This window comes from Drosophila suzukii, chromosome 3 (genome assembly GCF_043229965.1).
Source record: "Drosophila suzukii chromosome 3, CBGP_Dsuzu_IsoJpt1.0, whole genome shotgun sequence".
In the NCBI taxonomy this organism is placed as follows: domain Eukaryota; kingdom Metazoa; phylum Arthropoda; class Insecta; order Diptera; family Drosophilidae; genus Drosophila; species Drosophila suzukii.
The window spans coordinates 64,230,080-64,281,298 of NC_092082.1; the positions used below are offsets into that span (position 1 = coordinate 64,230,080).

General features: G+C 41.5%; 10 protein-coding genes across 13 annotated transcripts; 5 read left to right on the forward strand and 5 right to left on the reverse strand.

Annotated features, from left to right (window-relative positions):
* Positions 1-231: 231 nt before the first annotated feature.
* Positions 232-6,728, reverse strand: LOC108016060 (transcription elongation regulator 1). The gene is made up of 8 exons (XM_036819309.3): positions 6,439-6,728; positions 4,868-6,375; positions 4,353-4,686; positions 3,877-4,027; positions 1,474-1,875; positions 1,038-1,402; positions 646-975; positions 232-485 (listed from the first exon to the last, which is right to left on the reverse strand). The coding sequence occupies exons 1-8, from the start codon at positions 6,624-6,626 to the stop codon at positions 359-361; spliced, it is 3,405 nt and encodes a 1,134-aa protein (XP_036675204.3). The 5' UTR covers positions 6,627-6,728; the 3' UTR covers positions 232-358.
* Positions 6,729-8,430: 1,702 nt separating this feature from the next.
* Positions 8,431-10,378, forward strand: LOC108016061 (HEAT repeat-containing protein 3). Its single transcript, XM_017082656.4, has one exon. It carries the CDS (start codon positions 8,471-8,473, stop codon positions 10,358-10,360), a length of 1,890 nt encoding a protein of 629 aa, XP_016938145.4. The 5' UTR covers positions 8,431-8,470; the 3' UTR covers positions 10,361-10,378.
* Positions 10,379-10,487: 109 nt separating this feature from the next.
* CRAT (Carnitine O-Acetyl-Transferase) lies at positions 10,488-13,154 on the reverse strand. 2 transcript variants are annotated; one of them, XM_017082609.4, is made up of 5 exons: positions 13,131-13,154; positions 12,623-12,701; positions 11,492-12,558; positions 11,193-11,441; positions 10,488-11,132 (listed from the first exon to the last, which is right to left on the reverse strand). In XM_017082609.4, exons 2-5 carry the CDS (start codon positions 12,659-12,661, stop codon positions 10,571-10,573), a joined length of 1,917 nt encoding a protein of 638 aa, XP_016938098.4. In that variant the 5' UTR covers positions 12,662-12,701; positions 13,131-13,154; the 3' UTR covers positions 10,488-10,570. The 2 variants fall into 2 exon arrangements, with proteins under 2 accessions (XP_016938098.4, XP_016938097.4); XM_017082608.4 differs by lacking the exon at positions 13,131-13,154 and adding an exon at positions 12,771-13,059.
* Positions 13,155-13,732: 578 nt separating this feature from the next.
* LOC108016023 (uncharacterized) lies at positions 13,733-16,482 on the forward strand. The gene is made up of 3 exons (XM_017082618.4): positions 13,733-13,995; positions 14,708-15,102; positions 15,523-16,482. Exons 1-3 carry the CDS (start codon positions 13,759-13,761, stop codon positions 16,433-16,435), a joined length of 1,545 nt encoding a protein of 514 aa, XP_016938107.4. The 5' UTR covers positions 13,733-13,758; the 3' UTR covers positions 16,436-16,482.
* Positions 16,483-16,740: 258 nt separating this feature from the next.
* On the forward strand, positions 16,741-17,345 carry LOC108016029 (PI-actitoxin-Axm2b). The gene is made up of 2 exons (XM_017082624.4): positions 16,741-17,001; positions 17,060-17,345. The coding sequence occupies exons 1-2, from the start codon at positions 16,917-16,919 to the stop codon at positions 17,245-17,247; spliced, it is 273 nt and encodes a 90-aa protein (XP_016938113.3). The 5' UTR covers positions 16,741-16,916; the 3' UTR covers positions 17,248-17,345.
* A 125-nt stretch (positions 17,346-17,470) lies between these two features.
* LOC108016018 (uncharacterized) lies at positions 17,471-19,311 on the reverse strand. Its single transcript, XM_017082613.4, has 2 exons — positions 19,092-19,311; positions 17,471-19,031 (listed from the first exon to the last, which is right to left on the reverse strand). The coding sequence occupies exons 1-2, from the start codon at positions 19,224-19,226 to the stop codon at positions 17,529-17,531; spliced, it is 1,638 nt and encodes a 545-aa protein (XP_016938102.4). The 5' UTR covers positions 19,227-19,311; the 3' UTR covers positions 17,471-17,528.
* A 263-nt stretch (positions 19,312-19,574) lies between these two features.
* TfIIFalpha (transcription factor IIFalpha) lies at positions 19,575-21,726 on the forward strand. The gene is made up of 4 exons (XM_017082611.4): positions 19,575-19,742; positions 19,812-20,731; positions 20,793-21,383; positions 21,445-21,726. The coding sequence occupies exons 1-4, from the start codon at positions 19,719-19,721 to the stop codon at positions 21,644-21,646; spliced, it is 1,737 nt and encodes a 578-aa protein (XP_016938100.3). The 5' UTR covers positions 19,575-19,718; the 3' UTR covers positions 21,647-21,726.
* Positions 21,727-22,216: 490 nt separating this feature from the next.
* Positions 22,217-27,648, forward strand: gzl (godzilla E3 ubiquitin protein ligase). The gene is made up of 9 exons (XM_036819045.3): positions 22,217-22,546; positions 24,622-24,899; positions 25,031-25,203; positions 25,261-25,355; positions 25,427-25,620; positions 25,685-25,880; positions 26,195-26,542; positions 26,606-26,753; positions 26,890-27,648. Exons 2-9 carry the CDS (start codon positions 24,789-24,791, stop codon positions 27,230-27,232), a joined length of 1,608 nt encoding a protein of 535 aa, XP_036674940.3. The 5' UTR covers positions 22,217-22,546; positions 24,622-24,788; the 3' UTR covers positions 27,233-27,648.
* LOC108016031 (U-actitoxin-Avd3q-like) lies at positions 27,312-28,856 on the reverse strand. Its single transcript, XM_017082626.4, has 2 exons — positions 28,729-28,856; positions 27,312-28,670 (listed from the first exon to the last, which is right to left on the reverse strand). Exons 1-2 carry the CDS (start codon positions 28,811-28,813, stop codon positions 28,474-28,476), a joined length of 282 nt encoding a protein of 93 aa, XP_016938115.4. The 5' UTR covers positions 28,814-28,856; the 3' UTR covers positions 27,312-28,473.
* A 1,738-nt stretch (positions 28,857-30,594) lies between these two features.
* Dmtn (transmembrane and coiled-coil domain 2 protein Dmtn) lies at positions 30,595-49,972 on the reverse strand. 3 transcript variants are annotated; one of them, XM_036819032.3, is made up of 10 exons: positions 49,509-49,972; positions 35,632-35,811; positions 33,059-33,721; positions 32,705-32,769; positions 32,140-32,645; positions 31,814-31,934; positions 31,622-31,726; positions 31,431-31,544; positions 31,176-31,351; positions 30,595-31,111 (listed from the first exon to the last, which is right to left on the reverse strand). In XM_036819032.3, the coding sequence occupies exons 2-10, from the start codon at positions 35,771-35,773 to the stop codon at positions 30,985-30,987; spliced, it is 2,019 nt and encodes a 672-aa protein (XP_036674927.3). In that variant the 5' UTR covers positions 35,774-35,811; positions 49,509-49,972; the 3' UTR covers positions 30,595-30,984. The 3 variants fall into 3 exon arrangements, with proteins under 3 accessions (XP_036674927.3, XP_065721919.2, XP_065721920.1); XM_065865847.2 differs by having other exon boundaries at positions 49,864-49,951; XM_065865848.2 differs by lacking the exon at positions 49,509-49,972 and adding an exon at positions 34,564-34,643.
* Positions 49,973-51,219: the final 1,247 nt, after the last annotated feature.

Consider the following 51,219-nt stretch of genomic DNA (forward strand, 5'->3'; position numbering starts at 1 on the left):
ATTTGTATTTATTTTTAGATATTAGTAAACTCGGCTACAGTGCAGAAAGAATGTGTATTAAACAATAATGGTAGCGATGAAGCGAACCGATGAATGGGTAAATAAGAACACAAAGAATTATATAATAATAAATACAAAAAGTGAACCATGATCAACATATAGATACAAATCGGAACTCTAAAATAACGCATAAATGATCAATAAATATTTACGAATGAAAGGAAATATTGGTTTTATTGGTTTAAATTGCATTAATGTGTGTATTTTATTCAATTAAAATATTGGAAGTTAAACAACTTCGGCTTAGTATAATAATTTAATTGTTATGATTAAATTGAATAGTTATGTTATAATGCCACTACTTGTTGCGGCGCGTTGACTCAGAAGCTGTGGGTGGTGGCGGAGGGCCGCGTTTGTTGAGTTCCTCTAGGAAGCCGAGGACAATAGTGTTTCTCTCCTCCTCCATGTGGTCCAGCACCAGATACCTTTGAGAAATAAAAGGTTAAGATTTATGAACTGTACACTTGAAAACAGGTATATTTTTGGGAAATAACACATTGCCAAAATTAGGAACACAATTTTGATTTTGCCATTCGTGTCAAAAATTACAGGCAACAACCAAATGTTAAGCTAATCTGTTCTTACCTTTTGTCGTTCTTCAGTATGTCCTGGATTTCCTTGAGGTGATTGGGATTTTCCTTGATGAGATCGCTGCTCTTGTGGGTGATGAATTTGCACTCCTGCAACAGTTCCCGAAGAGCGGTTTTCGCGGTCATGGTTTTATCCTTGATGTAGTCCCGGAACTCGCGCTCTCCCTTGTCCGAATTGTATTTCAAGTATCGCGGATCCTCTTTGATCAGTTTCTTAATCTCCTTCCAAGTGCTAGTGAGCTGCAGAGTGCCAATCTCGTCCAGCATTTCGCGGAATCGCTCCCGCTTTTTCTTCATCAGATTGTCAATGTGCTCGTTGAATTTTCTGTAAGAGTAAAGTTGATGTACTAAGAATTACATGCTAATGAATAATTCAGTGTTGCTTACCGCTCGCGATCTTCTCGATCGAGGGTCTCGATCAGTTCCCAGCGATGGTCCTTCCGCAACTGGCGCTTTACCTCCTTCCACGTGAAATCCGGCGTCCGCACCAGATCTGTCAGCAGAGCCGTGAAGTGGCCAATGCACTCTTCGCGCATGTGATGCTCGCGTTCCTTGTCCCGATCCCTCAGATGCCCGGCCAGGGTCCGCTGCACCTCCTTCTCCCGCTCCCGAATGCTCTGTTCTGCCCTCAGCTTCTTTTCACGCTCTTTTTGCTTCTGCTCAGCCTCGGTCTCCCGTTGGCGAGCCACCTCGCTGTCGTCGCTGCCGGCTCGCCCTTCCCTATCGGATTCTTCGCGATGCTCACCCTCCTCCTATGAAAAGTAGAAACACATAATTCTGAATTAGCAAAATGTAAACGTAATAAAAAGCATTATTAACTTACCGGAGTATCGCGTTTCTTGCTCTTCTCCGACTTGCTCTTTTCCTCCTTGACTTTCTCCTTTTCCTTGGACGATTTGCGCTCGCGGTCCTTGTCCCTCGAGCGACTGCGTCCTCGATCCTTCCGATTCTTGTCCTTTTCCTTTTCTTTGTCCTTGTCCCTGTCTTTCCGGTCCGATTTGCGTTCTCGGTGTCGCTCTCGTTCTCTTTGTTCTCGCAGCTCCCGCTCCTTTCGCTTCTCCTCCTTCATGATGTGCAGGTAGTCCTCGAAGTACTCCTCCCGGTACATGGAGTCCACCATCCGGTAACGGGGGTCCGACTCAAACTTCTTCTTGATGTCGTACCACCTGGTGTGGCGTTCGATGTCGTGTCGTTCGCGCAGCATATCCAGAAAGTCCTTACGGATCTAAAGTTTGTGAGTGTATGTGAAAGGAATATTGACATGACAGCCATGCGGAAGAGAAGAGAAATGCGACAGAGAGATCGAATTAGAAGTCTGGCATTGATGCGCCCTTCACTTAACATTCTATCACTTAATGGGCTAACCTAAAGCTTAGGACTACTGTTTCTTAAGCTACTGAACATAGTTACACGGTTTTGTACCTGCAAAAGAAGGGTTTAAATTAGCGATCATAGACTTAGCTGAAACAAAACTTTTGATTAGTTCTGGTCCTGCTTGCTGAGAGAGAATTGGCAGGGACAGACTACAATCGAACCACAAAATCGCGTTTGGTAATGCCAAAATAAATAAAGAAAAAACATAAATTCAAATGAATGCATAATTCACAAAGTTTCAGGTTTGATAATAGTGTACCATTACAAATTTCCCACTATCTTTTTATTTAAAAGTATCATCTGGTTTGTTGATACATTCTTCAGAAATATACAAAAAATTAATAGATCCGAAATGTAATCCACTTAAAACAATTTTTAACAAAGCCTAAAACTTGCTCTTATTATAAAAAATTACTTTTCGCCTAAACTAAACATTTCAACTAAGATCATTGTGTCTAAACTTGAAATTTAAAATACATAAAATAACACAAGAAATCATTTTGTAAATTAACCATTCCTATTTAGAATCCAGCTTTCAACTGTGCCTTTTCTAAATTCAGAAGCAACGTGAAGTAAACTGCAATGGCAAAATATAAGTGCATTAGGAAGTCAAAGCTAAATTAAAATAAACAACACATTTTTAAATAATGGAGGTGCAGAAAAAAGCAATATTTGGAGAATGTGCGTGCTTAACACAGCAGACGGACCAATTAACCCCGCCTTTTCTCTCTTGATCAGCAGGCGGTGGAGGTGAGACTTCAGCAAGGCCGAAGGGTACAATAGTCAATACATCTACAGTAAATATATGGTATATGGTAAGGATAGGGGCTGAGAGCCTTTCAGCGACTTCGGGCCGCTGCCTGAACCTGCCAGAGCAAAGAGCTGAGATCTTAGGGCCCAACAATCTCGTACTTCTTTGGTCTACGCAGGTTGTATTGGGCTGAGTTCGGTTCCTTGGGCTTGCCTCTTTCAGGTGACAAACTGCTGTGTGTGTTCATTATTTGTAAACAAAACGAAAATAGTGGGTTAATTAAATTAAGTATTATTCATACTGTTTGCTCAGCGCCGCAGACACCTGCACACGAATTGCTGTCGCTCTGGATCACTGGAACAATCTCTCTCTGCCTGTCTCCGGCTCGTTGGCATCCATCCGAGAGCCCAACGCGAACTTCTAACTTCATCACTCAAGATCTCCCAATGCCATTCACAACATCGCAACATCCTCTTCTTCACATCGCATATAACATCCGAGAGGGCGACGTGGGGCGTAGGGCGGGAAGTGGAAATCACACCAACGATTATCAGGTAATTTTCAGTTTGGCAAACCTTTCGATATTTTTGTTTTTATTGTTTTTATTAATTGTTTTTATTTCCAAATTTGTCTCTTATTGCAGGAAAACAAATTTTAATGTTTTTGCTTTGTATTTTTCAAGTAACTCACCACACAGATTGCAAACATGTGCGTGGTCAAGTAGATCAGTGGACGGCGATGACGGACGGCGGGCGGAATTGGCTGTTGAGGTGGTTGTACAGGTGGATCTTGATGCTGTTGCTGTTGTGTATTTTGGCTAAGTGGCTAAGGTATCGGGTGGCAAACCACCGGGAACCCAACACGTTCAGGGGTAATTCAATCGATCAGGGTTCAGATTCGGTTTCATTTTCAGTTTGGTTTGATTCGGTTTCGATTCACACGTTGTTTATGGTTTAAAAGTTAACAGAAAATCAATCACATTATGTAAATACGTTTGGCATACAGGTAAGTTAAATATATATAAAGGTATATGCATTTATGTTTAAACATCGAGATACGTAAGGTGATGGGGTTTGGTGCTCGAGCGTACCCTAGGCCTACCTGCTCTTTCTTCAACTGCTTGTCCTCCTTTTCGCGACGTCGCACCTCCACAATGTACTCGTTGAAGAGACTCTCCCGCTCCCGGACCTTCTCGATAGCCCGGTACCGCTCTTCCTTCGCGTTCTTCTGGCTGAACTCGGAGAACGAGGATCTGGAAAACGATTCACGGTTAGCAAATGGATACTATAAACCTTTAAAATGATAGTGAGATCAATATTTTGACTTGGCTCATTTTAAACACATTTTTCTTAGGAAAGGCAACCATTTTCAACGCTGCTTTTTTGCTAGTAGTAACCTAACCAGAGTGGGTATCAAAAAGGTTGATCTAAAAATTATATAGTTATACATATATCTCGGCCTTTCCGAGGGCTGTTATGCTTCAAAGGTTCGGAAGCCCATTTCTACAATATTTTAACGAATACAATAAGTATCCATAGACCAACATAGGTTAACAGGAACCCATTCCCAATACTTACTTGCCATGTAGCCTGGCTTCTTCCATTAGGCTGCGGAAATCCTCCCGCTTCTGGCGCATCTTGTTTCGCTTCTCCTTACGCTCCTCCTCGGCCCGATCCTTGACATACTTTTCAAATACCTGTTTACGTTCCTTTGATGTCAGCAGTAGATACCGCGGATCGAACACGATCTTGTGAAGCTCCTTCTCCCAGGTGCTGAAAGCTGAAACGTCCTTCTCTCTAAGCATTTCCTTGAACTGGGTGACGCGCATCTCTAAGGGTACCAAAGCCCGCTCCTTAGCTGCCCGCTGCTCAGCCTCTAAGGCGGCATCCTCGGCCCGCTTTGACTTTGAAACTAATGTAAGGAAGAGAATAAAATAATAAATGAGTTAGTTAAAATTCATTTGGCTTATCATAATTAAAATATATATATTAAAATAAATATTTAAAGTATATAAATAAACAATAAGTAAATATTAAAAAATTTAAAAGCTTACAAAAACGCTGAAATTCAAAGCATGGCTTCTTTGACTTACTCATTCGCACTCGTTTGGTAGGCACCTCCTCCACACTGGACTCGGACTCAGTTCGAATCTTGATAATCTCGTCGTCATCGTCGTCCTCTGGATCCACCCGCTGCACCTGTTCCAGCTGCTGGGCCTGAACTTGCGTTTGAGCCTGTTCTGCGTGGGCTGCCTCCTCGCTTGATTTTTGATCCGCCTCAGCGGACTTTTCCTGCGGGGTCTTCAGTTGCTCGGGTCGTTCGTTTACCGCCTTGTCAACGTCCTCGCGATTCATTAAATCCTCGGGTCGGTCCCAAACCGAAGTCCTCGTCGATGGATTATAGAAGAAGACGCGAGCGTCTCCTGTCCACACGACACACCAGGGCGTTCCAGCGATGGGTGTACTTGTCACCGGTCGACTCTTGTCCGTCTGCTTTGCAGTAGCTGCCGCCTTCTTCTGCTCCTCCTCCTTTTTCCGCTTCTCTTCCGCCGCCTTCTTAGCCTCCTTTTCGAGGGCGGCAGCCTGCGCCGCCTTGGTATTCTCCGAATTCGCTTTCATTGCTGCAGCAGCGGCTGCAAAAGCGGCATGGGGATCAAATCCCGGCGGCGCAGAGCCCGGTGGCATATGCATCATGGGATTGGGTAGCAGGTGGGGCGGTAGTCCGGACGGAGCCGTTGCCACAGCAGGCGCCACACCAGAGTGGGCAGCCATTCTGGCGGCTTCCATGTCCCTCAGTGCCTGAGGTTTCTCCCATACACTCTCCCCTCGAGCGGCATGAAAGTAGTACGGTCTGCCATCGGGAGCACGATGCTCTGACCACTCTGCTGCCCGCGCAATAACCGCTGGATCGATAACGCCCGGCTTGATGATCAGCGACTTGGCTGGCTTGTTATCCTGGCCGCCATGCATGTGCTGCTGCCAGGGCGGAATGCCAACGCCCCAAGGCGTTCCACCTGGAGCGGCGCCTCCAGGAAATCCGTAAGCCGGCGGCGGCATACAAAACGGCGGTTGTCCAAACCCGGGAGGCGGCTGCATCCCAGGTGGCTGGAACATGGGCGGCGGCTGCTGGCGCACATTTGGAGGCGGCTGGGAAAGCAGCGGAGTCGCCGCATTTGGTGGTGGCTGGCTCATCAGGTGCGGTGGCGGTTGCGAGGTGAGATGGGACGACACCCCTGGAACCTCAATTGGAGTCTCGGCGGCCTTCGCTTCCGCCTTGGCGGCTTGGGCTGGTCGCTTGGCCATCTCCTCCACCTCGGCCTGGGTCATTATCTTGACAGTGGGTCCATCGGGTCGGGTCCAGGTGGTTTCCCTGGTTACCGCATGGTAATAATAGGAGCGGCCGTCCTCCGCCTTGGTTTCCACCCAGATTTCCGGTGGTCCCGTCACTCCGTTTGTCCCAGGAGGGGGTTGTTGCTGCTGCTGCTGCTGCGGCTGCGACTGCTGCTGTTGCGGCGGTGGCTGCTGTTGCTGCTGCAGCGCCTGCTGCTGGGCTGTGTGCTCCCCAATGGGTCGCCCACTGAATGCATTGAAGGGCTTGGTCCTGAAATTGGGTCAAGGTAAAAGGGCTGTTTCACAATCAAAACTGGTTTTCCTGATTACGCACCACTGGCCCTCGCTTGGTTTTTCCTTGGCTATAGCAACGCCATTATTCGGGGTCTCCTGGCTGCCACTACCACTACCATTGCCGTTTCCATTGAGGCCCACTCCTGGTGGGGATTCCCTCGCATCCGGCTTACTGATTGGCGAACTAGCGTGATCGCTGTCCATGCTCTCCTCTAAACTCGCTTCCATTGCACACAAATCTCACTGCACTCCCTAATTTGCATTTATAAATTTTTGTGAAAAAATTGTCTGCACTTCTGCCGCTAGAGATGTAAATTCAACCCAGTGGTCTCGATGAGTAAGTTATCGAATAAAACGAGACAGGTGGCAGCACACGAAGGGCGTTGCCAGACGGGGGTACACTGCTATTCAGCACATTAGCTAAAGTTGGCCTTTCAGAAAATGTGCACCAGGCCCGTTAAAAGCGATATTTAGCCCATGAAAGTTTAAACGTTCAACGTTTTTAATTGTAAAAGCTATTGTTCCGAACAATTTTATGCATAACGTAATTAGTTACTGACTTCTTGTTTGCTTACACTTTTTTTTTTATATTGGACGTTGATGCACTATGGTCAGTACAAACAAGTGGCCCTACGACACCAAGCAAAGCTTGTTACGCGCGGAGCCCATCACCGTTTTGGGCGAGTAAACATAATCGCGAACAAAGAAAAAGACAATGTAACAATAGACAATTAAAAATACAGTTCAATATACGAATAGACAAAATACATCAAGTAAAACTAATTAGTTACTAGGGAGGATAGTATTATTGATTTAAAGATAGGAAGTGAGTCAGTAGTAGATATTAGATGATATAGTCTATTATAATCATTGCAAAGTACTCTAAAAGGTTCATGCATTGCGTAATTAGAGATACAGTGATTTAATACTAAAGGAATATAGTTTCTAGTGAATCTATTTGGCACATTAAAATGCAGGCGACCCAGTAACTCGGGACTCTCTACATCACCATGAATAAGATTTCTAATAAACGTAATACCAAGCATAGTTCTACGGTTAGCTAACGATGGTAAGTTAATTAGAAGTAGTCTACTAGAGTAGGATGGTAGTATTAGGCTTGTATCCCAGTTAAGTCTCCGTAAGGCAAATATTAAGAAGTTTTTTTGCACAGACTCAATCCGGTCTATATGCACCCCATATTGGGGACTCCAAACAGGAGCGCAGTACTCCAGAATTGGTCGGACTAATGAAATAAACAAGGTCTTTGTGACATAGGGATCATCGAATTCCTTCGACCACCTTTTGATAAATGCAAGCACGCCCCTGGCTTTATTTACCATAGTAGTAATGTGATCGGAAAATTTAAGTCTAGGATCCATGTAGACTCCAAGGTCGTCAGCATGCGTTATCCTATCTAACGCACAACCACTCAAAGTATACGTTGAGTAGTGGGGGCTGACACGAAAAAAGGTCATTAGTTTACACTTAGAACCATTTAAATTCAATTCATTATCCATGCACCATGTTTGAAATGCATTTAGATCCGATTGTAAAGCTAAACTTTGTGCGGGGTCATTATATTGCAGGCACAACTTAACGTCATCTGCGTACATAAGAACCCGTGACTTCGTTAAGACTAATGGAAGGTCATTTATAATAATGTAAACAGGAGCGGCCCGAGATGACTTCCTTGTGGTACACCGGAAGTAACTCGGATTAGGGATGACAAAGAGTTTTTAAAAATGACCCTTTGAGTCCTATCATTCAAATAACTTAAAATCCACCTAAGAAGATCACCTGAAAACCCTAAAAGGTCCAATTTCCGGACTAAAATCGGGTGACTTACAGAATCATTTTTGTTAACCAGGAGCGCATTAGAAATATTGCAGAAACTGAATTCGTGTGAACACTCCCAGTAATCACTGGTGAACGCGCCCATACATTGCATGGGGGAGCCACCGTGAATCGATAAATACCGAGAAAACATCGGTGCTGCCAAACATCTGGAAACATCGTCATTTCGCCTCTTGTTCCAGCCCTATAGTAAACACGTGCACTTTTGTTTTGTTGCAATGGGAAAAGTCCGGAAAGTAAAAACGCGGACGCCCTCCGGCGTGGAGACCTCAGCGGATCTTATGCACGCCTTGGACGCGGAAGCGGCGGGCGAGGCCGAGGCCTGCGGGCCCATCGAGGCGATCTGCGTGCACCTGCAGCGGCCGGATGTGGAGGACAAGCTGAACGGACTGCACTCCTTCGCCGTGCTGGCGCTGCGCAAGGAGAAGGTGCGCGAGATTTGCGGCAGCGAGCTGGCCCGGATTGCGGCGCCTCTGCTGTGTGACAAGGAGGGCGCCATCCGGAATGCGGCAGCAGGTGCCTTCCGGAACTTATCGGTGTTTGGCACGGAGGTGTGCGACTTCCTCGTGGAAAACGACATTTTGACCGCTCTTCTGGCACTGATCCGGGGCTATGATCTGACTAAGAATGGCTTCGAAAACGAACTGCATGCGGACACCTACCTGCAGGCCATCCATCTGCTTCGGAATCTTTGCGAGAGCTCGCCCACGGCCACAGAAGCCTTTAACCAAGCCAACTTCCTTCCCATCCTGCTGCTGGGCTTTGACTACCGAAAATTCGGTCTAGAGGTTGCCATTTCAGTGGCCCAACTGGTGCTGGTGGTGTCCGAGAACAACTCCAGTTCATGGAACGTCCTGGCCAGCAGCACCATACTACAAGAACTCCTTGGTGTTCCCGCAGAGAGTCATGCGCAGCTGTACCTCAACGCTTTGGCTGCTGGTATCCTATGCAATGTCCCCGCCTGCTCGGCCGCTCACACACGGGAAATCCTGAACAGCCTGGACAAACTACTCTCCATCGATCCCCACGCCCAGGTTTTGAGTTGCAAAAACGAAATTCAGAATGCCAAATCGAAAGATGAGGCACCAGTGTTGGAGATTTCCATGGAGACGGAGGAGATGACGGAATCCCAGAGCGCTAATCAGTCCAAACCGAATCAATGCGATGCCGATGTAGCACTGAAGAACCTGGAGCACTTGCTAGACGCCCAGCGCCTGGTCGCTGAGATTATCACTAACTTAGGCTCCAGCGATGACCAGAGCAACTGGGATTCAGACAGCAATCAGTCGGAGACTGAGAGCGTGGCCGATTACGAGATGGAGGACGAGGCAACTGACAGTGGAACGGGTGGATTGCCCGTCAATTTCTTGGAGACCATTAAGCAGAACAAAGTGATCGAGAAACTGTGGCAAAAAGCTCAGCCTTTGGATCCTGCTTTGGAGAAGCTTGTTTCTCAGCAAGAAAGCATCAAGGAAAAAGTATCCAAAATGCGTGTGTCCTATTTGATTTGTCTCCAGAACCTATGCAACGTGCTGCCCGCAGAAGATTTGGGAGGCTATAGCGACATTTATAATATGTGGATGAACTTGGGCCAGCAGGCCTTTAAGGGAACCGAAGATTTAACCGTCATGGAGGCCATCACCTCGCTGATGCGCTCGTCGCTTAGTTTACTCAAGGCGCGCAAGGATCTCTTTGGTCAGATGACCGAGAATGACCTTAATATGATAATAGAAGGAGCGAGAAAGTGCGCAGATTTAAATATCCGAGTTAACTGGAACCGAATGCTAGGCACTCTGGGCTCCTTGCTGTCAGAGCCACTGGTTAAGGTAATCACCCTTTATATATTGACTTGGTGTGCCGAGGAGGATGATCTGTGGGCTCTGTCCGAAGGGCTTGATGCGCTAATGGACATTTTCGCCGTGGAGGACTGGCCTCAGATTATCGCGGAGCTGGAGATGTGCGATCGCGTCCAGTCCCTGGAAGTGTTGTTCAAGTCAAAGCTGCGGCAGCAACGCCGCGAGCTGAAGGAGCGACGGGCCACCATCTACACAGTAAAGACGAACTTTGCACGATTCGTTTCCTATTTAAACAAGAACTGTAAACAATAAAATGAACCTGACCACTGATCACAAGAGAATGCTATTATTAAAAGAAAATATTCTTTGGATGTCTTCTAATTTTGCTCATTTTTACAAATAACTGAGGGTGAAATTCTAGCCTGTAAAAAACCCTATATTGACTTGGCGCAATATAATTGACTTTATTTTTAAAGGAGGTATCACTAATCTCTAAAAAAATATGTATTGTGTGAAACTTTTCTACAACTTGGATCTCGGTTCAGGAGGATTCTTTTCTAGAACATTCTTCATTTCGAAAAATGACTGCTCTAGGATTTTAGCAAATTTCAAGTGATCTGTTATCGGGCAATGGCGCCAAGCAGAAATGGCTAAAATAATATCATTTTCACGAGGATTATAGCAGCAAGCGTATCCATCATCAGTGGCCGGTCCATAGCCCATGAAGGCATCATATTTAGTGGCCACCTGTGAGGTGGACATGCGAAAGTGACTCGACTTTACAAAGCCTGGAGATTTAAAGAACTCTGGAATAGGCTTGCTGTTCTCCAGAGCCATCAGCTTCAGTCCTAGTAGGTGACGATCGACTCCTTTTCCTTGAAGAGCTAGCTTGGCGTACGTCTGATGGGACGTTACTGCCTCACGAAGCTTTTTAGCCCGCTCCTGGTCTGTGGCATTGGAGTCCTGCATGGCCCGGGAAAAAGCCAAGGATTCGTTGGAGCACGAACGTATAGTTTCAGTCCGACCGCCATCGAAGATGCGCAAGTGTGCGGACTCATATTGTGCAGGTGGTTCAGAGTGCATCCTATAAGAAACAAGTCATTTAGTTATTTTGAAAAGTTTTACGGGAGGTATGGTTAGTTACTTGAAGAAGGCGAGCTGCAGCGCTATCTGAACAAAACTGTCTGGCCCCAGTCGCTGCTTCTTAATGAAGTCCTTTCCAAACCCGTCGAACTTGAGAACCTTCATCTGGAGCGCGTCGGCAAGTTTGTCGACGTTTTCTTGAGCGGCAGTCAATGCTTTCTCTAGGGTTTTGTTACTTGAAGATAGTTGTAATTTCTGTGCGGGAGCAAAGTCCTCCGAGCCGCTTCCACCGAAGTTAGGATCTTCCTTCCTGAAACCAGATGCATTAGCTTAGCTCCTTACACGCGTTATTCAACTTACATCTTTTGCACCACATAGTCCATCATCATTGCGATGGGCTGTCCTTCGGCTGGCGAGTGCTCATAGGTGAATCCAACGTTTCCATTGGGGTTCACCACCAACTGAATAGTCTTGTCCATCCATCGGTTGCCACTGTTCGTTTTGCTGCCACTTCCATGGATCAGCGAAAGAATCAGTTCGTTGGCCTCTTCACCTGCCTTTAGGGTGGTACCCTCGTCCAGCGAGACAGTGAACAGGGCACTCTGAATGGTCTTAAGGGCGTCCCTGTTACCAGGCGAATCTGACAGGTACTCATAGGCTTCCGCCCAGTTGTCCCTCGAGTCGGTGGTCAGAATACCATAGGGAACTCCCACGGTTGTTTCCTTCAGCATTATATTTTCCAGTTGAGCAGCTAGATATGGGGCAGCAATGAGCTTTCCCTCCTTGTTGTATATTTTCAGTTGGTAGAAGTGATTCTTGTAGATCACCACGACGTAATCTGAGCTCGGATTGTAGACGATCTCGTCTGTACCCCTTCTGGGTATCCGACAGGTGCCGAATACCTTGCCAAACTGACTGTTGTCCAGTTCGTTCTGGCCCATTTTAACAATGGGGATTTTGTTGGCATGCACCAGGTCGTTGAACTCGCCCAATCCGAAGATCACTCTGGACGTATAGTCCAGAAAGGCGTTCGTGTTCTTGAAGTTTTGTTTGGGGAAGGTCATGCCGGGACTCACGAAGACAGTGACCGGATCTCGATATTGCAGGTAGGCAGCTTTTAGCCAGCGGTGGGCCAACCAATTCTTCTCCTTGCTGCCGGTCTCTTCCAGGAGCTGCTGCAAGTCACGTCCCTGATTCTTCAAAAACTCAGCGGTGATCCCCTTTTGCTGCTCCAGTTCCTCGGGAGTGAGCAAGGGTTCCACGGTGGTCATAAAGCGGTTCAGCGTTTCTTCGAGCGGAAGAACATGGTATTTCAGGAGGTTTGGCTGCTCCAAGGTCGAAATCTTCTTGGCGGTGCTGTAGCTGCTGGCGGGTAGCACTCTTTTGGCGATCCCATTCTGGTACTGCTGCGCCAGCGAGCTCTTGGTCTGTAAAGCGATTAGAGGTGGATAGTAAAAGGAAGATGTATGAGTATAACGCTAAGAGCATTACCAGGTTCCATAAAAGCTTTCCATTGCCTCCGAACTTCATCTCGCCGTCGGGTTTCTCGAGGATTCTCTCAAGCGATGTGCTGCAAGACAGAGAAATTGTATTCATGGGTAAATGTGAGGACCGCTCCCCCCTGTAGCTCGAAATTAACCTTTGATATTTGTACATAATCTACCAGTCGCTATAAGAAGCGATAAATAAGTGGCTCACGATTAGCAGCCTGGGGAGGAGGTGCAAGCAAAACGGTTGACAATCAACTGGCAATCAAGAGAGCAATCCACGTAGGCAGCAGGGTATGGAGCTCAACTCGAATGCTATCAGCGACCGGTTTACTTTCACTCTCACGCACTGCGCTTTTCGATATCCAGACAGCGGTTTATTTACTGGATACATTAATGCTAAATACAAGTATTAAGTTATATAACTTATCATTGCCGCGCTTGTCCTTTGCCCTCATATTACAATTATGAAGTAACTGTTTACTGTACTAAGGTTTTCTCGAGTTTATTACCTTCCTTATGCAAATCAAAACAAAAAACAGCTGTTTTTAATAGCAACAAGTAAAAACTTCAGTGTCCCAATTTAAAAGCTTTCCACAAGTCGTGGTTTTGACTTTAATATCAATTGCAGTAGTAAGGACTATTACAAAACGTTTAATAATTTTTAAAATATTTAAATTTAAAAATTAAACATACTATCGATACTCCAAAATATTTTTGTTTTATTAACATAGACGACTATCGATGTTTTTACCAGCCCAAAGCGGAAATAAGGAAAAGTAAGGGGAACTCCTTTCGCTTAGAACCTCTGATTAAAACCTTTGAGAGTAAATTCACAGTCAAACTTTCTTTTCTTAAACATATCTATTTGTAAAAATAGGTTTCAACAAAAATAAAATAAATTATTCTATATTTGTAGCACATATCATGATAGTAGAGAAAAACAGTACTTTTAAAAGTCTTAAAAAATAAAAATTGGTAAAAATAAGGTAAATGATCACAATATTTTATAAATTATTTTGTTATCCATTGATTTCGCTGTATTTTTCCATCTGTAAAAATTTTAATTTTACGGATTGATGTGTTAATATGTATATTTTGCAATGCAATCTTTAATACGCCTTGATCTCTGGATGGAAAATGTTGGCCTTTGGGACTTTCCTGTTTGCCATTTTGGCCATTCATTTGGCAACAGCACAGGAAACCACCACAGGGGCGACGAAAACCACGACCAGTGCAGCAGGAAAGGAGGCTGGTACTACAGCCCTGGGAGCAGCGGAAAACAGCTCGACCAACGATACGGATACGGTTCCTGACTACTGTGATCCCTCGTTGTGCAGCCCTGGACAAAAGCATGTGGCATGCAACGACACAATCGTAAGTTAAAGGTGTGCCACGTAAGCGGCCTGCTATGTTTTTCAATTTATTGTTTAAATGCAGCCCATTTGAATATTCTCCACAAACATTCGTGAATGGAATTTGAATCACTTTTCCTTTTGTTTAAATTTAAATATTTGTTTAGCGAAAGCCATTCAATAATATCCATGATTTTTTAATCTTTTTATGAGCTATTGTGTGACAGAAAACTAATCAGACGTGTATTATAAAAATGATTAGATATGGCGGTTACTTAAATCGTGTCGGAATTGATTATATTGAATTGAAAAGTAAATAGTACATTCAATGAAACCTTTTTCATTCAGAAAACAAGTGTAACAATTTCAGTATTATTTAATTTTAAAAAACAAAAAAATGCTCGTAGAATTCGACGACGCTTTAATGGAATCCATTAAATCACAATTAATTCCATTTTTGGGGTTCTCACAGAAATTCAGTCAACTTTTTTAATCTTTTAAAATCTAACCGAAGAGTGGGGTTTAAAAAAAGCGCACTCAAAAGCATGGGAAAAGCTGTACGGACTTTATGTGATCCCGACGGACTTTTACGTGATATCCCGAAAATAGACAGGGATTTCTGTGACACCCCTGATTATATTGAGTTCTAAATTCATCACTGCAGAAAATGCTGGATTGTTGCGTTTGAAAGATTTTCCAACCGGTCCGAAAATATTAAAAATTATATTTTTAAGGGACTGCATAGCGATTGTTCCCTTGATGCTGAAGTTGTAGTCATACACGATAGGCTGGAAAAATTTATACTACGCCGTTTTAATGAGCTTCGGGATAGCGTGGCCAAGGGTGGATTTAACGGATTAAGCCCGGCTGCTCGCATGGGCACCTTGAAGTGGGATCACGAGCTGGCTTTCCTAGCCAAATACAACGTGGAAGACTGTGTCTTGAGAAACGATGAGTGTCGGAATACGAAGACAGCAGTCCACGCTGGCCAGACTGTGGGTTATCGAGCTATAAAAGGAAAGATACCAGATTTGGAGGACGTCCTCAAGGATATTACATCGGTATGGATGCGGGAGAACACCGGAACTTCGATGTTGGACATTATGAAGTACAAGGATCCGCATAAGGGGTAAGAACTACTTTTGGCGTTACTAAGTCATGATTTCAAAAAAATAAACATTTAAATTAACCAGATGAATTAAAGTGCAGGTAAATAATTGAACATATCAACCTTATTTAAATAAACCTACAAATTTCAAAACTAAATTTATAAGTACATATGAAAATCCAATCATTTTAATTTAACAAATATTTTACGTTATTGACTTAACTCAAATAAATCATTAATATATGCGATTTCCCAGAACGTTCTTATTTATTAACAGAATTTTTTATGAAAAACCTAACATTTCCAAGTTGAAAATTAAAAAAAAACGCAATGGATGTTCAGCGAAAAATACTTAAATTGAATACTTGGATTTTCTACGTTTTTTAATCATACTCATTTAAATATTGTTAACTAATAATAATTTATAATCATTTCCGTTAGGCCCCCCAAGTACAACTTTATACAGATCGTGTTGGAGAACGCTGAGTACGTGGGCTGTGCTATCGTTCAGCAGTCCCATAACCGCTGGCATCAGACGTTCTTTACTTGTAACTTTGGCCACGCCCCCGTTGTGGGTGCGAGGGTATACGAAGGCGCCCAGGTGGCCGGAAAACTCTGCAAGACCGGAGTCAACCCCAAACATGTACACCTCTGTTCCGAAACCGAGACCTACGAAAAGGTTCTACCAGCAGTTGGGAACTCGTCAAATGCCGAAGTTAAAACGAGAACAGTGAGGAAAGGGGACTTTGTGATGCTTAGCAGCGATCAAATACGCGCTAGAGATGGATCAGAAGCAGGGACCCCAGCACCTGAAGGAGGAGCAGGCGCTCCGGCAACCCAACCCGCTGAAGGAGCAACCACCACTGGCGCTCCAGGTGCTGAAGGTGCAGCCACTACGGCAGCGGCGGCAGGGGAAACCCCTGCTCCAGCAGCAGGAGCAGTGGTAACACCCGGTTCCCCAGGAGCCCCGTCAAAAGCGGGGACACCGGGTCCTGTTGAAGGTGTATTGGAACCCGAACCAGAACCTCTGGACAAAGACGCGCTGGAGAAGAAATTTGAACGCTTCCTGGAGTTGATGAAGCTTGCTGAGAAGTATCATGGTCGTCGCCAGGTCGTAGTGATAACCAGCAACCACGAGGTGGAGGATGATCACACGAAGAAGACGGGCGGTGAAGGCGACCCCCATTTGAGAACATTGGAGCAAGCTGTCTACAGTAGGATGCGCAGCCGTCGCTTGAAGATGCGAAGCAGCGGAATAATGTTGCGGACCATGAGTCACAGTGCCGGGCAAAACAGACGAAGTCCCCCAAGAAAGAGCTCCTATTGGGCTCCCCAGTGGATCGGTATAGCTTAATATTACAAACTTCACTTAAAATTAAATAAATATTTGGAGCTATAAGACTTCTTTAATTTAGATTCCTGACTAATGGGTATAACAAAGGTTCTTGAAAGAAACCATGACTTAGTTTAACACCTTTCATTAAGGTAAATACATTCACTTTTTATCGACAATTAAGTAAAGCACAAGTGTTTTTTCCTTGACACAAATATTATTAAGAAAGATTAATCGAAAGTCGATTTAGCAGTTTTTTTTGAAGAAAAATACATCTCCATTGTGAGAGCAGATTTTTGTAATATACTTACTGATAAATAAGATGTTCCTAAAGAAAGTTGACTTTTTAGAATAGCACTATCCGATCGTCTCAAGATAATAAAGACCATTGTTGAGATGTTTTGATTCGATTTGGGAAAAATGTGTGCGTCCAGCTATAAAAAGCTCATTAAACTGTCAAGATTAGTCAAACTCATTCGAGCATCCTAAAAATCCGTTCAAAATGAAGTTGCTTCTGGTTCTGGCCTGCGTTGTCCTTTATGTGTCACTCACATGTGCCCAGGAACGCTGCGTCGGACGTCCTAGTAGTAGGTTTACATTTGACTGCTGAAGCTGTATTACTCTATCAACGTTTTTTTCAAATAGACCGCCAGAATTGCGTCGGGGGTAAGCATGAAGGACGTGGAGGTGGCCAATGCCGAAGAAGTGCTATGGACGAAATGTGGTACTGGGACCAGAGATCCAGGAGGTGCATCAAGATGAAATATCTCGGATGTGGCGGCAACCAAAACCGCTACTGCTCCTTGAGGCACTGTCAAAGTTCGTGTCCGTGAACTTATACATTTTAATTGATCTTGACTCCGTTTTGGTGATATGATGTTTTCGCTTCAGTTTTATCCAACATTAAATATAAAATTGCAATAAAATAATACATCACAAATTTGTATGTTTTGATTTTGTGATGTTGCTTAAAATAGCTAATTAGGGTGAACTCTAAATTCGGAAAATGCAGTTAAAAATCCGCGCTACAGCAACAAACTTTTTGTGTATCAAAAGTTAAATAATTCTTTCAGATTCTTTATTTTGCAGCTAATAGACTTAAACTAGGATAGATCTAAAGCTTTTCACGTTGCATCGCTTTCCAGATAGCGTTCATTCGAATGTGCCCCTCTCGCAGATTATTCAGCATGGCTTCGACGGTGCCTTCGACTGGCGATGATGTCCGGATAACCCCAGCTCTTTTGCATCCGACTATATGGCGATCGTGGCGCCATTTGGTTTTGAATGTTTTATTACAGTGCTCGCAAGCAAGATTTTCCTCGTCTCCATCCTCCTCGCCATCGGAACCAGCTTCATCCCGCTTGGTTGCTTTACCGGACCTACTGGGACTGGACCATCTGGGCTCCGGTTTTATGAGCAATTGCGTCTTGTTCTTACGCTGCAGCTCCTCCTGGTGGTTGTAGCGGATGTGGTTGAGAATCTTCGAGGTGCTGGTCTTGGTGCGATCGCAGAGTGTGCACTTAAGGTAGGATCTGTAAGGCAGATGCTTGAAGTAGTGCTTTTGCAGAAGCGACCTATTGGTCGTCGGCTGCACCTCACGGCAGTGCAGGCACATGGCCTTGCGCCCCGGCTCCATAATCTTGAAGCTGTTCTCGATAATGTGCTCGAAGTCGTGCTTCTTGAACACGTGCGCGCGCCATCCATCCATCGAGGCGATCTCTTTGCCGCAGTTTGGGCACAAGTATGACACGAGCTTTATCAGGCCATTGGTGGACATCTCTGTATCTGAGTCGCGGGTAGGCGTCGTTGACAGGCGACGACGCTTAGCTGCTTGAACCACTGAGTCCGATTTCATATCTTTCTTCAACTGGGCCACCTCCTCCTTGCCGAGGGCGTCGATCTCGATGATGACCACTTCCTGATTTTTCTGTGGCAGTTCTGTTTCCGCCAGCTGCTGCTCCTCAACTGCTGTTCCTTTGCTGGTGGTGGTGCCATCCTCAAAGATCTCCTGGCACAGAGCATCCAGATCGTCTTCATACTTGGACACCTTTTCCTCCTCCTTGCGCACGATGTCCTCGTAGGCATTCAAACACCGATCCAGATTCTGTTCACTGACATTTGTATTGACCTTAGTGGCGACCGCAGGAGCTGTTGCTACTGCTGCCGCTGGTTGAGTGGGAGATTTCTCCAACTCCGTGTTTAGATCGATGTCCATGAGAGCCTTCTGCAGCAGATCCTTTTGCTTTCTGTTCACAGATCCTTTGGGGCGGCCGCGTCCCTTTGATGGACTCCCTGAATCAGATCCTGCCACAGTGGTGGTCTTTGTTTGCTGCTGCCGCTTCATCTGACGCAGTTTGTTCTCGTACTTCTCGATCTCCCGCATGTGCGTGTCCAAGAGGTGGACATTCAGAGCCCTGCGCCTTGTGTACGCCATGCGGCAGTGTACGCAGCGGTAGGTTTCACTGTGCTCCAGGTGCATGAAGTAGTGGTACTGCAGCAGGGCGATAGTCTTGTGGGCGTTCTCCACCCACTTGAAGCACAGCTGGCACTCGTGGAAGCGCTCGTCGATCTGGATGAAGTTAAAGTCCGAGTAGGTCTTCTTCAGATAGTCGTGTTTCTGTGGGCACATAACAAATCAGTAAACGACGCTTAAGCTTGGAGAAAATCTTCAACTTGCCGTGTTCAGATGCTGACGCCACTCGGCCTGCGTGCGAAAGGCCTTTCCGCATTCCGGGCATATGTATACCATGTGCGCCTCCAGGCGCGCATTCAGCCGGCTCTGCTCATCCGAGAGCGTCACGTTCCGCGACATATTTCTTTATTTTTAAGCGTCCTATTGCCCAAGTAAAATTCAACAATCCAAACTACACTAATTCCGCGAGACTGACAACTAGAGATGAGCGATAACCGGCACAGAGTCAGTGCTTTAACTGTGACGGTGAAGGGTCACTGTTTTTTGATCAAAAAGTTTTTTCCCAAAGCTTTTGAGTGGTTTAAAGTCAGGACAAATTAAACAACATGTTTAATTTTATTTTTAGTTATTGTCTTAAAATATTAGTAGTGTAAAGAACTTAAAATGTAATCCCTACATAAATGTTTATGTAACAGTGAGTTAGAATAGACAGCCCTGGTTTTCGATAAATAACAGGTCCATTCACTGTAGTTTTTTTATCGGACCATCTGCACATCACTAGGAAATCCAGCACTTCTGCCCGCGACTTGAAATAGTTTGGAAAATATATTAAAATATCCGTTAATTTGGAACATATGGTAGTTATTAAGCCTTACGGTGGAACATATAACCATGTCGAGTGCGTCGAAGTCGGTGGTAAGTCGTAAATCTCACCGCTTTCTCCTCCAATACTTCATTTGCGGACTTAACTTGATCTTTTCGCAGCCGAACGCTGCTAGCGGGAGCTCCACGTCCGCAGCTGCTGCCGCCGCAGCCTCCGTCGCCTCAGGATCCGCCTCCTCCTCCGCCAACGTGCAGGAGTTCAAGATCCGGGTGCCCAAGATGCCCAAGAAGCACCATGTGATGAGGTTCAATGCCACGCTGAACGTAGATTTCGCCCAGTGGCGCAATGTGAAACTGGAGCGGGAGAACAACATGAAGGAGTTTCGAGGCATGGAGGAAGACCAGCCCAAGTTCGGTGCTGGATCGGAATACAACCGGGACCAGCGAGAAGAGGCACGCCGGAAGAAATTTGGAATTATAGCGCGGAAGTACCGCCCGGAGGCGCAGCCTTGGATCCTGAAAGTAGGCGGCAAGACCGGAAAGAAGTTCAAGGGTATCCGAGAGGGCGGCGTGGGAGAGAATGCCGCCTTCTATGTATTCACTCACGCACCAGACGGCGCCATTGAGGCGTATCCCCTGACCGAATGGTACAACTTCCAGCCCATTCAACGATACAAATCTCTTTCGGCGGAGGAGGCCGAACAGGAATTCGGTCGCCGGAAGAAGGTTATGAACTACTTCTCCCTTATGTTGCGGAAGCGCCTGCGCGGCGACGAGGAGGAGGAGCAGGATCCAGAGGAGGCTAAGCTGATAAAGGCAGCCACCAAGAAGTCCAAGGAGCTTAAGATTACTGACATGGACGAATGGATCGATTCCGAGGATGAGTCCGACTCGGAGGACGAGGAGGATAAGAAGAAAAAGGAGCAGGAAGACAGCGACGACGGCAAGTCCAAAGGCAAGGGCAAGAAGGGCGCAGACAAGAAAAAGAAAAAGCGGGATGTGGATGACGAGGCTTTCGAAGAGTCGGACGACGGTGACGAAGAGGGCAGGGAAATGGACTACGACACCAGCTCCAGTGAAGAGTACGTATCACACTTTATATATATTTATCATATTGTAACCACTGTTTATGCGTGATTTTAGTGAACCAGATCCGGAGGCAAAGGTGGACAAGGACATGAAAGGCGTGGCGGAGGAGGATGCGTTGCGGAAGTTGCTCACCTCCGATGAAGAGGAGGAGGACGAGAAGAAGTCTGATGAGTCTGACAAGGAGGACGCCGATGGCGAGAAGAAAAAGAAGGATAAGGGCAAGGACGAGGGCTCCAAGGACAAAAAGAAGAAGAAACCGTCCAAGGACGACAAGAAGGGCAAGTCAACTGGCAGCGGAGACTCGTCCACAGACTTCAGCTCCGACAGCACGGACTCCGAGGACGACCTCAGCAACGGGCCGCCCAAAAAGAAGCCCACCTCAAAGGACAAAGACAAGGAGAAGGAGAAGGAAAAAGAGAGCGCTGCCAGCAGCAAGGCCTCGACCAGCAGCAGCAGCAATGCCAACAAATCGCGCTCGGCTACGCCCACGCTTTCGACGGATGCCAGCAAGCGCAAGATGAACAGCCTGCCCAGCGATCTCACCGGCTCGGACACCAGCAACAGTCCCACAAGCACTCCCGCGAAGAGGCCCAAGAACGAGATTAGCACATCGCTGCCCTCATCCTTCTCTGGCGGCAAAGTCGAGTAAGCAACACCTTGGAATCCACACTGGAATATCTAATTATCCTGCATTCATTTTCTTTAGGGACTACGGCATCACAGAGGAGGCAGTGCGTCGCTATCTCAAGCGCAAACCCCTTACGGCCACCGAACTGCTTACCAAGTTCAAGAACAAGAAGACGCCCGTCTCGAGCGACCGGTTGGTCGAGACCATGACGAAAATCCTAAAGAAGATAAATCCCGTCAAGCACACTATCCAAGGGAAAATGTATCTCTGGATCAAGTAGCCTGCAGTTATGTGATTTTAAAGTTTCATAATCCAAATGCATTATTGTTCCACTTAATATATTCTCGCAATCATTTAAAATTCGTGTTTAAATCGGGTTAACTTAAGAAAGTATCAAATTAGCATGTAGGAACAGAATCTCTCGGAAATCAAAGATGTGAAAAGAAATTATTTGATAATCAAGTCAGTTAATAAACAATTATTGGAACTACGATATTATTGGTATTATGAGTCTAAATAGGAACAGGAACTTTTAAAGAAATTAAACTTGAAGTTTATTAACATTGTTTTTTGTCATGATTAAGTCTTGAATCTTTATTGAAAAAACAATTTCAAATATATTTCTATCCGCCCTAATAGTAGAAAATCCCAGCGACAAATAAGCAGTTTTTAAAGGTATATTTAAAACATTTAGAACAACATTTTGAATTTTCAAATAGGGCTTTTGTTTACATTTGGGTGCTAGGGATGTGATTTTGTATGGTGAAAATCGAATACTATCGGAAGAAAAAGGAAACGTCGATACATTACTGTTAGCAACCAAGATTGTATCGAATAGTCATCGATTTTGTTCCATCTCTAGTTGTGTGTGTGTGCGGATGGGATGTAAATTCTAATATCCGATAATTAGGAAAGTGAACTGAACCCAAAGTGTCTCTTATCGCGACTGTCATGCACTTTCCGCAGCCACTGAGCTGGCCACAACCCTGTTGAAATTCTACCAAGAACCAAGGAAAATCAAGGAAATCCCCGGGAAGGAGCCAAACAAAGTACAACGCAATACCACTGCGATGGCGACGAGTGAAGGGGCGAGCGAGTGTTGAAAAAATCGGATTGGGTTAAGGAATTGGCCAGAAGTCGGCCCAAAAAGTTAGCCAACAGCAGGGAAAACACTAATCAAGTGAGTGGGCAGTGGGCGTACGTGAAAAAAAGTCGGGAAAATGCACAGGAAATCGCTCAGCTGCTTTGTTGTTGTGCTAATTGAACATACGCACACATAGACGGGCAGCAGATACGCCTGAAAAAAGCATAACAAAAGCGAATATACGAAATTGAAGTACATTAACTTGTGGCTGCTGCCCCCAATTGGGCGCATTACTCGCGTATCCTTTGGGGGTTTTTCACCTGTAACTCGGCTGGCCACAATCAAGGAAATACATACTTCAAGGCACATATGTATGTACGGATGTATATACATTTCCACAAAAAGAAAACCTTGAAACCACACTCGTGCCTTGTAAAGTTCAAGGTGTGCGTGTGTGACTGTGGGTGGGTGGGCGTTGCGTGAGCTGTGTAATGTGTAATTTGATATCGGCCCTCGAAACAAAGCGACTTAACGCGAATTTCACAGATTCCACTTTTCCCAGACATTCCTTATTGGTAAACTGCCTGTCGTCTGCCAGGATATGTCTTCTGCGTGTACTTTTTCTGGTGAAAGATCCTTGACTTTTCATTTTTTTATAAACCCTCTTGCAAAAAATGTAAATTCCTCAGAACTAAGAAGTTTTTATAAAGAGATTCTTGAAAGTATTAATGTAGATGAAAATTCAAATTAAAATCAAATAAAAAAATTGTTAATATAATTACACACCATTTAAAGATTAAAAAACATTTATATTGAATTAGTAAAACACATATAAATAACTTCGACTGAAAATAGATACCCAACGAATTTCTTTTCAAAGGAATATCATCTTCTGGTATCCTCTTATCCATAAGCTTGAAAACAATAAAAACTTAGTGCTCAATTTCCGCATTGAAATTGTTTTGTTATTAAAACTATTAACACGTATTGAAATTTTTATTATTTCCAAAATTCCTTTTATTGTTTAATTTATAGTTATTTTTGCATTCAGCTTAAAATTAAAAAACAATTCTAATTGAAGACGAAAGTAACTTTAATGTGACGTGCGCCTCTTAATTTTTGGGCAATCCCTTGGGTGAAATTCTATTAAACGCACGCGCCTCCACAGATTGAATTTCGCATTGGAACAGCAAATGGACGGCCTCTCATTTATTGTTTACCCATCCAATAAAACAAAGTCACGTTCTCATTAAAGTCTCTGCTCCGTTTGTCTATCAATGTGCTAATGCCTGTGACGTTTCCTTTGTTAAACCGTAAATTTAATACACGTTTTGTGACAAATTTGCACACCCCCTCCCCGGAGTGTGGGCCAAATATATTAGCAGATTTAATAATTTTTCGTAAAAAACTTTCCACACCTGTTTCTGGCCCATCTGTGGGTCCGATCCGTCGGCATTCTGGCGCCGATTAGCAAAAAGGGCATGCGATTGGGTTCTTATCATGGAGAGCTGTCCGTGATTCATCTGGTTTAAGCCGGCAAACAGACCTACTTGTTTTGATTACTGCAGCTGCCCCAAGATCTCGGTCACTATTGGATCGCGATAAAATCAATTGATGGCGAATTGAGCTCAATAACGGACATGCAGCGAAATGCATTGATTTTTTCTGTTAAGTAAGCATAAAATGCATTCGAGAGAAACTACAACGTCCCCCGCTGTGTCAACAAACAAAACAGCTGTTCACTGCAGCATGACTGAAGAAACGTTCCATTTTTGCAGAATCAACAATATAACAATACTCCCAGTTGGTCGTGAAATAAAAAATAATGATCACAAGCCGTTTATCTTATCAGCTGAGCTGATTATTTGCCAATGACTTGGAGGTGGGGAGGAATACCCGCGGGTTGCCTTCACGCAGGGTCCTCACTTACAATGGTGGACAGGATAATAGCACTTCAGTTCACATTAAATTATACCTTGATTAAAATAGTAATTTCTTTTTAATCAGAATAGATTATAACTTTTTAGTTTATCCGAGTAGTTAAAGGATCTGTTTCAACCAAATGTTCAAAAAACACAAAAAAAATTTTATAATAAACAATCTTTTAGAAACATTCTTCAAGTGTCCAGATATATCAATTGTTTAAACACACTCGCCTTCTTGTTTTTCAGTCCGAGGCCCAAACGCACAGAATCGCTGTCGGTGGCACACAGATGAGACATGCTAATAGTGCGGATGGTAAAGACAAATTGCAGCAGCAGCGGACATAGCGGACTAGAGCAATAACAGTATAGACGAAGACCCGATCGTCTCCAGAAGTCGTGTCCTGTGTGGCAGAATGTCCCAGAGGAGTTGTCACATACTCACCCTTCTGGGTTTGTGCCTGGTCTGTCATGAGGCGGCCGTGGTCAGGGGCCACGTGCTGGTCTACCGAAAAACAACGAGCCAGGCAAGTTCTTTGAGTAACTGAAAATAAGGTTTATTACATGAATAAACTGTCTTTTCTAACAATCTCGTTCATGAACTTAAGAATAAACAGTGTATGCCATTTAACACTAATTGTTAATTGCTTTCTTACAGTTGATTGAAGAGTTTAATGACATGCCAGCACAGTTCGGCCCCCATCTGCCATCAAATGGTCTCAAAGTGTACGTGGTTCCCGCCAAGCGCCCTTACTACGGTTGTGATAGTCTGGACAGGCCACCGCATCTTAATTACCCATCCACAGCCAAATTCGTGGCACTAGTATCGCGGTGAGAAAATAAGTTAAAAATAAACGAGTTCATTAGGCTAAATTCGGTTTTTTGTAGCGGCGGCGATTGCACCTTTGAGCGAAAGGTTCGAGTGGCCCAGAACGCAAGCTATTCTGCTGTGATTGTTTACAATAATGAAGGCGATGACTTGGGTAAGCGAATATACATACCTAATTAAGTCCAGACATAAAGAGCCACTTTGTTATCGTTATCCAAATTTCAGAACAAATGTCCGCCGACAATTCGACTGGCATAAGAATACCCTCTGTTTTCGTGGGCCATACAACAGGTGTAGCGCTGGTCACTTACATGACGCCCGAAGTGGTGCTGATCATCAACGATGAGCTGCCCTTCAACATTAATACCCAGCTGATATTGCCCTTCTCCATACTGATTGGCCTGTGCTTCATCATCATGGTGAGGGATCTGAAGCTTAATGGCTTGTTTTTGCTCTGACCGGATTTCTTTGTTTGTCGGACAGGTTATCTATATGATCTACAAGTGCATACGCGAGCAGCGCCGCCTGCGTCGCCATCGACTGCCAAAGAGCATGCTGAAGAAGTTGCCGGTGCTCCGATACACCAAGAACAACGCGAACAACAAATATGACACCTGCGTGATCTGTTTGGAGGACTTCATCGAGGACGATAAGCTGCGTGTGCTGCCCTGCTCGCATCGTAAGAAATTATATTTACTAATCTCAAATAGTTGGTAGTTTGTCGAAGTTTCGCTTCAAATATCTTTTATTTCTAATTACATAAAGTCTAATGATATATTAGAAGACATATATGTTATCGAAATTCTTTAGTTCAAACAAGTTTTTGTAGTTTACCTTTATTTGTATTCTGTTTCCATAAAAATTTTTTAGACTTAAAGAATCACCGACTTACAGAAATACGAATGTGAACAAAAAAGGCAGGCAAAGCATCATAATTGAATTATTGCTGGCTTTAAATATTAAAAATACTAATAATACGAACACTCTTTGTAGCTTATCACACACACTGCATCGATCCATGGCTTACTGAAAACCGACGTGTCTGTCCCATCTGTAAGCGCAAGGTTTTTACGAAGGGCGAAGCGCGTGCAAGTCGGAGTCGACAGCCTTCTTTGGATAATGTCACCGACACAGATGACGACACGACGCCCCTGCTGCAGCAACAACAGTCCAACAGCAGGCAGGTGAGCTCCGCCTCCTCGGCTGCTGGAGCAACTGCCGGGAGCAGCTCGAGTGTAGCGGCGGCGGCCACCGCAGGAACAACGCGACACGGAACCTTCCGGCGTGGAGACGGTGGCCGAAATCCCTTCGAGGAATCCCAAAGCTCTGACGATGAGAACGGTGCGTCTGCTCACGAAATTAATTCTTTGATTGTTCAATTAACTAATCGAGTTGCTCGTGCAGCCCTGCTGGACTCCGCTACGCGTCCGGCCACGTCCTCTGGTGCACACGAACGGATCAATCCCTTCGATCGTGCTCCCAATCTGCCGGCCCACCTAGCTGAACAGTTAACTGAAAGTCGGCCCTCGGTCTGGTCGAGAATCAATTTCGGGTAAGCCACTATTTGTGTAAAAATTTACTGGTAGAGGGTTGGCAAGGAATCGTCGTCATTTTATTATTTTTAGTTGTAATAAAATAGGATATCTTCTATCTATGTAAAAACTAAATGTGTCCTTTTACTCTCTTAGATCGTTCTTCCGCCGCCAGCCGACTGTGATTAGTGTGGCGGCGCCACCCTATCTGGAGCACGTTGAGTCGGGTACCAGTGCCATGGGTCTGCCGGCGACGGGGACAATTTCTGTAGCCTCGCCCGCATCGAACAACATCCTCAATCCGAATTTAAGCGGCTCCTTCAAGGACGACGACGATATGCCACCGCATCGCTCGATCTACGAACCGATAGCAATCAGCACGCCTGCCGCGGACTCGCAAGCCGCCGATGATTCGGCGTTCCTGCAAACGCCCACGCAGGGCGGCATAGGCGTGGCTGCCCTGCCGCACAGCGCATCCGATCGCCAGTTTCTCATATGAGGCGAGCTAGTTCGCCGCGAGTCCTTAGCCTGTAGGTTGTAGGTGGTCGCCGATCCTCGAACCATGAGCCCGGGTCCGGTTTTTCGTTTGGGTTCGCGATCAATGCTGTGGCTGCCAGCTGCTTTGTTTTAAACAATTAACAAATGTTTATTATTAATATTAATAAATATGTAGCCGATCCTTGTGTTGGACTGTGCGCTGTCCCACTTCCAGGGCACCCACCCAAAAAAAAACCCACACAGACACGAAACACACACACGTCATTTATATGCGTATACAAATTGTGATTTATTTTATATACATTTTACAATTAACCCAATTGGCACACTAAATACCGCCTCGCCTGTAAACTCCCAACCAAAAATGTAACCGATAGATGAAAGGCGAAAAATACAAAGTTAAGATTAAATTGTTTACCTGATTCGCGTTAATCATTCAGTTAAAACAGCTTAATATCCAAGCAACACTCAGACACACCTATTAAACTGATTCACGAACATAGTCATGTTTTACCCAAAAAGTGGTGTTTTTATTTTGATGTTTTTGAGAACTGTTTTCCAACAAAATCACAATGAAATTAATTAAAACAATCGATCATGTGGCATTGGCCTGTATATTGTACATTATTCTCGATTTAACTAATTTTAAGTTTACTATATAGCATATAATACTGAAATCCAATGATGCAATAGATTTTCGACCCATGTTTTCGGAGGCGAAACAATTTTTTTCAAATATGATCAAATTATATTTCAAGTCAATGTCGTTGCCACACTCCACTAAAGTAGAAAACGTAAGCGCTAGTTTGTGATTATTTTTCCCAAAAAAACTAAATATGCAACCATTAAAAGCTGTTCACAACAAAACGAAATCAATTAGGGCATAGATGCAGATATATATATTTAAAAATGCTGTGGCAGTATAATCTAAAATTTAATTTACATTCAACAAAATAAACGTAATGGACAAAAAATAATCTAACGTATTTACTTTATTTCCTAGCTTTGAAAGGTAAGAAAAAATGATTAATAATAATAACATGATTATAACGACTTTGACTAGATCGAAACTCAAGTTTTAACGATGGAAATTTCCCCAAAAGTGGTTACTAATAACATCTCATTATTTCTTGAATATACATCAAATAATCCCCTTGTTTATCTGGTTCACAAGACAAGAAAGACAAGAAAACTGAAGTGCAGTTTATATTTAATTTTGATTTTGCACAAATAAATGTTGGATCAAGGTCGATTGGGACATAATCTTTGGCAGTGCCTCAAGGAGCAATAGCGGTTTTTGTTGCCACGACATCCGAGATACCTCATCTTTCGGCACTTCCTAGATCTTTGGTCCCAGTACCACATTTCTGTCATAGCATATCTTTGACAATTCCATCCACTAAGTCCTTCATTCTTTCCGCGATCGCAATCCAGACCGTCTATTTGGAAGTAGAGTTCATGCAGTTATATTGCTTTAACTATCAAATGTAATCGAACCTCTAGGAAGTCCATTGCAGCTTTCCTGAGCACATGTGACGGACACATAAAGGAAAACGCAAGCCAGAACCGAAAGCAACTTCATTTTCAACGCACTTATTTGAACGCTCGAAATGATTTAAATGAACTGTACATTTATGGGCTTATATAGGTGGGGATGCCATCATATTTTCCACCAAGAATCGAAAACAACTCAACAATGGCCTCCATTGTAAGATATTTTGAGACGATCAGATAAAGGTACCGGGACGATTCTAAAAATTAAGCACCTTTCTGCGGCATATGTATGATGTCTGAGTACAATACCAGCAATTCGTTTATAAGGCTTTGATTAACCTTCGCCAAGATAATAAAGGGTCCCTTTTCTTCAAAAATGTTCACTTTCAAGCTATAATATACGCTGCACGATTGATATTTAATGCATCTTTCTTAATATCATAGCAAAACACTTGTCCTAAGAATATGCCCAGTAAAACAAGAAAACAAAAAAATATAATTAAATCGATCGAGTTTTCGGGATCACCTGCCGAATCGATATAGCTATATATGTCCGTCCGTCTGTCAGTGTGACAGCTGTAATCTCGAGAACTGAAAGAGCTAGGAAGATGGGATTAGGCTCACAAACTCTCAGGGTTCTACTGCAGCGCAGGTTATCTCGATGTGCAACGCCCACTCATGATTAAAGATTTATAAGAGTGTTAATTGGAATGGTTTGTTTATCAATACCCATCTACATGCCAAAAATGAATCGAATCTGACCATCCATTAAAGCCTTATGAGCATTAAGATTTTTCGCAATATAAAAGCCGGCTAACGAATTAGAAAACAGTCGGTCTGGCACCCACATTTTTGTAGCTAGAGAGATAAAACTAAACTAAACACTAAGCGAGTTAAGTATGGAGACTGACCATTGGGCATAGGAACACACGGAATTTTTACTGATTCTTTTTTGTTTTTGTCTGTATGAAAAAGTAATGGACTCTAACATGGGCATAGCCCACACTAGGAATAAAATAATAAAAACCATTTAAAAAATCTCAAAACATTTTACAGAAACCTGGTAAACCATAAAAGCAAGGGACTTAGGGTCTCCTTGTGTAAAGAAATTTACTAATTGAAGATTTTTCGATTCGCTGTGTCATTACATAAAGTTTAAATGCGCTCAAGTTAGAATGACAAATAAAAGACGACCATATAGAAGACATATGTAACTATTTAATCTAAGTTGGTTTTTGAAGATACTTGCTTATACAGGAAACTAATAGATATGTTTAAAAAAAAACATTAGTTTTGAGCACAGCTGTATGTATCTCCTTGACGGTGATTTATTTCGGTTACAGCTTTGTTAGGAAACAAAAATTTGAAGTTTGGGGTTTAAAAGATGAAAAGGTGGACTTTTGAATAACTATCCGTTCGCCTGTAATCGCAGTTCAAACTTAACAAAACAAAAATTTCACAAATTGAAATTTTTTTGGGCACGCATGAAAAATGTTCAATACAATATCGTATACGATTTTCTTGCATCCAGAAAGACTAAATGTGAATTCAAGCCAGTTGTCACAAATCTATATTTCTTTAACTTTAATTATAGTCATAAAATGATTCATTTTGGATCCAATCTGGGAAAACCTGCAGCTGCTAGATTAAAAATACATGAATGGTGTACAGTACACATGTATATTCACATATATGTTGAGCCGACTATTATTAGTTAAGGGTTGCTATTGGTTGGTGTTATTCGAGTTTTTCCTGGATCCTTTATTGATCCATTAAATACTTTGTAACCTAAAGGAGCAGATTTTAAGTAATACTTTTAGACCCGGACCCACCCTTTTTAACAATTTGCCCATAGTAATGAATTACAGATTTATACAAACTTTCATTTTATATAATTTCAATTGTTTTATAGTAATGTAAATATTTTATATAGGTTATACATAAATTATGTATGTTCAAATATAGTTGAGTAATGCACGGAGACATGTCAGCATTTTCAAGTTATTACATAGTTTAAATCAATTTTGCTAGATTTGATGCGAGAGTGTGGTGTGATGATTAGGTGTATGGTAAGTTGTATGCGTATGAATGTTTTGTACAGTTTCTCGAGAGTGTGTGTTCGTGTTGATAATTGATACAATTTCAGTTAAAAATAATTGGTATAATCGTTATCGATAAGCTATATACAAATATGCACTTTAGAACTTAGGCTAACTAATAAACGTATGAAATACTCGGTAGATGAGAGCCCGAACCAGTTCACTTGACCACCAGTGATTGCTTGAGATGCCGCACCAGCCCGGACCCAATGTCCTGAACATCCGGCCACTGTCGTATCACAAAGATGACGAAACAAATAGACAGAAATGTTGTGAGAACGCGAACCCTGGGAATGAGCAAACAACTATATTAGTAACACTCATCGAGGCACGGAATGCAGCACTAGTTACCTCGTTTTGAGAAAAGGCATTATGATGCCTGCAGCCGTGGCCACAAGCAGGAGAACCACTTGCAATATCGTTAATACCACATTGATGAGTTTCACAACCAAAGCCCGTGCATTGGAATTATCAATGCCCTCGACGGTGACATATTGTTGCTGCGACATGTGCTCCATTTTCGATATCTGCACAAGAACTCGGTTAGATTTGGATGGATTGCTACGGGGCTTGGGGCTGTAGGCCGCCCCAAGCCTTCGAACTTACCCTCGTTTGACAGTTTTCGAGCACTTCGTTGACGTCACGTAGTCTTTCATCGCTTTGGTATTGTACTTTCTCCTCCATGTCGGCAATCGTTTGCTTCAGATTCTCAATTTCATTCTGTCAAACAAAGGCGGCAAAGCATAAGCACGAATGTCGGGCAAACTGCCAAAGCGTCAGCCAAGTGAACTACGAACCTGATGTAATTCCGTCAAGTCATTGATTTGCTCCTCGAGTCCCTCGGCACGATAGCGTTCACTTTCGAGGGTGGCGGTCAGGTTGTTGAATTCCTTTTGGCCCGTCTTCCGAAAATAGAAAAGAGGTTAAAATATGTTGGCTATGATATAGGGATTTCCCTCGCTTTTCGGGAGTATATAGTATGTACGTACCTCCAGACGTTCGATGCGCTCCTTGAGTTTCTCGTTCTCGGCCTTTCGCTCAGCCAGCTCTGTCAGCAGCGTCTTGAGCACTATGTGATATTGGCTGGCTCCCGACTGGCTTTTGCCAGAGCTAGATTAAAGAATATGCATTGTTAGTTGGGACTTATAAGCTTTGGGGATTGTGTGGTTTTACATTTTCAGAATAGTATTATATTATCGATGGATAATGAATTAAAATTTAACAAACAACTACTGACAATATTTGTTTATATGGGGCAAAATTAGCTTAAAGTCATTAGCGCTGATCCTTAAGAGACTAGGTCAAATCAACGTACCCCCCTGGTATACTTTCGCTGGTCACGCTGCTGCACTCGCTGCCATTGTCACTGTTGAATTTTCCCGTACCGCTGCCCGCTCCGCCTGTGTTGTTGTTCTGGCCGCCGCCACCGGACCCCGTGGAGGTTCCTGCTCCCGGCACCTGCTGCAGTCGCTCGCTGCCCAAGACGTCGGCATTCGCGGACTGCATGCCCTGCAGCTCGGCCTCGCTCATCTGATTGATGTTGTCGGCGCTGCCAAACTTGTTCTTGATCAGGTGCGCAAACTCCCGAGGCTTGGACATCACGGATCCGGAGAATCCGGTGATGCCATCGCGGATGTTGCCCCCCACATTGCGCAGGCCTTGGCCCACATCTCGCAGGACCTCGCGCGGCTGACGGTGCTGGCTCTTCGTCTGGAACTGGTGGTTCTGCAGGTCCTTGGCCCGCTTTGTGTAGTTGTCCAGCTTTTTCTGCAGCTGCGAGATATTGTGTGCGCTCTTCTGGTTCTTTTTCTCAAAGACAGCCTGTCAAGAAATAAAGAGTTGATTATATATATATTTAAAGGATGAGTTGTTGGACATGCCTTGATACGCTGCAGCTGCTGTTTGTCTGCGCTGGCTGCCAGCTTTAGATACTCATTTACATTATCTAAAATTAAAAAATACAATTAGATGATAAAGTTTCACTAGAGAACAGGGGTCTTATTGCAAATCTAAACCACTTTATTCTCTCAAATTTTCTTTTCTTGTAATAGTAATGTTTATAAGAAATGGTTTTACCAACGATGAACATGGACTTTAAAATTGTTGTATTATGTTTCGTTGAATAAAAACATCTCTCAACATTTTTTTTTAAATATTGTAAGGCTTTGAAAAATGGGACTTTAGTTGCAATTATTAATAAATCTCATGTTTGATTAAATCACGCTTTTACTTACCATCTCTGGCAGTTTGCTCCTGTCGAATGGACTCCTTGGTGCATTGGATTTTCGTGTTCAATCGGTCGATGGCCTGGACGCTGGAGCTGCGCTCGTGGCAGCGGCGGTGGACCTTTTTGCTACTGTCGAACTCGTCGGAGACGAATGAGGAGTAGTAGTCCTCGGTGCCGGACAGACGGGAGTCCTCCAGACCGCTGCCGGTGCCGGCGCTTCCGCCACCGCCTCCTCCTCCTCCTCCTTGTTGTGGGCCCAAGAAGTCCGTCATGTCGTTGACGCCAACGAGACCGCTGTAGGCCAGCAGACCGCCCTGGTCGGAGCCATGGGTGCGTCGCTGGCGTTCGCGACTCCGCCGCCGGTGGGTGGGACTGTGGCTGCGGAAGCCACGAGCCACCACCCCGCCGCTGCCCAAACTTCCGGTCACCGTGTTGCCGCCGCTGTAGACAGCCGCCTGTGCAGCTGCCACTGTGCTGGAGGAGGCCGAGGAATTGCTGTTCGTGTTCGCGGAGGCTGCTCCGGACCCGGAAGTCGCCCCTCCGGCCGCCGTGGTCGTCGCTGACACAGGTCCTGCCGCCGATCCTCCGGAGGATGGGCCACTCGCTCCTCCCGCTGTCGCCGCCGCTGTCTGAGTGGCTGCCGCTGCCTCGCTGGCTCGCTCCCGGGACACTGGCGAATTGTGGCGCATAGAAAAGTATGACTGGGGTTATTTTCTAAGTCTAATCTGGGTATTTGTGTTTTGGTTTCAAATGCTGTTGATCATGACTCGCGTTTTAGTTAGTTCAATAGATGTTAAGCACATAGCGTATATTGTTGATGAGATGGTCATGTAATGAGCTGTTTCCCAGTTCGGATTTTTAAAACAATGTTATTTGTTTCCTGTTGTAGATATTTTAAATTGTTGTTTCACTACAATCATTAATTTTCAGCTCTTCATTTTAGCTTAGCAATTATTTATCGGAAATTAATTTACTGTATCACATTATGATTTAAAATGCTTGTAATGATGAATTATATTGCTTTCAGGAAATTTTACTCAGTTTTTATTTATTTAAGATTTATGAGAGGCGGTTTGAATATTAAAGTCTTTAGCGCTTGAAAAATACATTTAAAATATCACTTTTTTAGATTTCAGAAGTTTCCCTGTGTACGCGGTTTTAAGATCTTGAAAAAGCACACCGGCGATGATTTACAGTGTAGTTTGTGTGTTGAATGTGCGATGAATAAGCGTTTCGAAAGAGTTATTTCACTTTTGATTGACAGCTGAACAGCAGCCTGTGTGTGAGCCGTAGAGAGAGATAGACAAACAAGAAAAATAGAGACAGAAAGAAGCAGTGGCAGGCAGTTTAATAGCGTTTAAAATCGCGTGTTCTTCGCTGTGAATAGAACCAAAATAAGCAGTAACAATATTATGTGATTTGTGAGTGGTGCGTGTGTGTCGTGGTGAAAGTGCATGGTTTGTGCGAGCAACTAGAAAACAATTTTATTCTTTATAATATTGGTATACCTACATTTATCAATGATTCTGATTGGTTTTGTTTGAATTGCAAGTGTAGCTAGTTAGGCAGGCTAACATTCAACGGTTACAAAGCTAAACAAGGAAAATATAAAAAGATATAAACAAAAGTATGTAAAGTGTGCAATCAAACAGATAACAGATGTTAGGCACAGTCAAATGGAATAGTATAATGACCGGAGGCACTCAAAAGTGGGCTATACTTTTTGATTTTGATTCATACATGGCTGTTTGTAAGCTTGTTGATGTCGAACTCGTAAAAACATTGCGAATAATGGCCGTAGGGGGTGTTTGGGAGGTTTTTGGATGCTGGAAGATGAGTCATCGCTCATCATCTGGCGGGGTGGATATTCATGGGAATACAGTATACAGTATACCTCGACTGAGAAACACTTTTGTGGAGAAAAAACCTGCTGGCAAACTAGCACTTTGTCGAATATTTTTTAAAATTCGTAGCTTTTGAATTTAGTTTAAGTGTTAAAAGTTAGAGATAGAACTAACAAATATATTCCACCCTACAAATTTAAATAAAATACATCAAATGTTTTACAAATTGTTTTTTCTCGCACTGTAAGTTCTTTATAATTTTGTTTATATTTAAAATTTAGACATAATAAAAATCCCTTTCCTATTTTTAACAGTTTCCTACACTCAATGGAACTTTCTGTTCCTGAAACCAGGGACAATTGGACTTCATTGAAGCAGCATCTTCAATATTGTTACAGAAAGATAGTCGATTTAAGTAGAGCACAAACTAGTAAAGATTTCCTCCTTCTTCAGCAGTCTTGTCACTGCTCTACGAACTAGTTAATAGCGGAAGCACAAATTGAATTGGACGCCCACTGATAGCCTAGCATTCCCCATCCAATCGAGCCCGGCAACCGCATCCAGACCCTCAGATTGACATTAGCCCCGTTGATAAGATGCAGGAAGCTCGAGCTTTAACACGAGCCAATCATTCCAATTATGCGTCTAACTAATGGAAGAGTAGGAGCCCGAGGAGGGAACTGGATTGGATTGGGGGGAGGAGTCCGCAGGGTTCATAATCATAATTGATAATTACTTTGCTCGGTGCTTCGGCTGGCAGAGGGCGAGCGACTGGCGCGCAGATTCGAGCTGGAGCCGCGGGAGTGACGCAGGGACTGCAGGGTTAGGAAGTCCCGATTCTGGTTGGGATGAGGGGCCGCATTAGGCGTGGAATCCATTATTGCAGGCTGCCATTCAATGACCACGATTTCGCTGGCTGCAAAGAGAAAATAACCCAGAATGAATAACAATATTTTCAGAACAGTTTCTAGGCTAAGTATCAAAGTCTAAAGGTGAATCAACTGTCCGCCAGCTGATAATCCGCGCATAATCGGAATACATTTATATATACGAGTGTGAAGAAAAGTGGAGCACATGGAATGGTGAATATTATACATTCCTAGCATTTCTTGGCAGATGGAAACCATCTTGTAAATTCAAATACCCAAAATAGTGTCATCACTGACACACTTCAAGTGTTTCGCCTCCAGATATGTATACAATCTATTCTTAACCAGATATGGTAGCAATTTGTTAGAGATACTGCCCCTAGCTACCAACTCACTATATCTGGGAACCTTATATAGATTGATTATGTGAGTATATACGTTCCCCGTCTGAAAAAGTGTAGAACTCAAGTGTCATGGGCGGCATGCCAATGATGTTGGATTGTTGGGGGAGGGTCCCGAATAAAGACGGCGGGGGCATCATCATTATCATTGTATGCCACCCTGATACGAGTTGTTTACTTGATTATAAACATTTATACATACACTGGAGCCTATTTGTTGACAGCACACCCAGTTGATTTCTCCACCCATTAATAAATTCCGATGTATCCGCTCGATAAAATATCCCAAATTCCATTACATTTTCCCCTTTTTCCCGGTGAACCGAGTACTCGTTGTTTCTGACAGCTTGGAAGCCGTTCCAGATTGTAATCAGCTTCAATGTGACTTTCGTGGCCACTGAAGACCTACCCCATTGCTACTTCACTTGAACCAATTGAGAGTCCACAAGCAGCACTTTCCACTCGCGTTCCGCTTTTTCTTTATGCGCTTACAGTTTTCGGGTAATTTTCCGTTTGGTAAATCCCTTTAAGCCCATCGGCACACTCGCACATGTTCAGGCATTTTTACAGTCCATATATTTGCATAGTAAGCCGTCGAGTGGAGTGGTTACTTCAGATATTTTATAGTCTTATCTGGTTATTTTCAAAAGTTTACTGTTTTTTATACGACTATTGTTTAGGAATAAATTGGAGCCACTATGGGCCATAAAAAAGATTATAATCTCTATACACAGAGAAAATTCTGCCGTTCTCATCTGAGTTGGAAATGTTCTTAAAAATATAACATTTTTTGAATTTCAGACATCTTCATTTTGCTCAAATCAAGTTGAATTGGCGGTATTTGCATTGTATCTCTTAATAAATAAACTATTAGTCCAGTGAGTAGTGTATACTTATCAAAAAGTTTATAAATAAACTCAATTTAACTTTTCTCTTCTCACCATTTCGTTTCAATATTGAGAACATTGATACCAAAATGTACTTATACGGTGTCTAAGAACAAATGTTCTCAATTCAAGAACAGTGACTTGAATATTTCTCCCTGTATTCTTACTTTAGGAACTGTGAGTTATTTGTGTAGAGGTTTAAATAAGGACTTAAAGAATAAAAGAAAGGTAATTGGCCAACTGCTCAGCAATCTAACAAATTCAAATCATATGATTATATAATTTATCATATAATTAAAGATCTTTTAAATTTTATAATTGGATGTATGCATTATCATTATTTTTATGAGGTATTTCATAAGTTTGTTCATCTTGTTCATTGTAAGTCTATGCCATGCATCACTGTTCTTAAACAGCGGAGTGGGTAAAAAAGATTTGGGAGGACAGCGAAACCGATATAAAGATGGACTTTACTCAGTCCATTGCGCTTTCAACCCAAATGCTCATCTGCACTTGACTGCGCCACAGCTGATGGGTACATGGTTAAAAAAAAGGCTGGCGGATGGGAGGTTCGTGCCTTCAGCTACGACGTTTTGCTGTGTGAATCGAGCATAATCATTTCTCTTTGTGCCCCTTTCTTTCGGTTTGTTTGTGAATTTTAATCAACGTATTTTGTAACCTTCTTCTGTTTTTCGTGCTTTGTTATTCCCGCTACTCGCGCCCCATTCGCTTTCTTCCAGTTGTTTTTGTTCGTCTGCTGACTGATGTTTAAACAGAAAACAAAACAATAACAATATAACAATAAGCGCATTGAAATTATATATCTGGCAAGACGGAGAAAGGCCGCAACGAATTAGAAATGCCCTTTTCTCGGATTATATACACTTATAAGTTAAATATAAAAGCTCCCTTTGTGTTATATATTTCAATCATGTTTTTAATTTTAATACATAAGGCAGTATTAAATATGAAATCATCTATATTGATTAAATATTTTCTATAAGATCTTTTTAAAATGCTTAGCCATCCTAAATATTATCAATAAAAATTGCAATTTAATTACATGAAGCGATCAGCTAACATAGTAGTCACAATTATTCCGAGGCAAGCTTATCAACCCTTCTAGTGAATGAAACAAAAATCTTGCAACGCGGATTGAAAAAATATTCAGGGTCACTGCACTCACGACTTTGAAACTCGTATCTCCCCTTTCTGTTTCTCATTTTCTCAGATGTCTGTATAGAGCAAGTCGCAATTTGTAGTGATAAGAGGCAGTACAACCCCACCCCACAGAATTTTGTTTATCAATATGCTGTTTTCGAGTGCATGTGAACCCACGATATCCATCAATGGGAAACGAGCCAAATCGGTTCCGCATTCTTTATCACTTAGTAAGCAGTGTGGAGTGGGTAGCGTACAAAGTCCAGAGATAATTGTTCAAAGTCCAGACCTATGACATAAGGCAACTGCATTAGCATAAACCCACTGACCATCAAAATAAAAACACTGCACTTTTAAACTGTGGTAAATTTATTTTTATACTTCGGGCTTTCTTAAAAAATGCATCAAAATGGTTTGTTGTTAATAACGTTTAAAATACGTATATAACATGTATAAAGGATTTATCTCCAAGTTTATACCCATTGGCATTAAAGTAAGTGATCTCGTAGTATTGACGGTAAAAAGGTTTAAGAATCCTGCATAATATGAAAAACACAACGTTTTAACAATTTTTGATAAATTCTGCTTTTTTAAGCACAGTTGCCCTATTACATTAAAATTGGTCAACCAGGACTAAACCGACTTATGAATTTATATTATTACATGTGTCCTCTGCACGATCTCTTTTGATTTGCCATTGAGTTGAAGACAATATATGAGCATTTAAAATATTTAAGTCACAGATACGCTTTATTTATAATTTAAAAGAAATTCATCAAGTTTTTCTGCAATATATATTTGATTAAATAAATGTTGTTAAAATGATTTTCGTTGTGATTTTCTTAAATGGAAAATACCGCAGAGGAGCTGATGGATTTTAGGTGTAGGGGAAAGTGTTCTTAGAAAACAAAATAAAAAACGTTGTTTATTAGTCGCTTTTGGTACTTTAATAAATTAAATTCAGTTTACTCAGTGAACTAAGAAACTTAATGGAATTCTTTCGAACTCATATAAAGAAAATATCTACCTGTTCTTTTTTTGGATACAATTACGACATATTCGCGTTTCAGATCGTGTTTTTTCCTCTATTCTCGGATGGAAACAATTCTAACAGATTTATTTTCTTACAACAAACAAAGCCTTTATAGTTGTTATTCTGACCGCATACATCTAAGTACATTTACATACAGTATGCAGATTCAATTATGCCAAGACATTTGCTAATGACTCGGTACTGAAATACCACAACGTTCTACACACATCTCGGGATTCCGACTTGGCAGCGCAGCTGGTTATCTTTCGTGAAGGTCACCACGCTTGGATTATAAATATAAAGAACCGCATTAAATTATAAGTCCGTGCATACAGACAACAAGTAATTACACTACTGACTCTCGGTCTCGTTTGCATTCCCAACCAGTCTCCCTGTGAAGCGCCCCTCCATCCACATCACCCTATGAACTGTGAGTAATTCTATCATTAGACAGCATGTTGTTGCCTTTTATAGACTTTGGTCCACATTTCTGCCATCTAAATAGTGCTGCACTCGACTGTCTGGAACGATTCGAATTCAAATGACCTCACGATCCACCGCTTATTTCTAGAAGACTGCACTCAGTTCTAATAGTTCCAGACGATATCAACTAAGAAACTAAGCCGTAACGTTACTCAAGGTTTTTTTACATTAATCAAATGTAAGTTATTCATTTTAATATTACTAACTAACTAACTAAGTCTATGATCTAAAATATTTAAATTAGTAAATTCTTTAGTATGGAAATATCAACATATCTCTTTTAAGCTATTCATAATTTCCTGTTTGTTTTGTTTTCTTAACTATTAAAAAATATCAATATCTGTATAACTAATTGAAGGAAAAAAAATAATATAGCATAGCAAATGCTTTTTAATATTTATTTTAATATTAAATAATAGTGTTTGGGGTATGCCCTTTATGTGCTTTCTTATCGTAACTCACAGCTTTGCCAAAATGTCACTTATTTTTATTTTTCCCATTGTTATGCAAGAATGCGAGTTCCGAAGCCGACATTATCACGAATGTTGGGCAGGTCAGGGTATTAAAACATACAAAACACCAACAACCATTGAACTTCCCGCGAAGAATTGCAAAGTTTGCTTAACAAAACCCGTAAAATTGAAGAAAAGGAGGCCAAAGAAAACAAAACCAAGTGAGTGAGTAAACTTTTGACTGTTGGCCCATTACCTCAACAATTTAACAGGACGCAATGTTGTCAATGTGTTTTTTATAGATGTTACTTTACTGACTTTGTTGTTTCAGCGTTTTGCGTTGTGTTTTATTATTGCAGGTGTTTAAATTGCTGTTTGAGACGGGCCAGAGGTAAGTCGTAGCCTGCCAGTTTTTTTTTTATTTTATTGGGGCTGACGACTTTGTTCTCATTCGTTGGCAGACACAGAAATGGGGTGGTGGAAAGGGGCGAAAAGGGAAATAAATGCGGGTGGCAGGTGTCAAGTGCTGGTAGTGATTCATGCTACACATACAAAGAAATACGAACTTAAAATGCTCTGAAACCATGCAAGCCATTCTCTAAAACGTAAGATTTTTCAAAATAATCATATCTATTTGGTTTTTGGATAATTAAAAATATTATTCTTATGCAAACGTATCACATTAACACATAAAAAGAAGGTGGATATGTATGGACATACATTTTTACTATGATAGTTATGTGGAATCAGCGGAGTTACCTATACCTTAGAGAATCAAAATACCCTCACCCAGAGGGTAAAAATAAAAAAGAGTTGCGCCACATGTTTGCTGTTGTATTTCTGCTTTAGATAAGCACACTGCGAACTGTCATAATCGACAGCCACAACCACAAAAAATAACTAGGGAAAGGAAAAGAAACGCTTGTGCCATTTCCAATAAGCTTATTATCGCTGCAATGGATACCCAGCAGATCTATTTTCAAACTGCCACCGAGAGATATCAGCCATTGCAATTGTATTTTAATTACAAACCCTGTTTATCAATCAATCACCCAAAGGGTGTTGTGTAAGTCAGAAAAGTGAGAGGGGAAATTTATTTCACTACCTGGAACAATTAGTGGGTAACACGAGTGCAAATCGAATCAATAGCGTTTAGATAACGATAAAAAATCCACACATACTTTCTCCATATTTTTCCCATTAGCAACATGCTGCAAAATCGAAGAGTATTTAAAGAATACCTAGACAACAACCCAGGTAAAAATCTTTGGTTGAGTCATAGTCGTAAAACATAAAGATAAAAGTTGATTTATGATCATAACCAACCGCTTTCTACCTACTGCTTTTCTAAATGGATATAACACACAAAGTGAGTTGAAAATTTCCTGGTATACCACAAAGAATTCAACAGCAGAGATAGCGCCAGGTAAAGAAAGGTATTGAAAAAGTACTTTTCCATGAATTTTAAAAGAAATGAAAATCTTTATAAATTAAGGTTAGTTCAGAATAAATCAACAATAATACGGAAGTTTGAAAAACTTCCTATTAGCGGTAGGACACATCATTAGATAAGTGTGACAAAATAATTCATTTATTACTTTATAACATTTAAAACCCTTACATATCAATGCAGAAGAAATAGGCTCAAGAATTGCAGGAGATTGACTTGTTTCCCTAACCACTTTTCTTGGTTTTCTCCTGTCCCACATGTTTTTCTTTAACAAATAAAAGTTATTCACGCTTGGAGCTTTTCTCGGGAAGATTGGCTATCAATTGACCGTGCTTAGGTCTTATCTAATGTCCACAAGAAACCCACACACCTGACATTAATCAGCCCTCAGGTGTTGGCTAAGCCCACATCCAATTGGTGCCACATCGAGTGTGTAAATAAAAATATATAAATTTGATTCACCGCCTTTTTAATCATAAGGCAGAAAACGAAGAAACCTGATATCGTTATTTCTATATACAGGAGGCGGAATCGGAGATAGAAAATGACTCCCGGAACACGTCATTTTATATTTATTTATATTATCGTGGAAACTTTTTATGGTCAAAGCGTTTCCTGTAAAAAAAAAAGGAAACTGATTCATATATTGACAATCAAGACTCAAAAATAATTACACTAATCGGTATTTCTAGTTATGATATAAACAATGAGCATTATGAAATTTAAATATGGGTATGGTTTCACATTTTATCAGGAATGGCTACCACCATTCCACTTTGCTATATTTTGCCGCCATGAAATCATAAATACTACCTAATTATCAGTTTAGTATATAATCTTTATTGCTGTGTAATCGCTGGCAATAAGTTTTCTTGCTTTTTACTAGAAAGCTGGATTTTAAAATGTTACCGAGAGGGCGAATATCCATTCAAAAAACCAAGAGAAACCAAGCAGTGTTTTCAAATCGATTCGGTCAATACTTTTCCGTCCTACTTGGGGTTTTCCATGCGGTTTTTGTGGTAGGCAAAAAGTTTTTCAGTTAACAACAGAGTAGTCAGCCAGGCAATTACCTTTATGACAGTTATCTAATGCCTTTTGCCCAAGTCTGTGGTGCTACTTCTCCATTTTCTCTCTGCGGGACTATCTCTTCCGCTGCGGCTTCCCATTAACGCAATTGGTCTGTGCCACTTTCTTTGAGATACTCGCAGCACGAGTCCAGCATGTGGGGCCATCATGATGCTGCTGAAACTTGGCAGATACTTCTAGTCGGCCAGACGGTGTTGCGGCCATAAGTCATGACACATTTAAAACTATTTTATGGCTTGTTTCTACACTAACAAAAAACAAACAGCTGTGGGTGCTCAGATCTTTTTATTTTTCCTTATGTTTTGTGTACGAATTCGAAAGATTATCGAGAGACGAAAACCTTGACCGCGCCTTCAGGTGAAGGTTTATCTATCGGATGATTGAAATGTTCTTGAAATGGATTTCTTATATTTTTGTTTTTGTCTTAACCTTTACGGATTTTGTTGATTGAGTTTTTTAACATTTTTTGTTTCAATATATCAAAGCGTTATCCATATTTTTAATTCTTCTGATTTGTGTAGACCAACATTGAGCCGTCTTCTTCTGCAATTCAAATTTAAATTGGTTTCCCCCAAACAATTTATTTAATCCAATAGCGCACTCAGTTTCCATTTATGACACCTATTCAATGTCAATCAACGAAGCCATCAAAATAATTTTGGTTTACTCATTACACAATAATTAGCTAAATAAAAAATGGTTTGCCCATAAACTAATTGCACATACACGATTAATTTTATGAAATGATGAATATAATTATTTCCATTATATATTGACCACGCCCCTCAGCGAATTGTTTCATCATTCAATTTTGGGCGAATCGCTTAATTGACTTTTGCTGCGGGTCAATAACATTTATGGTGGTACACAGGGAAAGCTGAGATCCAAAAAGTTTGAGTTGGGTTCGGGCATAAATTTTATGGTGTCATGGCATTTGTCAAATGAGACACTTTGAGCTGAACTTTAAGCTGGGTGAACCTTGGAGCCCGCCTCGAGAAATCCGAAACAGTTACTGAGGTGACTCATTTATATTTCGTACTAAGTAATTCTCAGTAAGAAATTTAACACTTTTCACCGACAATAATAAACATATATTATACAGCTGATCTTGAAAGTTAAATAAAAACTGAAGCAGGCATTACTATTTTTTTTATTTATATAAGAAATTCATTGAAAGAAATTTATCACTTTTCCTCAACATGTTAAAGTTTTATAATAAAAACTGATACCAGATTCCTAAACGTTTCTTAATTTATTTTTATAAAAACTTAATATTCAATTGACAACTTATTGCCCATTTCTTGATTGTCTTTTTTAGTCAGCTGCTACTGCCGCTTTTATGGGACAAATGATAGCTGATTAACACAAAAACCAAAATACTCGCCATATTCATTCTAGGAAAAATTTCTTGCACACCTTTCGGTGAATAAATTAGATTCAAACATATTATTGTATGAGTTTTATGCTTTTCCCAGAATCGTTTTTCATACACTTCTCTTTTAAAAATAAACCCGAACATTTTTTTCCCCCCTCAGCCACCTTTTACACGTGTTTTTTGCTTCATCGCAGTCTATAGGATTTTGTCACAGTTCATCTTTTTGTATGCTTTCTTGGTTCAACAGCTTGTTCAGCTGTTGTTGATATTACTCATCGAATATTCGGACAAAGATCAACCTGCTTAACATTTTTACACTGCATGTTCAATGAATTGACCGACGACCAAACGAATTCAGCAAAAAGCTCGCATGACTAAAATGCAAATATGACAAAATAAATAAAGTAAATAAGTGGTATAAACAAATGAGACGCTGCGAGTGTCGTGCTTGAAATATCAAACTCATGAAAACCGAGAAAACCGGAAAGGAAAACACAAAGCACGCTGCTAACTTGGCAAGCACACAAGCAAAAATATTTATGCTTAATTTGGTCATTGTTTTTTGTCGAGTGGGATACTGAAACCAAAATCAAAAACCCAGAACGAAAACACACAAAGAAAACATAGCAAAACACGTTTTCTGCAAACTCGGGTTGTGCCAGGAGACAGTATAAGGCGGGGTGTGAGGGTTCAATCCCCACCCACTTTTTAGGCCCCCAAAGCGAATGATTCATTGGAGAATGCCGCTAACGTTAAATCGTATTCGGCTGATGAATTTAAATTGTTCTCAACCGAATGTGTACACTAAAACTTAAAATGAGGGACGTGAATCGCATCCAAAACAATAAATAAATAAATTTTAATACCTAATATAAGATTTTTTTCTTTTGCCTAGTAACATGTAACTTGTTCTTGTAATATTAATATAAAAAAGGTTTTTCTTACAAAAAAATATATTTTATTGTAAAACCAATTTCCAAAGTTTATGTATACATTTTGTAACCTTAAATCCACCTCTTTACTTAAAACCATAAATTTAATTTTTTTAAACTCGAAGGCCTATAGGCCTATAGACTTTTAAGCATTTTAGAGAAAAATACAAATATTACTTGAGGTATACATTTTCTTAAGTTCCTTTTATAAGTCTTAAAATTTTTACTGTGCAAATTCGATGACAAAATAATAATACTCGAAGCACCTTAGTCATTAAAATCTCATTAAGCGACTTCTTTATTCGCAAAACCCCTGGCATTCCCATCCATTGATTGGTTGTGTTGCTGTCTTCCTGTTGTTTTTTTGCTAGTTTTAAAAGACAATTATTAAATTATTGATTGACAAGTCCTCATCCCTTTCCATTTTCCATGTAGTCCCCCCTCTTTGCAACGCAAACCGGGCCAAACTCAAAAGGTGAAAGTGAAAACTGTCGTTTCCATTGTTGTTTGTCTCTTTTTGTTTGTGCAAAACAATTTAACAATTTATGTGTAAATTTTCACAACGGAAGTTGTTGAAACTTATGTGTGGGGCCATCAGAGCGGCAACAGCAAAAATAGCAAGCTAAAAAGCTGTAGTTTAACTTATAAGGTCATTGTCATATTTGGTCATCTGCTCGAGCATATTTCTAGCTGGCGGATGAGTCACTGGATCCGAGATACAGATACTTTCATTCATAAAAAACCAAATAGCGAACACTTTCCCCAGAATTTCAGAGAACAAAGAAAGCTCTAAATGTTATTGTTTATAAAAAATCCTCTTAAAGAGGATGACTAGCCCCCATACTTACGGCCCGAGAAGTACGCAAATATTAGGTTTACCAATAGAATCACTAGAAAATATTGAATACCAAAGCCAACAAGTGAAGTTTCGTCTGGCCAAAGGTGTAGATATAGGCATTTAATCTAAATTAGCATGCCTGACATCATCAGCAAATCGAAAAGAGCTATAATGTTAACTTTACCTTGGTTACTGAACTTAAACCTACAAAAGAAATTCCATTTTATGCCACTCCTCACCCATTTCTTCGTATTTAGCTCAGAATTCCTTTGAGAGCTAAGTAATATTAGAGAGCAAATTGGACATTCTTTTATTAGCCAATTATGATTAATGAGTTTAATCTGTGGAATTAAAATGAGAGTGGGAAAACATTCGCAGACGAACCTAATCAAGGTTTGATGGCTGGTTATACATTGAGTAGTATTTGTATTAGTATTATTTGTCTTAAGTGGCGGAAATGCGATTGTTTTGGGTTATCTGGGGTGACTTTATAATTACTGACTTGGAGCCAAAGGGCTAATCAGGTAGAAACTGGGTTCGTTATAGTGAAATATTTTGGGTGCGTCGCTTGTTGCCAGGACAAAATCCATTTGAAGAGCCGGTTCGGGTTCGCATATGGTCCTCTCTTTTCGCTTTTCTCTTTTGGGCACACGCCCAAAACAACAGAGAATAAACAGAAAGAAATAACGTGAGGGGAAAAGAAAACAAATCGAATCGGTTCGGTTCGCGAGAAGTTCAAGAACAAAATAAAACCCAACGCAATTTTCACTCTGCTTATTTTTGCGCTTGCCTTCGCTCATCAAAGAAACCTAATTAAATATGCAAATAATTTGCGTGCCTTCGTGCTCTTTTTTTATGCTTTGATTATATTGCATAATGCACGATATTCGGAGATTAATGGTATTTGGAAGTCACAAAACGAAACTGGGACTCGGTCAAATCCAAGTCATTTATCGGGAGGTTCGTTTGAAATTGTTTTCAATCAAGGCTGTGAAAACAAAAAAGTTTTTGAAAAAGAGTAAGATAACTAATGTGGATAATTAATGATTAAAAGCGAATTGATCAATCATTGTCTGATGGACAGACAACCGGTATCAGCATAAGGAAAAGTGGTGATTTGGAAATGTGAGGATCATGCGGGAAATAACATATTGTCTCGAAACCAACAATTTTCTTTGAGGGAAATTGAATTCCTTCCTTTTTTAATGAATATCAGTTGAAGAAAATGGTTGAAGGATAATTTAGTGCATGAGAATTCAAGCAATAATTCGATAAAGGGAATCGGTTAACAAAATTCCGTAAAATACGATTTGGAATGCCCATTAACCAACAAATTAAACAAATTAATGACCGTGACCTGGTCTCTTCCCGCTGCTAATCGATTATTTTAAAATCCCCCGCCAAGAAATTCCTCTGGCTGGCTCTCATAATCCAGCACTTACCCACTCCACCCACCACCCACCTGCTCTTTGACGTCATCACGGGCTAATGTCTAGGTCTTCGCACTCTTGTGGGCTTTCAAAATTCCCAATGTACCCAGATTTGTATGTGTTCAAGTGTTTTTGGCGCCGTTGGCAACAAACTGAAGAGCAAACGCTTTTCCGTGCTCGTGGCCAATTTGAAAATCAAATTAAACAAACACGAAATGAGCGCGCGTTGTTCAAACATTTGCTCCAAAGAATTTTTCAATGAAATATTTAATGTTCAAATGCGAGCGATGTGAGCCCACAGTATCATAAATAAAATCATCAGTTGTCACAGAAAAAAGAGATTAGTCGGTGGATGAGAGAGGAGAAGGTTGATCTGCACACGAAATCAAATAAATAATATAAACACTGCGCCAAAAATAGCTGACAAGCCAACGAGAGCGGGCAGAAAGATACACTGAACAAAAAGGGATGCCCAAATTAAGTACAATTCTTAGCTTTGACTTAAATTTATTAATTCTGATAAAAGATAATTAGGATCAAACTTTTTTACCCAAAAGATACATATTCTATCAAAAACAAAGAAGGTTTAGAGCACAATTTTCTATATAACCCTAAGAAAAAGGTAAGCAGTTGATTGAAAAATCATCCATACACATAATGCCCACCATTTTCGCTCTGTGTAGCAATAGCCTCGCTATAAATGCCGATTCTTTTCGTTTTCAGTGCGCTTACATTTATCATTCCCGTTGAATTTAATTCAATTGCTGACAAAAACGTGTTGTTGTAGAATCAACCGTGCCTGTCTCCGAACAACAACAAACTGATGATAACAACAAACAGGAAGAAGCGGCTATGAAAGACGAGCTCGCTTAAGACGATCTCACACAAAATATGCAGCTAAGTGAATTTATCGGAGGAAAGTGTGATTGTTGCCAGGCCACAAAACGCATTCCCTATTATTATGAATTGAATTGAAGTTGTTATTAACGTTAATTGTGTTATGCATATGTCAGGGGGGGGGGGGGGGGGAGCTGGTTTAACAAACTGTAATCAAAGTGCAGCGACAGGGAAAGCCAGCTCCCAACAGGAGCGGAGTCAACAGGCGCGGGAGGTTAAAGCCAGCCGTATCTCAATATGATCTCTGACAACTTAATTATAACAACTATGTTGCTCGGGATAAGTCGATTCGATTTAATAGTCCCAGATATAAATGTCTTTGTTGAACTTTTTGCAGCGAATATCAGTAGTTTATATGATTTTAAGCGTGGCATTATCTACAGGAAACTAAGAAATGCATATTTCCAGAGAGTTTTTAAAGAAAACTCATTTTGATATGCTATTTAGTCAAATCACACCACATTTTTAAACGAATATTTTAAGGAATTTAAAACATTAACATCACAAAATGGTTTTTTCTTATTTTAAAACCTATTTATAATCACTGTTCCATATTTTATCAATCGAACAGTTTAATATGTTCATAATTCAGAACATTAGTCTATGTACAGGCCAAACAAGAATACAATCGCAAAGATTTTTAACAAGTATTTTGGAAACTCACATAGTATTATTCTCTATTAGTAATTCTATAAACCTAACATTTGTTTAAGTTCATTTAAGATATTTTACGTCCATTTTTTTTTAATTGCACAAAACATTTTCGATCAGTTTATTAAAGGAAACCAAAGGAGATCACTCAGGACCAAAAACTTTGGAACAGTATGTTTCTTCAATAGTTATTGTATAAACCCAAACATTTTTAAAGTGCATTAAGAAATTTTACTTCTATCCGTTTTTTAGTTGAATAAAACAGTTTCGGTCATAGCAAAGATGTTTTTTTCAAAGAGAACCAAAAGAGATCAACTAGGCCCAAAAACATTGGAACATAGTATGTTTTTTTATAAGTAATTTTATAAGCCTAAACATTTTTGAAGTACACTAAGACATTTTAGGTCTATTCGTTTTTTAGTTCAGTAGGCTAGTTTCGGTTACCGCAAACATGTTATTATTTAAAAAGAACCAAAAGAGAACCCTCTCTGGCCTAAAACTTCGGATCAATCCGTCAGCTTTTTTGGTTTAAAAACCAAGCCATCACACACACACACGTTCGTGGGCCGCAGGTACGTGCTTGCGTGTGGTTGTGTGCCTGTGGGCTGGCTATGAGTACACTTAAATAAACAACTTTGAACTATAAACAATATTCGGCACGCACTCACCTTTGCAACAACAGTTATTGAGGTGCAGCCACCCGCTCTCTTCCTCTCTCTCTATCCGCTTTTCACGCTCTCTGCCTCTCTCTTCTCCCTTTTTTTGGCTGCTGCAGCTTGATTTTTATGCACACATCAATTTTCAAACTGCGACGCCCTTTTTCCGATTTTCTCTCTCACCAACAAAACAACAACTATTGCACACAACACGCACACACTCTGTTAACAACAATTTGGCTCTTCACTTTTTGTGTATTAGATTTTCCTCTTTGCTTTTCCTTTCGCTCTGCGCACCTCGCGAAAAATATTGTTGGTCGGCTGGACAATCAGCGATGTTTGTTTTTAACCATTGGTCGCTTCTTACATTTAATTGAGTGCCCTTTCAACTTGTCTGCCAGTTGCTGCACTTTACTTTTTGTTTGACGCCTCTTCTGTTTCAACCGACACACAACCAACCGCTAGTAGGTGGAGAAAACATCGAAACGTACCGTACAGCGAAAATCCCAAGAAACCGTTTTTTCAGTATTTTTGTGATTGAACGTAAGCAAACGTAAGCAACCGTAAGTGTCAGTAAAAAAGCTAGATAAAAGATTTCTGCAACTGGTCACACTACAAAATGGTCTCACTAGCCTTCTGTTAAACCGAGTATTTCAGCTTAACATTTTTTTTGTCAAGAAAAGCTTTGACGCAGTTTGCTGATCACTTTTTATAAATTTCCAAGAAAGGGCCTCGGATGTCCCAGCATCCACCCAACGATTTTTTCTTTGCGCGAGCTAGTTTAAAACGGTGCTGCCAGACCGTCAAACAGGAACGGACCTATCGATAGTAATGTTTTTTACATCATCGACATATCGCATACGTTTCAACATTTCTACTTGAACAAAAAATTCAAATCAAAATACAATTCAATCAAATACATACAAAATACAGGAAAAAAGGGTGAATTTGTTTTATTTTATTCTCGTGGTGGTATAAGTGCATTTTATCGGAAGATGAAAAGGATTTAGAAGAATAAATAAAGATTTTCCATTTTACAAACAAGTGTACCTTATTTTTGCTCCACAGTATTATGTACTTCACGAGGAACGTATCATTTCGCAAATGCGCTGTTTAATTTTTAATCATTACCTCAGTCGCTAAAAATAAATTGGTATGGTATTTTGAACTCGGGTTAAGGTATGAATATTTGTTTTGTTCGCCAGATCCACTTTAGAAGTGAATCTTAAAGATCGCTGCAGGATGCCCTTGATATACATAAATATGTTATTTCTGACAGTAGATGGCCGATGCGTTGTTTACGTACATGGAACGCTCTCTTACGGAAAATCCGCAAATCCTGTTCCAGAAACGGGCGTTATTCTGTAGCGGTAGGCCATGCGAGCGGTGGTTCCAAGCCAATCGAAGTCGGTGTCCTGTCAGGAGGATCCCTCGAGCACCTGCATCGTTCCAAATTCGTCTACCAGTTGCTTCAACTATTAGCTGTATGTGGAGTTAAGATCCTTCATCCGCAGGCAGGGCTCGTAGAAGTGCTTAACCTGAACATCCTCCGGAGTGCCGCGTCTATCATGATCCGCGTTTTAAGGGGGTATACTATTTACGGTATCGCGGCTATAATTATTTTTCCCTTTTTTAGCCTAACGTAAGTCATCCACACAAAAGTATGCCACAACAATTTATCAAATTTTTCTCAGTGCTTTGCCTAGACACGGGACACGAGTTT

What these genes read in the sequence shown, in the direction of transcription:
- LOC108016060 (XM_036819309.3), bottom strand. Translation starts at nt 6,626, where the DNA reads ATGGAAGCGAGTTTAGAGGAGAGCATGGACAGCGATCACGCTAGTTCG. An exon ending in AGCAGTTGAAGAAAGAGCAG is followed by an intron (nt 1,876 to 3,876) that starts GTAGGCCTAGGG and finishes CACAAACTTTAG; the next exon opens with ATCCGTAAGGACTTTCTGGA. An exon ending in ATACTGAAGAACGACAAAAG is followed by an intron (nt 486 to 645) that starts GTAAGAACAGAT and finishes TATTTCTCAAAG; the next exon opens with GTATCTGGTGCTGGACCACA.
- LOC108016061 (XM_017082656.4), top strand. Translation starts at nt 8,471, where the DNA reads ATGGGAAAAGTCCGGAAAGTAAAAACGCGGACGCCCTCCGGCGTGGAG.
- CRAT (XM_017082608.4), bottom strand. An exon ending in GAAAGCTTTTATGGAACCTG is followed by an intron (nt 12,559 to 12,622) that starts GTAATGCTCTTA and finishes ATCGCTTTACAG; the next exon opens with ACCAAGAGCTCGCTGGCGCA. An exon ending in CTGCAGCTCGCCTTCTTCAA is followed by an intron (nt 11,133 to 11,192) that starts GTAACTAACCAT and finishes TGTTTCTTATAG; the next exon opens with GATGCACTCTGAACCACCTG.
- LOC108016023 (XM_017082618.4), top strand. Translation starts at nt 13,759, where the DNA reads ATGTTGGCCTTTGGGACTTTCCTGTTTGCCATTTTGGCCATTCATTTG. An exon ending in TGGCATGCAACGACACAATC is followed by an intron (nt 13,996 to 14,707) that starts GTAAGTTAAAGG and finishes TATATTTTTAAG; the next exon opens with GGACTGCATAGCGATTGTTC. An exon ending in TACAAGGATCCGCATAAGGG is followed by an intron (nt 15,103 to 15,522) that starts GTAAGAACTACT and finishes CATTTCCGTTAG; the next exon opens with GCCCCCCAAGTACAACTTTA.
- LOC108016029 (XM_017082624.4), top strand. Translation starts at nt 16,917, where the DNA reads ATGAAGTTGCTTCTGGTTCTGGCCTGCGTTGTCCTTTATGTGTCACTC. An exon ending in CTGCGTCGGACGTCCTAGTA is followed by an intron (nt 17,002 to 17,059) that starts GTAGGTTTACAT and finishes TTTTTCAAATAG; the next exon opens with ACCGCCAGAATTGCGTCGGG.
- LOC108016018 (XM_017082613.4), bottom strand. Translation starts at nt 19,226, where the DNA reads ATGTCGCGGAACGTGACGCTCTCGGATGAGCAGAGCCGGCTGAATGCG. An exon ending in GGCGTCAGCATCTGAACACG is followed by an intron (nt 19,032 to 19,091) that starts GCAAGTTGAAGA and finishes ATGTGCCCACAG; the next exon opens with AAACACGACTATCTGAAGAA.
- TfIIFalpha (XM_017082611.4), top strand. Translation starts at nt 19,719, where the DNA reads ATGTCGAGTGCGTCGAAGTCGGTG. An exon ending in GACACCAGCTCCAGTGAAGA is followed by an intron (nt 20,732 to 20,792) that starts GTACGTATCACA and finishes GCGTGATTTTAG; the next exon opens with TGAACCAGATCCGGAGGCAA. An exon ending in TTCTCTGGCGGCAAAGTCGA is followed by an intron (nt 21,384 to 21,444) that starts GTAAGCAACACC and finishes CATTTTCTTTAG; the next exon opens with GGACTACGGCATCACAGAGG.
- gzl (XM_036819045.3), top strand. Translation starts at nt 24,789, where the DNA reads ATGTCCCAGAGGAGTTGTCACATACTCACCCTTCTGGGTTTGTGCCTG. An exon ending in TTCGTGGCACTAGTATCGCG is followed by an intron (nt 25,204 to 25,260) that starts GTGAGAAAATAA and finishes GGTTTTTTGTAG; the next exon opens with CGGCGGCGATTGCACCTTTG. An exon ending in GCCTGTGCTTCATCATCATG is followed by an intron (nt 25,621 to 25,684) that starts GTGAGGGATCTG and finishes TTTGTCGGACAG; the next exon opens with GTTATCTATATGATCTACAA.
- LOC108016031 (XM_017082626.4), bottom strand. Translation starts at nt 28,813, where the DNA reads ATGAAGTTGCTTTCGGTTCTGGCTTGCGTTTTCCTTTATGTGTCCGTC. An exon ending in CTGCAATGGACTTCCTAGAG is followed by an intron (nt 28,671 to 28,728) that starts GTTCGATTACAT and finishes ACTTCCAAATAG; the next exon opens with ACGGTCTGGATTGCGATCGC.
- Dmtn (XM_036819032.3), bottom strand. Translation starts at nt 35,773, where the DNA reads ATGGATTCCACGCCTAATGCGGCCCCTCATCCCAACCAGAATCGGGAC. An exon ending in TCGAAAACTGTCAAACGAGG is followed by an intron (nt 31,352 to 31,430) that starts GTAAGTTCGAAG and finishes GTTCTTGTGCAG; the next exon opens with ATATCGAAAATGGAGCACAT. An exon ending in ATGCCTTTTCTCAAAACGAG is followed by an intron (nt 31,112 to 31,175) that starts GTAACTAGTGCT and finishes GCTCATTCCCAG; the next exon opens with GGTTCGCGTTCTCACAACAT.